The following is a 64,372-nucleotide window of genomic DNA, read 5'->3' as shown; positions in this document are numbered from 1 at the left end:
AGGATGCTTTCCAGAGACCAGCCCAAAAGCTAGAGGGCACAGAGAGGCTGGAGATGAGGTCAGATGCGAGGTGCCTGGGCTGTCTGAGCAGAGGGCTGTGGGCACAGGGCTGGCGTCCCGCTGCCTTGTGTCTGCGGGGGCGAGGCTGGAGCAGGAGGCAGTGCAGGGGTGCCAGGGCGCTACACCTCGTGGTGCCCTGGAGGGCGGGAAGGGTGGGACTGCTGAGAGGAGGCGGGGTGGGGCAGCTGCTGACCATCTGGGGAGGTGATGTCGCTAGACCCCCAACTGGGACTGCTGTGAGGCTGGGGGCTGTAGGAGATGATGAGATGGTCAAGGGAGCGAGTGAGGGATGGGGGACCAAGCCCCCTGCAGCCCTCCCAGTGGAGAAACCCAGGAGTCCAGGAGGAGCCAGTGAGAAAGACCCAGATGGAGCAGACTGGGGTCCTGGAGGACCCCAGAGGTGAGTGATGTACATTTGGCTGCTGGAGGGATGAGGGTAGTGAAGCCCCTCCGGGGCCATGGCCAGTGCAGTGTGGATGCATGGTTGGGGTGAAAACAGATTGCTCAAAGGAGGAGGGCGAATATAGACAACTTTTCAAGATTGTAGATGGAAGCCACAAATGGGGCTCGGAGGCCAGGAGGAGAAGACAGTTTGCTATTTGGGCTGGAGCCCTGGTGACGTCAGTGGTGCTGACTGGGTGCAGGGGGAGAATGACCACGCTGCATGAGCCGAGGTCCCCACCTAGGACTGGGGACTGGATGCAGGGGACAGTTGGCAGCCCTTCACGTTGGGGGGGAGGGGAAGACCCTGATGCGTGGTCTCTTCTAGCTGCTTCTGTTTTCCAGTAAAATGGGAGCTCAGTTGACCCAGATCGGAAGTGGAGGCCCAGGGGACAGCAGAGTGGGAGCAGCCCTAGGCTGAGGGCAAAGTGACCCCAGGAAGTCACCTGACAACCCTCTGACACCGTGGCCACCTGTCTGCAAATGGGGCAGAGCCAGGAGCAAGTGTGTGAGGCATGGCAACAGTTCCAAATTTGTTCCAAGCCTAGGGTCTCTTGCTGAGGATGCACACCAGACATCTGGGCTGCCCGCCTGTTCTCCCAGGTGACCTCATCGGTGACAACACCCCAGACCTTGACCCTGAACTCTGGGCTCCGGTGTCCAGCTGCCTGGCCACATCTCTGCTGGGATATCTTCAGGGAACTCAGGCTCTGATGTCAGAAGGTCAACCCCTGGCCTTCCCACAGCCCCCATCGCAGGGCTCCTTCCTGCCTGCTGAGCCGAGGCGCCCGGGTCCTTCCCTCCATGCTCATGTGGGCTGTCAGCAGACCCCTCAGAATCTGCCACGGCACCCCCCCACCCCCCCAGCCCAAGGCCAAGCAACTCCCCCAGTTGGAGTATCACCTCAGGACTGGCCTTCTGCTTCTTTCCTTGGGCCCCAAATCTATTCTTAACGTGAAATAGTAACTCTCATAACACATTAGCCAAGGAATGTCCCTCCTCTGCCCGAAACCGTCCAGGGGCCTCACTCAGAGCAAAAGCACAAGAGTGGAGGTCAAGGGGGCCCAAGGATACCTGGGATGATGGTGATAAGCTCTTGAGTGTGTACATAGGTCAGAACTCACTGAAGTGTACAGGTTACCTTGTGTGGATATACCCCAATAGGGCAGAACAAAAAGAAGGAACCAGAAACCAGGACACAAGCAGTGAGAGGTGACCCCCACCCCACCATGCCCACGCCTCCCCTTTCCCCAGAGGGTGAGCAGTCCTCGCTCCTCTGCCTCCTAGCCACCCCCAGGGGCGCCCATATCCACACCCGCTCGAGGCCTCCTCCCTGCCCCTCTCCTGACGGACCTGTCCCCTTCCCCTCTGGTGGACCATTCCAGTGAGGCTGCCCATCTGAACAACAGAACAGAACAAACAGGCTCTCTCCTGACCTAGTGCTTCTCTGCTCATCTTTGTATATAACACGACTCCTCAGAAGTGCTGTCTACACTCGCCCGCCCCAATTTCCCTCCCTGTTTTATCCCTTAACCCTGCAGGCTTCTGCCCTCCCCCAGGAAAATGCTCTGGTCCAGGTCACCCCAGGTTTTGTGGACTGCATCTGTCGTCGTCTCTGCCCCTCTGCGCTGCTCTCTTCTCCTGGAAACACTTTCCCCTTGGCCCACTGTCCCGTGTTCTGCCCCCGAGCCGTCCTCCTCTCCTCTCCATGCAGCCACTCCTGGCCAGCCTCTCACTGGTGTCTGTGCACTGGTGTGTCCCTCAGTGAACTGCAGATGGTGAACTTGCCCGTCTCAGCCAACGGCGCGCTATCTTTTCTGCTTCCGGGGCACAAACATGTGGACTCATGCCTGATTCCTTTCTTTCTGTTTTCCCACAGCCAGTTCATGGGGAAGTCCTCTCAGCTCTATCTTCAAACCTGCCTAATGCAGCCGTGGCACTCAGCCTCTGCAGCAGCTGCTGCCCTGGCCCGAGCCCACCTGTCCCATCTGGGTTGGTGCCACAGCCTCTGCCCCTGACCCCCGGTCTCTCCCGGACAGGGAAGCCAGTGGGCCAACCCCTCAACGCCTGGGTCAGAGTGCAGCAGGCCTCTGCTCAGCAGCCCAGCAGCTGCTCCACGTCCCTGAGGTCCTGCCTTGGGCCTGGGCCCTGCCCCAGCTCTGGCCTGGCCTCCACGGCCCTCCTGGACATGCCGGGCCCTCACATCTCATGGCCACAGCTGAGCTGCTCCCAGGCCTGGGTGGTGCTCCCTGGCCGCCCACATGGCTCCTCCCACCCTCAGGCCTGTGCTCAGATATCTCCTGAGGCCTCTCTTGACCAATCGGGCAACAAACCCCAGCGCTTGACCACTTACCTTGTTGGCAAGACTCTCATCTCATGTATTGCTGGTGGGAACAGAGGGGAGATGGACAATATCCGGCAAAACGATGCGGGCATTTATCCTCTGGCCCAGCGATCACCACGTAGGAATTTATCCCAAAGATACACTGGCAAAAATGCAAAAGATTAATGAACAAGGCTACTAACTGCAACATAATTTGTAATAGAAAAAACTGGAACGGTCCACATGGCATCAGGGGCAAGTCCTTAATAAACCATTGACCCTCCACACAGGGGCTTTTGCAGCTGTAAAAGGAGCGCCAGACACCTGCACATGCCGTCATGGGGTCGCCTCCAGGACTGTGTCTAGGGCACACCATTAAGATGGGCAAGATGGAGAAAAGGGTATTCAGCCTGCTACCACATACCCAGAACGTGGGGTTACTACTATGCGTTCCACGTATCTGCCTGTGTGAGAAATCCACGTGGATTCCATGAAGGTGATGCCAGGAGCAGGACTTATGTCTCCCTGGACCCCTCATAAAGCACAGAGGGGGACGCAGCAGCGCAGCAACAGTCAGGTGGCCAACACTGACCCCAAAGCTCCATGACAAGCAGGTGGCTATGGCCTCCGGCCTCCGCTGCCTGAAGTCAGCATGTGTGTGGAGGGTCTGAGCTCACCCTCCCACCGGAAGCAGCTAAATGCTGGACCACATCAGGCAGTGCAGGCCGTGACTCCCAAAAGAGAGGGACAAATGGAGAGAGCCAAGGACCAGAGGCCAAAGTGCTGGAGGCGGCAGGGCAGGGGGCCAGAGAGGAGGGCCTGTCTGGAGGGGTGCTCCAGAGCTGGGCCGAGGGTGCTGAGGCCAGGCCGAGCCCTGATAAGGATGTGCATGGAGGAAGCTGCCCAGGGCTACGTAGAACCCCTGAGAGGCACCAGGAGAGAGGTTCTGGGAGGTCACAGAGGGCTGGGCGTGTCCTGCCAGCCCAGGAGCCCTGGGGGCCAGGCACCAGGCCAGAAGATCACCGCCTCAGCAGAAAGGCAGCCCCCGTCAGCCTGCAGAGGAAACGCATGGAAGGGACCAAGTGCATCCAGGAGCCCCACCTCAGCCAGGACAAAGCGTGATGGGGAGGCACTCGACAAGGATGGTGCCCCGCATCTGGGGTCCAGTCACACTCACCGGGCGAGCAGAGGAGGGACCTGCGACTCTCAGTGGGGGAGGAAGTCAGTCACTGAGGCAGACGCACTGCTGACACTGATGCCAGAACCGGTAGAACAGGCGTTAAAACGGTTCCTGTAACTGTATCCCACGTGTTCAAAGGCCGGGAAGATGGCTGGGCACGCTTGGACACGGATCAAGAAACGAACAAGGCCACAGGAAGCAAAGGCCCTGCACAGACTGCTGTGGCCAGGAGCCAGGGGCCAAATGCGGGCCACTAAGCATCAGAGAGAATAACAGCGGCAACAGGTTAAAATATGCCAAATATGTTTAAACCACAAATACATATGCTACTTAAAAACCCAACTTGGTGTTGCTATAGGGCTCTGAGGAACCAACCTGTAATTTTCAAACCTGGTAGATGATGGGAGAAAACCCATCATCCACCTGGTCTTGTATACAGACCGCATCGCAGGGTGACCAAAGACGTGATGAGGGATCCGTTTTCTTTGTGAATATTCCAGCTATTACGTGAAGAAGAAATATAGAGTTAATGGGCTTCCCTGGTGGTGCAGTGGTTAAGAATCCACCTGCCAATGCAGGGGTCACGGTTCGAGGCCTGGTCCAGGAAGATCCCACATGCCAAGGAGCCACTAAGCCCATGTGCCACAACTACTGAACCTGCGTGCTGCAACTACTGAGCCCGCGTGCTGCAACTACTGAAGCCCGTGTGCCTAGAGCGCATGCTCCACAACAAGAGAAGCCACTGCAATGAGAAACCCGCACATAGCAAGGAAGAGTAGCCCCCGCTTGCTGCAGCTAGAGAGCCCGCACGCAGCAACAAAGACCCAACGCAGCCAAAAATAAAATAAATAAAAAATTTAAAATACTACCATTTCACAGCCCTAATGGTAATGCCAACCCAAACGGGAGATGGTCAGACATGCATGCCTTCTGGTCAAAGGCCGCACCAAAAAACCGAACCTGAATCCAAGTACAGCCAATGCTCTATGCTTCACCCCACACCATTCCCCATGAGCGCCCTCAAGTGTCCAGCACAGTCCGTTCAGTCTCTGTCGCAATTCTCCAGCAAGGGGGGGGGAGAAGCCCCCATGACCACACACGCGAGGAAGAGGCGCTGCCTGGGTCAGCCCCCGCCAGTGGGCTGGCAGCTGGGGTGCACCTCTGGAGCCACGTTTTGTACCCCTCCAGCACCGGGAGGAATCAAGTCCCCTTCCTGCAAGCTGCCCTGTTGATGTGCCTCTGTGTCTGGTGTTTCCTCCCTGCCTGTGTCTCACTTCTCACTCTTTCCTGCTTCCTAAGATCATCTCCTGAGAGCAGCAGAGCAGCTCCTGACCCAGGCACCCTGGCAGGAGGGAGGCTGCTCAGGAAGCTCGGAAGCTGCCGCATGAGAGGCTCCGCTTCTTCCAAGAACAACTTGCGAGGGACTGAAAAGATACAGCGAGGGAAACTAGAGATGGACAAGGAGGTGAGCGTAGACCAATGACTGATTTGTATCCTGAGTCAAACAAACTGAACTAAATGAAACTAAACACACACGCATCAGTTGGAGCGACTGGACGCTGCAGCGATACTTGATGGTCAATTTTCCAGGTGTAATCATGAAATTATGGTTATCTTTATCTTATCCTTATCTTTCAGAGATAGATACTAAAATATCTAGGGATGGAAATGATATGGTGTCTGAGTAATTTCTCAGAATAATTTGGAGGAGTAGAGGTGGGGAGGAATCCAGAGAAAACAAGATTGGCCACAAGCTGATCATAACTGGAGCTGAGTGATACATTCATGTGTGTTTATTATACAATTCTCTCTCCCTTTGTGTTTGTTTCCATTTTTCCATAATAAAAACTTTAAAAGTTGCAAGCACATTCACTGCTGGCCCTCTCTGCTCTTTTTCTGAAGTGCTCACCACCTTTGGGTGCAGTACAGACTCTGTCTTCTTCACTCTCCTCTCTGGAAATCAGGCTCCCCTGGGAGGTGGGGGTGCCTTTGTCAGTTTCTTCAGAGCTGTAGACCCTACACCTGGAGTGGAGCCTGGCCCCGAGGCCACGTCCACGTGCAGATGACGGCCAGAGGCTCAGGCTGGGGCAGTGGAGCAGGAAGGCAGGTGAACACTGAAGGGTGGTCAAGGGCTGGCCCGGCAGACAGATTTAACAGAAGAAAGGTGGGAGGACACAGAGGCAACAGTTGATGAGAGAGTAGCTGAAGTTTCAGATTTAAAGACTAACCTGACCCCGCAGATCCAGACACTAACGTAAAGATAAGAGAATGGGGCTTCCCTGGTGGCGCAGTGGTTGAGAGTCCACCTGCCGATGCAGGGGACACGGGTTTGTGCCCCGCTCCGGGAAGATCCCACATGCCGCGGAGCGGCTGGGCCTGTGAGCCATGGCCGCTGAGTGTGCACATCCAGAGCCTGTGCTCCACAGTGGGAGAGGCCACAGCAGTGAGAGGCCCACATACTGCAAAATAAATAAATAAATAAAAATAAAGTTTAAAAAAAAAAAAAAAAAGATAAGAGCATGCTGAAACCCCTGAAGCCGGGGAAGGACAGGGAGGGTCAGCCACCCAGCAGCCTCCTCTGGCCAGAGAAGGCAGACACTGATGGGAGAACAGCACCTAGACCATCAGAAGACACCACGTTGGCAACAGCTGAAGCCTGATTCTGACCAGGTATTCAATCACAAAGAAAGTCTCAGACAATTTGAAAAAAATTTATCTCATACAAATGACACTTTCTGACATCTCTGCAAGTAATATGGAATTAAACAATAAGACAGTTTTCTAAATATTCTTGTTTGGAAAATTAGAAATACATTTTAAAATAACTTGTGAATTACGTACAGAAACTAATGTGGAAAACTACAAGTCTCTGATGAAAGAAATCAAGAAGATCCCAACAAATGGAGAGATATTCCACGTACATGGATAGGGTGACTCAATATTGTCAAGATTTCAGTTCCTCCCAGCTGGATCTATTAATTCAATGCAATCTCAATCAAAATCCCAGGAAATTATTTCGTGGATATGGACAAACTGAATCTAAAGTTTATATGGAGAGGACTTCCCTGGTGGTGCAGTGGTTAAGAATCTGCCTGCCAATGCAGGGGACACCGGTTCGAGCCCTGGTCCGGGAAGATCTCACATACCACAGAGCAACTGAGCCCGTGTGCCACAACTACTGGGCCTGCACTCTAGAGCCCGCGAGCCACAACTACTGAGTCCATGTGCCACAACTACTGAGCCTGCACACCTAGAGCCTGTGCTCTGCAACAAGAGAAGCCACCGCAATGAGAAGCCCGTGCACTGCAACGAAGAGTAGCCCCTGCTCGCCGCAACTAGAGATAGCCCGCACATGGCAAGGAAGACCCAACGCAGCCAATAAATAAATAAATAAATAAATAAATAAAATAAAAATCATCTTAAAAAAATAAAAGTTTATATGAAGAGACAAAAGGTCCAGAACAGCCAACCTAATATTGAAGGAGAAGAAAAATTTGGAGGACTGAGGTTACCCCACTTCCAGACTCACCATAAAGTTACAGTGATCAAGTTAGTATGGTACTGGTGAAAACAGATAAATAGATCCATGGAAGAGAATAGAGAGCCTAGAAGTAGAATCACACAGATTTGGTCAACTGATCTTCAACAAAGGGACAAAGGCAATTCTATGGAGAAAAGACAGTCTTTTCAACAAATGTTACTGGATCAAGTAGACACCCACATGCCAAAACACATAACACATGTAAAGACACAGATTTTACAACTTTCACGAAAATTATATACCTAAGTGTAAGACACAAAACTATAAAACCCGTAGAAGATCACATAGAAGAAAATACAAGCGACCGTGGGTTTGGTGGTGACTTCTTAGATACAACCCTGAAAGTGTAAGCCATGAAGGAAAAAAGTGGATAAGTTGGACTTCATTAAAATTAAAAACTTCTGCTCTGTGAAAGACACTGTTAAGAGAATGAAACGAAAAGCCAAAGACCGGGGGGAAATTTGCAAAACACGTCTGTTAGGCAAAATATGCAAAGAACTATTAAATCTCAACAATAAGAAAATAACCGAAGTTTAAAATAGGCAAAAGGCCTCACCAAAGATGATTTATAGATGGCAAACAAACACATGAAAAGATGGTCCACATCATATGTAATCAGGGAAATGCAAATCAAAGCAACATTTTGATACCACTACATACTTAATAGAATGGCCAAAATCCAGAACACTGACAACACCAAATCCTATTGAGGATGTGGAGCGACAGGAACTCTCATCATTTCTGGTGGGAATGCAGAATGGTGCAGCCACATTGGAAGACAGTGTGGCAATTTCTTAGAAAACTAAACGTTCTCTTACCATTAGACCCAACAGCTGTGCTCCTTGGTATTTACCCAAAGGAGGTGAAAATGTATGTCCACACAGAAAATCACACATGAATGTTTACAGCAATTTTATTCATAATTGTCAAAACTTGGAAGCAACCAAAATGTCCCTCAACTGGTGAACGGACAAACTGTGGTCTATCCAGACAATGGAATACTATTCAGCACTAAAAAGAAATGAGCTATCAAGCCATGAAAAGACACGGAGGAACCTTAAATGCATATTTCTAAGTGAAAGAAGCCAGTGGGAAGGCTGCACACTGTATGATTCCAATTTTATGACATTCTGGAAAAGGCAAAACAATGGAGATAAAGAAAGGATGAGTGGTTACTAGGGGTCTGGGCGGGAAGGGACGGGCAGGTGGAGCACAGAGGATTTTTAGGGCCGGGAAACTGCTCTGTGTCACACTATAGTGGTGACATGTGTCATCATACATTTCTCAGACCCATAGAATGTACAACACCAAGAGTGATCCCAATGTCAACCATAGACTTTAGTTAGTAACAGTGTATTGATACTGGTTCACAATTACAACAAATATACTGATGTTAATAGGGACGTGGTATGCGGGGGCTGGGGGAGAGGGGACATGTGGGAACTCTCTGTATTTTGTGATGAATTTTTCTGTAAACCTAAAACTGCTCTAAAAAGTACAGCACTATTAATCAAAAAACAAATTACTGGGCTTCCCTGGTGGCACAGTGGTTGAGAGTCCGCCTGCCGATGCAGGGGATGTGGGTTCGTGCCCCGGTCCGGGAAGATCCCACATGCCATAGAGCGGCTGGGCCAGTGAGCCATGGCCGCTGAGCCTGTGCGTCCGGAGCCTGTGCTCTGCAACGGGAGAGGCCGCGGCAGTGAGAGGCCCGCGTACCGCAAAAAAACAAAACAAAAAAACAAAAAAACCCCAAAAAAACCAATTACTAATAAATGTAATGAAAGAGTACAATACTTATATTCTGAAAACTATGAAACATTTTTGAAGAAAATTAAAGAAGACCTAAATGAATGGAAACACATCCATGTTCATGGATTGGAGACAATATTGTTAAAATATCAAATTTCCAGGACTTCCCTGGTGGTCCAGTGGTTAAGAAGCCTCCTCCCTATACAGGGGATGAGGGTTCAATCCCTGGTAGGGGAACTAAGATCCCACATGTCATGGGGCAACTATGCCTGTGTGTTCTAGAGCCCGTGCCACAACTAGAGAGCCTGTGCACTGCAACTACTGAGCCTGTGTGCTCTGGAGCCTGTGAGCCACAACTAGAGAGAAGCCCTTGCGTCACAACAAAAGATCCTGCATGCCCTAATGAAGATCCCGTGTGACGCAACTAAGAGCCGATGCAGCCCCCCCCAAAAAAGATATCAATGTTCACCCAACTGATCTACAATCCATATCAAAACCCAGCTGGCTTCTTTGCAGAAACTGATAATGTGATCCCAAAATGTGTATGGAAATTCATGGGACTCAGAATAGCCAAAACAATCTAGGAAAAGAACAGGGACTTCCCTGGTGGCTCAGTGGTTAAGAATCCACCTGCTTATGCAGGGGACACGGGTTCGAGCCCTGGTCCGGGAAGATCCCACATACCGCAGAGCAGCTAAGCCTGTGAGCCACAACTACTGTGTGCGCATGCTGCAAGACTGAAACCCGTGCGCCTAGAGCCCATGCTCCGCAACAAGAGAAGCCACAGCAATGAGAAGCCCGCGTACCGCAACAAAGAGTAGCCCCCGCTCGCCGCAACTAGAGAAAGCAACAAAGACCCAATGCAGCCAAAAAAAAAAATATATATATATATATATATACACATACATATATATATGTACAAAAATTAGAAAAGAAAAGAACAAAGTTGGAGAACTCCCATTTCCTGATTTCAAAATTTACTATAAAGTGACAGTGAACAAGACAGTGTGGTACTGGCATAAGGACAGACATACAGATCAATGGATTAGAGTTGAGAGTCCAGAAATAAGCCCTCACGTTTATGATCAACTGATTTTCAAGAACGATGCCAAGACAAGTCAATGGAGAAAGCATAGTCTTTTCAAGAAATGGAAAACTGAATATTCACATGCAAAAGAATGAAATTGGACTCCTACCACACACTGTATACAAAAATTAACTCAAATGCACCAAAGGCCTAAATGTAAGAGCTCAAACTTTTAAACTCTTAGAAGAAAACATAGGTATAAATCTTGGATTAGGCATTGTTTCTTAGACATGATACCATAGGTACAAGCAACAAAAGGAAAAATGGATAAATTGAATATCATCAAAACAAAAAACATACGTATTCAAAGGACGCCATCAAAAAAGTGAAGAGACAGCTCGAGGAATGGGAGGAAACTTTTGCAAATCATATATCTGATAAGAGCTTCATACCTAGAACACATAAAATATGTAAGAATACAAACAATACATAAACCCTTATAACTCAACAAAAGAAAGACAAACACTCAATCAAAAAATGAACAAATTGGGACTTCCCTGGTGGCGCAGTGGTTAAGAATCCACCTGCCAATGCAGGGGACACGGGTTTGAGCCCTGGTCCGGGAAGATCCCACATTCCACGGAGCAACTAAGCCCGTGTGCCACAACTACTGAGCCTGTGCTCTAGAGCCCGCGCACCACAACTACTGAGCCCGTGTGCCACAACTACTGAAGCCCGTGCACCTAGAGCCCATGCTCCGCAACAAGAGAAGCCATCGCAATGAGAAGCCTGTGCATCGTAAGGAAGAGTAGCCCCCACTCGCCGCAACTAGAGAAAGCCCACACACAGCAACGAAGACCTAACACAGCCATAAATAAATAAATAAATAAATAAATAAATAAATAAATAAATAAAATTTAAAAATGCACAAATTATCTGAATAGATATTTCTCTAAAGAAGATGCACAAATGGCCAATAAGCACAGATGCTCAACATCATTAGCCATCAGGGAAATGCAAATCAAAACCACAAGATACCACTTCACACCCCCTAGGATGGCTAGAATCAAAAAGACAGGCAAAAACAAATGTTGCCAAGGACAGAGATAAATTGGACTCCTCAGGCATTGTTGGTGGGAATGTAAAATGGTGCAGCTGCTTTGGAAGGGTCTGGCAGTTCCTCAGAAAAAATTAAATGGGAAGTTAGCATATGACCCAGCAGTTCCACACCTACAGACCCAAGAGAAACGAAAGCAAATGTCTGCCCCAAACTGGCATATAAATGTCCATAGCAGCATTATTGATAGCAGCCTCAAGATATAATAACCCAATGTCCATCAACTGATGAATGGATAAACAAAATGTGGTCCATCCATACAATGAAATATTATTTGGCAATAAAAAGAAAGGAAGTACTAACACATGCATAAACATGGATGAACCTTGAAAACGGTACACTCAGTGAAAGAAGACAGTCACAAAAGACCACATATTACGATTCTACTTAAATGAATTGTCTAGAATCGGCCAATTGAAGAGACAGAAGGCAGATTAGTGACTGCCAGGGGCTGGAATGCTGGGGGGACTGGGGAGAGCCTGCTAATGAGGACAGGGCTTCTTTCAGGGGTGAGAAAATGCTCTAGAACTGATCATAGTGATGGCTGCATATATATGCAAATATACTCAAATCGATTTAATTTACATATTAAATGGGTGAATTATATGACATGAGGATTATATCTCAATAAAGCTGTTATTTAAAAAAGAGAATTACAAAGGAAAGTACAAAATATTTAGAACTGATGAAAATGAAAGTGCTACATGTTTATCTCGTGGTAAAAATAAAATTAGATAACTCACACCATAAATACACACAAAGATATACATAAATGACCATCTCACGCAATACACAAAACAGATATCCATCTCAAAAACACATATATGAAAAATTAGATACCCTCTCTCACCATACACACAAAAAATGAGATGTCAATTTCACATCATATACAAAATATTAGATATTCAACTTACAGCGCACACACAAATAGATACCTATTTCCAATGTATACCAGAAAATTTGGTAACTATCTCATACCATACAAAAAATATCATGCCACACAGCAGACAGAAAAATGAGATACTAATTTCAGCCATATAGAGAAAAAAGCTAGACACCCACCTCACATTTTAAACAAATAAATTAGTCACTCATGTCACACACACACACACACGCACGCACACACACATACACCATACTTTTCCAGCTCAGAACACCATGCTAAATGATCTGTCACGCCATATCCACACATAGAAAATTAGACACCCATCTTGAAGTATTTTTAAAAAATAGATGCTGTTGGGAAGCAGTTCTCCATGAACATCTCACGTCTCTGTTTCTGCGAGGTCCAGACTCTCAGAGCAAGGTCGTTTACAGCCAAGTCAAGAAGGTTTGTCTCAGAGACATTCCAGGGCAGACAGGAATGTCCCCACTGGGAGAAGATTTGCTTACATTTCAGAGTAAAGAGAAGGTTTCTCTCTCTGGAAGGCAGGATGGGGAGGTCTCCAGCAGTCCTGTATAAGATCAGAGTTTCCTAATTTCAGGGTTCTTCTGAAACACACCCCTCTGCGGGTACGGGTGCCACCTGCATGCCCGTGGAGACGACGTGGAGGAGCTGCTCGGGGGCATCGCCGCGGCTGCAGGAAATCAACGCTCTTTGCCTCTGACCCGGGGGGTCGCGATCCCGCAGAGGCACACGTGGGAGACTGTGCTGGGTCACCTTGTCAGCTGCAGAGAGAGCAGTCTCAGACTCTTCAAGGTTTCTGACCTAACACATGCATCTTACACCAAAGAATGAGATGCCCATTTTTTCCATCCAGGCAGAAAAATCAGGTAAACTTTCTACCCCATATATACACACAAAAGACAAAACCCATCTCAAACCACACATACCTTACTAACCACTAGCCACACAGCCTTACGTAACACACTGTGAACACACACTGGATACCCATCTAATAACACACACACGAAATAGATGGACATCAGGCCATGCACGACATTACATACCCACCTCCCTCTCCCCCTCCCTCTCTCTCCCTCCCTCTCCCTCCCTCTCTCCCTCCCTCTCTCTCCCTCCCTCCCTCTCCCCCTCCCTCCCTCTCCCCCTCCCTCTCTCTCTTTCTCCCCGCCCCAACAATATGACCTCACATCATGCACATACAAAAAGTTGTCCATCTTGTTTATACACACACCCACACACACACACACACACACACACAAAAGAAGCCCCTACTTCTTCAACAGGCTGAATGGTTCTGAAAAGCAAGGGAGGGTGGATGGGGTCACAGGCTCCCCAGTGGGAAGAACAGCAAGTTGGGTCCCAGATACTTGTTGCCAGGACCTTGGGGTGTATGTAAGCCCGTGCTGACCTTCCCCACCTATGCTGGGGGAAGACAGAGGGGCGGACATGGGTAGTGGGGAGCAGCCACCCTAAGGGCTTCTCTCTGGGAGAGCCAGCGGCACACAGGCCAAGGTGACCAGAGCGTTCCTTTGTTTAAGTAAATAGGCTCATGGTCCAGTGCAGGTTTGTCACGTGTTTTCAGTGGAAGGATTCCCTGCTCGGCCTCCCACACGGATAAGGATGAAGTCACTGCCATTTTGATGCAGCCAGAGAATCCAGATACTGATTTGCTTACTCACTTCCCTGTCAGGGTGGTATTGGGGTGTGTGGTCTTCAGCAGCTGGGAACTGAGGGAAACAGTAAAGGCTTAGACTCTGGGAGGGGACGCTGTGCTTTGGGACCAGACAGTCTGGCCGGCTCCGCCCCAGGGGTGCGCTCTGGGGAAATGGGCCCCCTCCAAGAACCTGCCAGGCAGGCCAGGGCCTGGAGACGCAGGGGCTACTACGGAGGGGGGCACAAGGCAGAAAGCGCACCCACCCCACACAGTCCCCTCTCAGCCACAACCGCATGCCGGCCCCATCCTGCTCCAGGGATTCGGGCGTGGACAGACTGATTCCTGCCCCCACGTAGCTGGTCTTCTCCTGAGGGGAGAAGATAAAAACCAAGTAAACACCAAACAAACGGGATGAGGCAACTCCTCTTGGAAGGTGAGCTTTCTTCTCCGATATTATCCTCAGCAAAGACGTGTTGCCTTTGATCCAATCTTGGCAAAGAGACGCCCCTCGGTTGCCTAATCACGAGCAGGAGACAGTTTAAGGAGGACACATCAGCCTGAAAAAGCTTCAGTTAATGGTAGTGTGGGATGCTGATCGGAGTCTATATTTGGTTAAGAAAAAAGGAAAAAAAGAAATTGAAACACAGATTTAGTCATAATCGTGTGCGTCGTATGTTATTTTAAACAAGCCTTTAAAGACGATTTTCAAAAGTAAGATGCAAGGTGGTTTTTGTGCGGAGATCACTAAAGGGTATGTATGTCCAAGATGTGATGGTTCCAGAGATGCGCACATGGATTCCAGGTGCAGAAAGACACTTGTGTGGATGCTGGTACAGCTTGAGTCAAAACCTGAACAGTGTAGATGCTTACGGTAAAGATAGTTGTCCAGAATTTAAACAAAACTCTTTCTTTAAATGTGAGTAGAAAAAGTCATTGTTTCCAAATGAATGTACTTGCCACATTATGTGAGTTTTAAAAGTTAAGCTTATTTTGAGATAATTATAGGTTCAAATGCAGTTGTAAGGAATAATACCAAGATTCCTTGTACACTTTGCCCAGTTTCCCCCAAAAGTAACATCTTGCAAAACACAGATGTACTCCATCACAGCCATAACACAGTTGCTGATATAATCCACGATCTTTTTAAGATTTCTCCAGTTTTACTTGCATTCACTGTGTGTGTATGTGTGTGTGTACCTGACACGAGTGTATCACGTGTGTGGGTCCGTGTATCCATGCCACAGTCAAGATACGGACACATGTCCCTTCATGGCTTTTGCCCATTTTCTAATTGGAGATTTTTTTTTTTTTTTTTTTTACTGTTGAGTTTGGAGGGCTCTTTATATACTTTGGATACCAGTCCTTTGTTGGGTACATGGTTTGCAAATATTTTCTCCCAGTCTATGTCTACAATAACCCTTTGATGAGAATTGTATTACACCTACAGATCAATCTGAGAAGACTTGACATCTTTACTATGCTGAGTTCTCTGATCCATGAAAATGGTATCTCTCTCCATTTTTTTTAGGTCTTTATTGGTTTCTTCCATTACTGTTGCATAATTTTTAGCATACAAGTCCTGTGTACACTTTGCTGTTTACACCCAGGTATTCAAATTTCTTTGACATAATTGTAAATGGTATGTGTCTTTAATTTTGGTTTCCACACGTTCCAAGTTGGTGTATAGAAATGTGATTGATTGTTCTGTGCTGCCTCCTCCACATAAGAGCCCTCTGGATGGGGAGCGGAATCCCACAGTAGAGCAGGAGCATCAGAAAGGCAGAGAGGAAGAAGCGCACAAGGCCAGCATCATGTCCATTTATGTCAGCCCCACATAGGGAGCTACATAGGTGACCTCAGGAGGAGTAATACTAGGGGAGTCATGGAGAGATGTCCAAGGTGGACCTCGGGGGAGGGAGGAAGCTGGACAAGAGACTTCCTGCGCCCACAGGGGAGCTCTTGTGGCAGAGGGACAAGGTGGTACCTCCCTCCTCCCTGCCCTCCAGCGCACAGAAACCTACATCTCCTAGCTCTGCCCTAGCTGTTTTCTCAGCTGTAAACTGCAGATAATAACCAGGTGGGAGAAGCTGCCTGCCCCCTCCCCGGGCGAAGGCCCGTGCTCTGGCACAGCCCTTCCCCTGTCTGAGGACAGGGGGCCCCGCCCTCCTTCCTCTACCAGGACCACCTCTGCCCTACGGGGCTGAGTCTAATGACTAGAACGGATTCGAGGCGCTTTGCAAACTGACCCCAGCCTCCTCTTCCAGGCTGGCCTTCTGCTGCTCCTTGTGACTTGTTTGGACCTCAGGAATTGGCGGGGGGGGGGGTGGCGGGGGCGGAAGGATCTTTCCACAACCCCTTGCAGGAACTGTGGGCCTCCCGCGGGGCTGTGACTTCCCGGCGCCCTGTCCTGCACCCGCCGCTGGGACCAGGGGAGGCCGCGGCCCGGCTTGGCCCCTGCGAGGGGACCTTGTTCTTGTTTCTGCGGCTGATTTCTGTCCCGGCCGACGGGGCAAGATCCAGCTTCTTAATTCGTCCCTTTTCCGCCTGGCGGGGTGTTGACCCCTGCCCCTGGGGCGGGGACTGCCCGACGCCACCTCCGAGGGCGGTCCCAGCCCACGCGCGGCTCCAAACGCCGGCAGCCCGGGCGCGGCGGCGATGGCGGGCCGGCGGTGGCATGGCCTGGGGTCGCCGCGACGCCCGCCCGGAGCGTGCTGGGGGGCTGCCGCACCTACGCGCCCCGCCGCGACTTCCTTCTGGTGATCAGCCTGCTCACCTGCTCCAACGCCGCGGTACGGGGCTCGGGGTTCGGGGGGCTAGGGCGGGGGTGCAAGCCGAGGCCGGGACCAGGCTGAGCCCCGACTGTCGCGCCCAAGTGCTCGCGCTCCTCGCACCCGCCCGTGTCCCGGTGCTCGCCGGGCGCCCGCCTCTCCGGAGACTCGGACAGTGAGAACCCGGTTGCGGCCGGGCTAGGACCGGCCCTCCACCTCTCGGGATCTTCGGGACGGCGGCGACCTCAGGGTGGGACAGGCATGGAGAACCCCTTCCCTGGCCGTGGCTGAGCAGGGAAAACGGGGCTTGTGTCTGCCCTCGCAGTGACTGCGCCTGGGTCCTGTGACCCTCGCTGGTTTGGAAAGGATCCCTCTCCTGCCACAGGAGGGGGTCACTGTCCACAGCCACGAAGGACTCCTCCAGTGGTCCCCCCCTCCCTTCTGCAAAGCACAACCCCTGGCACAGGCCTTCGCATCTGGCTCTGGCTCTTGCCCTCCCCACCCCCTTACCTGTGCCCTGGATGCCTTCCTTGGATTTCTGACTCAGTTCCAAGGTCCTTCACAGGAGGCCTTCCTTACCTGCCCAACCGTTCTCTTCATAGCTACCCAGCTGGGGTCTGCAGTGACCCGTCACCTGTTCTAGAACTGTCCCCACTGTTGTCTGGGACTGTGTTCATCATCACAGCCCCCGAGACCAGAGAAGCAGGCAGTGAGAACCAGGTCTGCCAGTTCCAGGGACCCAGCTCTCCCTACCTGCTTCTCCCCCAGACTCACCCCTGAGGCCCCAGTCGCTCTGCCCAGCCCATCACACGCTGCCTGCCGGGCTCAGCCGATGGACCTCTCTCCTCCCTTCCAGCCCTGGGCCGGGCCACCCTCGTGTGTCCTGGGCAGGCATCTATCTGCACGCGCTTCCCAAACCCGACCCCGAGTGGCCGCCTTCCCTGGGGATCAGGCTGCAGTGCTGGCCGCACCGGCTCCCTGGGCTCCCCTCCCCTGTGCTGCCACCCTGCCTGAAGGAATATCGCTTGGCCTCCCTCAGGATCCCAGGGACTGGCTGGGCAGCCTTGGGTGGCCACAATCACGTAGTGCAGAGCTGCAGGTGGCAGCGGGACCCACAGCTCAGGGAGGTGCCAAGCGGCCGAGGGACAGTCAGAAGCAGAGACCGAGAGGAGGAGAGATGGCAGGCGAGGCAGGAAGACACCGCCTCGGAGAGGTTCTCGGGTGGCAGCCCCTCTTGGATGTCATTCCAAGCTTCTTGGGGCCTTTTCCCTCCTCTCCTTGCTGGCTAGCCCCATGCTGGGACAGGTGGCCTCTGCAGCCTGGGCCTGGGGTCTGCCGGGACTCCAGAAGCCTCTTTTCTCTGCAGGACTCACCACGTCCCTGTGTCTAGACGCTGTGAAGCCAGAACTGGGTTTGGGTGCATTGGTCCGAGAATGCAGAGCAGCGGTCTCCCCCAGCCCCCTGAGCTGCTCTGATGAGTCTGGGTGTGGACAGGCATCGGGCGGCCCTGAGAAGGTCCTTGTACACCGCGGCTGTCCCACTGCACTTCTCTCGTTCACAAGTCATTATGGAGCAAACAGGAATCGCACCGGGAATTGTCATGATCCCTGTGTAGTCACGACAGGGAGCAGGGACCATCAGGTGTGCCCCAGCCAAGTCCACATGGCCCCTTGCTTACTCCCTTTGCAGCTAGATGAGCAGGGCCCTCGGGTTCTGAGGGGCAGTGTGAAGGGCAGGTGGGGCTGTGCTTGGAATGAGGTCTGGGTGGCCCCGGAGCGGGTCTGGGTGAGAGCCAGTGTGTGGGGCGGCTGCCAGCGTTCTCAAAGGACGTGCGGGGGCACCGGGCGGGCTGGGAACAGTGGAAGGGAAATGTTGTGCAATGGGGGCAAACAGTTGTCCCCACGCTGCTGTGTGTGTTTTAGACCTGGCTCTGCCCCTCTGGCCACAAGCTCTGGGGAGGAACGAGGATGGGGCAAGGCTGGCGAGGGATGATGAGCTTGCCTGCTCAGCTGGGCAGGTGTGGCAACCAGACACCAGGCTTTCTCGCCGCTGGATCAGGCCGGGCAGGAAGCAGCTGGGCCTGCGTGGAGCTCTTCCTAAACCTGGGAGATCTGCACCCGGCTCTGTGCTGAAGAAAGGGAAGGAAAGGCAGCTGTTGCCCAAGCTCGGTGTCTTGTGTGAGGCTTTGTGGTCAGAGCTCTGTCTGGATTAGGAAGCCTGGATCTCGTAGCCTCCACTGTGGGGGGTGTGGCCCGGGGCGAGCTCCTGCGTTGCTGGGTCCGCTGAGTTGGAGTGGCCACGGGCTTGTTTTGCGACACCTTCATCTCTGGGCCAAGCCAGGCCTGCCTCCCCCTCCCTCCTGCAGTAAGCCCTTGTCCACCTGGGTGTCCCCCACAGGCACTGAGTGTCCACTGAGTGGCCCCCAGTGTGCTCCTCTGCCTGGCCCATCTGGGCAAACTACGCATCCACGTGGCTGGGGGCGGGGGGCCCTCTCCCGTGCTCCAGCTCTGGCCGCACCCAGTCTAGGTGCCCCCTCCCGCCCCCGCACGGGGGCCACCTCTCTTCTGCTGACAGCCCTCGGGCCTTCTCCTTGGAGGGTCAGTCCTGGGGGGACTTGCTGTCCTGCAGGCTCCAGCCGGGTTGTTGGCCTCTGTCTGCCCCCGGGACCACACCTGCAGAGATGCTGCTGGTCCGCGGCCCGGGCGTGCTAGCTGAGCCTCCGCTCTGTGCCTTCCCTCTGGTGTGACCGGGTGAAAACCTGGCCCTGACAGGACCGCTGGGCCTTTTCCTCCCACAGACCAGCCAGCCACGCCCAGGACAGCAGGCAGTCGTGGTGTCTGTAAGTGCCCCCTGGGCTGATGCCGGCCTGTGTCCACAGCTGTGGCTCAGCTTCGCACCCGTGGCTGACACGATCACCCGGCACTTCCTACTCTGCACCGAGCAGATCAACTGGCTCTCACTGGTCTACCTTGTGGTGTCCATCCCATTCGGTGTGGTGGCCATCTGGGTTCTGGACTCTGCTGGGCTCTGCTGGGCGGTGAATCGGACCCCACACTGGGGCGTGCTCTGGGATGGGCGGGGTCCCCTAGTGTGGGCTTGAGAGCCATCACCTCCTCCCTAGATCTGGGTCCCCAGCCATTGCATGGTGGGTGGAGGTTGGGGTGCTGGAGGGGGTAGTCTGGGCTGGTGGGCAGCTCTTCTGACCCCAGCCCTGCAGACCATCCTGTGTGCGTGGCTGAACTTTGCGGGGAGCATGATCAGCTCCCAGCCCTGCATGATCACCAGCAGCCAGGACCCATTTGCTTTCTCCATGGGTGGGCAGAGCCTCTGTGCCCTCGCCCAGACCCTGGTCATCTCTCCAGCCAAGCTGGCCGCCTTGTGGTTTCCCGAGCACCAGAGAGCCACAGCCAACACGATGGGCACCGTGTGCGAGTCCCAGGGGTGAGGCCGACGTCCCCGCTGGCTTAGTGTGTGGCCCGGCACCTGTGCACTCCCCGCTCTTGGAGGGTGGGGACTCCTCCTGGGGGCTGGGGACCAGCCTGCCACTCTGAGCTGACACATGTCCCCGTCTATTCAGCAAACCCCCTGGGTATCCTGGTGGCCAACCTGCTGTCTCCTACCCTGGTGAAGAAGGAGGAGGACATCCCCTTGATGGTGAGGGAGCTCAGGAGTGCATGCACGTGAGTGTGTGTGCGCCCACGTGTATGGTGTAGAGTGTGTCGGTGTGCATGAATGGCTACGTGTTTGCATGTGTGTGTGTATGTTTATGGACTGTGTGTGCTAGTGCGTGTGTGCACGAGTGCCGTAGTGGCAGGCTCGTGCATCCACACCTGTCTGTGTGAGTGTGCACTTGCCACCTTCTGCGGTCACACGTGGGTCGCACTCCATGCACGTGGGGTTTCCTAATGTGCAAGTACTGGGCACCTTCCCAGCATCAGGCACAACTCCAGGGACTGGGATGTTCAGTGGTTTCCTTGGCGGGGAGACAGCTCGGGAGACGAGAGGCAGCTGGGCAGAAGGAAGCGTTTGTGGGGGGCGAGGGAGGGAGATGTGGGGGGCGAGGGAGGGAGGTGAGGGGGGCGAGGGAGGGAGGTGAGGGGGCGAGGGAGGGAGATGTGGGGGCCGAGGGAGGGAGGTGAGGGGGGCGAGGGAGGGAGGTGAGGGGGGCGAGGGAGGGAGATGTGGGGGCCGAGGGAGGGAGATGTGGGGGCCGAGGGAGGGAGATGAGGGGGCGAGGGAGGGAGATGAGGGGGGCGAGGGAGGGAGGTGAGGGGGGCGAGGGAGGGAGATGTGGGGGGCGAGGGAGGGAGATGAGGGACCAGCCGACTCTGAGGTGGACGTGAGGCTGAGGGGTGGGGCCTGCAGCCAGAGGCCAGTGTGTCCGCTGAGCAAGGGGAGGGTGGCGAGAACGGTCAGCCCAGGTGGCAAGCATTGGCGTGATGGATACCTCGGGGGGCGTCTGAGGGGAGAGTGACTCCATCTGGTCCAGAATGACTCGGAGAGCCAAGGGTGTGCCCAGAGTGTCCAGGGAGAGAGCCAGGGCTTTGATCGGGTGGGGCAGTGGGGCAGGCTCAGGGCTGGGGGTTTGGAGGTGCGCCGAGGTGAGAGGGGCTTCCAGGTGGGCGAGTGTGGGGTCATTCACAGAGGTGGGAGGGGGGTCCAGGTGGCCGCTGGATGGAGTTCCTGGAGAAGGCTGAGCTGAGGCTGTTGCTGTTGCAGTCATCTTTGGGTGGTATTTTGAAAGCTGGGTTTCCAAATGCAACAAAGCAGAGCAGGCCCAGCACAACCCTGGGGCTTGCCGACGTCCACCTGGGGATGACCTGTGGGGGTAGCCGGGAAGGAGCCTGGAGTAGCAGGCATGAGGCACCCACACGCGCGTCACGCATCCTCGAGGGCCTGTGCCTGCACACACACGCGAGTGCACTCGTGCATACCCTCCCCGCAGCTGGGCATCTGCATCATCCCTGCTGGCCACTGCTTGCGTCTGGGAGAGCACACCCCCGGCCCCGCCCTCCGTGGGGGCTGTCCACTCCACCTCACAGAAGTTCCTAGCCGGGCTGGAGCTGGTCAGTGCCGTGTGTGTGCTGCGGGATCCCGGGGCCGCGGGGGGAGGCCGGGATGGGAAGGGTGCGGGGCTGCCCTGGGGAGCCTCTGGCTCGCAAGGAACAAGGCCTACGTCATCCTGGCCCCTGGCCGCATGCTTTGGGGGCAGCATTGGCATCTTCTCCAGCTTCTCGTCCCTCTTGGAGCAGATCCTCTTCATGAACGGACACTCCAGCGTGGGTGCCGGCCCTGCCCTGGGGGCCCCGCGGCAGGACGGGGCTTTGGGGGCCTGTTACCCCACAGGCTCTCTTCCGCCGCTGCTCTCCCGCTGGTGGCTGTGGAATGACCCGTGACCTCCCCAGGCGCTGGGTTTCCACACCTGGATGGGGTGATGTGGGCACTACTGAGATGCTGTGTGAAAATTTGTGTCTGCAGACAGTGGGGTGGTGGCCGTGGGGAGGGGGTGCTGGCAGAGCCCAAGTGTGTTCCACTGGGATTTCGTATGGCGCTTACCCCCTGCCCCACCCACCCCAGCCCTGTGGGACCCTCTGATATTGGAGATGCAGAGGAGAGGGACTTGCTCTGCTCATAGCATCTCTGGCCGTGCCCTCCACTGTCTGCATCAGCCCTGGGTGTGGGGTTTGGGCCTCTTGTGTTCCCAGTTTTTCAGGGGTGACCGGCACTGACGGGTGTCTGCAGTAGCCAGGCCCTTTCTCTAGCAATTGTTGAGTTCCTGGGTGGGGGTAACGCAGGGAAATGGCACGTCCAGGGGAGGACACCTCTTCCCCCAGCCAATGGTGCAGCCAAGCCTTCTATGTCATCCTGCCTGGGCCTCAGGCTCTGTTCAGTGACCCTGCCGTGGGCTCCCCAGTGACGGCGTACATCCTAAGGATGAGGGCCTCCTCCTGGGGCCCAGATGACAGGGTGCCCCCGCCTCCTCTCCTCCTCCAGGAATTTTCAGGCCTCTGCGGGGCTCTCTTCATTGCTTTTGGGGTCTTGGGGGCGCTGCCTCTTGGCCTGTACGTGGACTGGACCAAGCATTTCACTGGAGCTGTCTAGATCGGCCTCTGCCTGACATCTCTGGTCTGCGTGGCCCTCGCCCTGGTGAGAGTCCTCTGAGCCGAGACCACCTTGCACGAGTCAAAGCGGGGTGCCCCGGGGTGGGGGAGTTGGCAGGTCGGCCGTAACGGACATCCAGACCCACTCCGGCCCAGGCACTGCTCGTTGGGCTGGGCCCTGAGTGGGACAGGCTCCATGGCCTCTCCGACCCTGGGCACTGCCCTGACCCCCCAGTGCAGGGCCTGGCTGGGTCTGGGCGTCTAGGGCTGTGGCATGTCTGACTCCTGCTGCATCCGTCTGTGCGGCTCGCTGCCCCCAGGTGTCCCAGCTGGGGGGACAGACCATTGCGCTGGCCGCCACCTGCTCGCTGTTTGGGCTCTTTGCTTCTCAGCGGCACCTGTCGCTATGCAGCTGGCTGTCGAGTGTTCCTTCCCTGTGGGTGAGGGTGGGCCACAGGCCTGGTCCTCGTGCTGGGGTGAGTGCCCATCCCCCAGCGCTTCCCTGGGGACCCAGAGACCCTCCCCTCACCCCACCCCAGGCCACACAGCAGGTGACCTGAGCACCTGCCGTGTGCTGGCCTGGGCTGGCCGCAGGGCCCGTGGGTGACCAGAGCAGCACCCTGCCCTTGGGATGACTACGGGTGCCAGGGCAGCAAGCAGTGCCCCGGGCAGGGCGGAGGGCCTCGTGGCTGTGCAGGCTGCCCGGGGGTGTGCCCAGCACGGCGCTGCTCACCTCCCTGACCGTGCGCCACGTGGAGCCATCCTCCTCCACCTGCCGGGACGGCCAGGACCTGCTGGCCTGAAGGGTGAGGACTGCAGCCTTGGGGCTCCGAGGGTGCAGGCCAGCAGCTCGACCCCCACCCAGCCCTGGGAATCTCCCCTCCATGGGCCTCTTGGTGACTTCCGCTGTCCTTGGTGGGCGGGTGCAGGGCACCCACGGTGGGGGTTGGGGGCGTCGGGGTGGGGTCAGAGGGCAATAGGCCGAACCTCAGGCTCAGCCTGGTGGGAGCAGCCCTGAGGCCCTTATGAGAGCTCAACCTCTAACCCCTATGTGACTGGTTTTGAAATGAGATCAAAGAGAGACAGGGAGAGTCAGAGAGTGAGAAAGACAAAGACAGAGACAGAGAGTGTGAGAGAGGCGGGAGTGGGGTCGGCCACCAGAGAGATGGCGTGTTGCACGCCCACGTCCCCAGACCTGGTGCGGTGACCTCGGGGCTCATGGCTGTGAACCCACCTTTGGGGCCTCTTGGGGCTGGGACAGGATCTGTCCCCGGAGTCACTCTGAGGTCATGGTTAGTGGGGTCCGGGGTCCCCTGCACCCAGGTGGGCACTCTGGCACTTGGGGAGCCTCGGCAGAGCTGGGCCACAGCTCCCCGGTGTCCACGTTGCCGATGGCCGGCCTGTGCCTCCTTTTCAGCTGCCTTGGGGTGCTCTTCCTCCACACCCCATACCGGCGCCTGCAGGCCGAGGCCGACGCCAGCCCCTCCATCCAGGAGGACGTGTGCCTGGCAACCTTGGCAGCCACCCTCCAAGGCCCCGCCGTGCCCCCCCCCCCGTCCCCAGCAGCCCCTCCTGGAGCCGGCGCTCCTGGCTCTGCCTCCCTCCCCCGGGAGTCCTCCGAGACGTCATGGGGCCCCTGCAGCAGACCAGAGACCAGGGAGCAGTTGGTGTGACGAGAAGAGGGCCTGGGGACTTGAAGGGGCGGCCAGGAGAGGCAGGCCCTGGTCTCCTCGGCTGCACCAGTCACACCTGAGGTCAGGACGGTGCCAGCATCCGGGGGGCCCGGGGTCCTCGAACACAGGCAGGCTGGCCCAGGGGACTCCCTGTGGATGTAGCAAGGAGAGCTGCCGCTGTGTAGACAAGAGGCCGCTGACCAGGCGGGGCGCTCCAGCGGCCAGGCCGGACCCAGGGTGGCTGGGGCAGGGGCTGCGTACAGGGAGGCTGGCCTGGCCTCTCCCCGAAAGAGACACTCGCAGGCTGGTTTGTGGGTTCGCGTTTATTGAACTGGCCGCGGCCCAGGGGGTAGGGGTGCCCCTCACTCCTCCTCCCCGTGGGTGAGCACGTAGCTCAGTGCCTTGTAGTCCAGGTTGCCTGCAGCGTCGATGGTGGAGAACTGGAACATCTGGTCAACCTGCGAGTTTGGTGGGGGTCGTGAGGCCCAGGCAGGGGTGGGAGGGAGTGGGAGGGTCCCCGAGGCCACAGCCAGCAGGTGGATTAATTACAGGAACTGGACTCCAGGCTCTGTCTTGTTGCTGTGCTTGGGGGGAAGGAAGTGGGGGGAGACCCTGCAGAGCAAGGGTTGGGGCCGGGGCGGGTGTCTCCCCCCCGGACACCGGGCGTCCCACCCTCCCCAAGGCTGAAGCCTCTGGGGGCTGAGGCACATCCTCCTCCTGAGCCCCCAGAGCCCTGAGAGCCATGCTTGGGCTTCACAGAGGGCCTTGGGGAAGGAGGTGGGGTGGGGGTGACGGGACAGACCTCCTCAGCAGTCATCCTGTCAGCCTGGGACATGAGCAGCCGCCTGATGCTGAGGACAGGAGGGAGGGGCCACATTAGGCTGCTTGGGAGAAGGCATGGCCCTGAACTGGAGGAGTGGCCCCAGGGGAGCCCGTGACGGGTCCACATGGGGGGACAGGGCTGCTCCGAGGTGGGTGTGCCCCCCCCCTTCAATCCCACCCACTCACAGGGCAGGTGCCTTTTGGGAGCCTGGCTCCGGGTGAGTCCTGGGCACTGGGGTGGGGTGGGGGGGTGCCCACAGGGAGCCTTCCCTGACCCCCCCACCCCTGGGGGCCAGTGCCTGGCACACCGAATAGGTCCGTTCACAGTGCCTGGCTGAAGTAGCCCCCAAAGGGGCTAAAGACCCAGCAGTCTGAATGGCAGTGACCACTGGCCCCTTGTGGGTAGGGCTGATCCTGCCCTCGGTTACCCTGAGGGACTCAGGATCCCAGGCAGACCAATCAGGACCTGAAAGCTGGGTGGGGGGCTGGCACCCCTCCTCCCCTGGTGACGCCCGGGCGCCTGCGGCCACACTTACTAGTCCTTGTTGATGCTGCCTTTGCCGTCAGAGTCCAGCATCTTGAATGCGTTGAGGATGGTCTCCTCGGCATCCGTGCCTGCCCACAGGAGGCCTTGAGTCCTGGGCTTCTTGGGGTCCATGCCCTTGCCCACTCAGTGCCCTGAATGGCCTTCCCACTCTGAGCACCTGGGAGACCCTCAGCTCCCACCCCAGGGGTACTGTTCTCGGGGTCCCTTGGGTCCCGCTAGGCCCAGAGCTGGGCGAGTTCTCAGTGAGGGACGGAGGCCCCCATCGGTGGGCGAAGAGTTGGGTCTGGGCTGTCAGCTCACCCACCCTGGGGGGCTGACGGGGCCCCACAAATGTGGGTCCCAGAATGCCAGGTCCTGGGGCTTTTCAAGAGGTCTGCAGATTTGGGTTTTTATGTGAGACGTGTGGATCTCTAAGTGCTTGGAACCAAGTCAGCGCGCACACTGCGCTGGCAGACCTGCGGGCTGGCCCGGCACTCACCGCTCAGCTTCCCCCCAAACATGTTCAGGAACATGGTGAAGTTGATGGGCCCCGAGGCCTCCCTGAGCATGGCGTCCAGCTCCTCGTCCTTGACGTTGGTTTTGCCTGTTGCAGACGTCGGGGGTGGGACGGGGGCAGGAGTGTCACCCTGCGGACTCCAGGGCAGGAGTGTCATCAGCCCTGGCTGCCTCGTGGTCCAAACAGGTGCCCCACGGGGCCACCCCCCTCCATCATTCTCCAGGCAACCCCGGAACAAAGATGGGGTGACCGGAGAGAGGGAGGTGAGCCAGTGCAGGCACCCTTGGCCCAGGCGTGGTGGATGCAGGCTCTGAGGGTCAGCAGAACCCCACACCCCAGCCCTGGGAGGTGGACTGAGTTGGGGGAGGAGCCAGAAGGCCTGTGATCTGCTACCTGGGTGTGAGGGGGCCTGGAGGAAAGGCGGGCACCCCCCAGGTAGAAACCAGCCTGCCTCCACCCCAGCTCCAAGGGCAGGACTGCCTCAGGCTGAGGACAGCCGTCCCCAGGTGGGGAGTGAGGGAGGGGCACGGGCTGGGCCGCGCCGCCTGAGAAGGACGAGCCTTTGGCTCTTCGGAGGAGCACAGGTGGGTCTCCCTGTCCTCTCCCAGCTCCATTCCTGGGCCTCCTTACCGTGCCTGGGGGTGGGAGTGCCGGCCTCCCCCGCACAGAGGCATCAGCCCCTTCCTCAAGCTTTTTACCCAGCCTCCCGCCCTGGGACGCCCATGCTTGGGTTGTGCCACCCACCCCGTGATGCCCTCTGCCAGCCCTGATCAAACTAGAGGGGAATTTCTCCCCAGGAGAGGCCCTCGTCCTCCTCAGAGCCCACGGGAAGTCAGGTCAGGCTTTAAGGCCCAGGAGCAGAGCGAGGCTCTCTGGGACTGGAGGACACTCCTGGGAGCCGGAGGGCGGGGGAGTCGGGGTGCTGTGGTGGAGTTCTGCCCCCGGGGCACATACCCAGGGAGGCGTAGGTGTCCTTCAGGTCCTCCTTGTCAATGAAGCCATCTCGGTTCTGGTCCATGAGGGTGAATGCCTGGAACCGAGGCCAGGTTCACTGGGCTGCCCCGAATGAGGGCAGGCGCCCCCTTTCCTGACTCTGGATCGAGGGTCTTGTTACCTGCGTTACATTTCCCAGGGGACCCCTCAGGCATGAGCTTCTGGGTGGAGGGGTTCCCGTTACAAGAGCAGGGCCTCACCTCCTTGAACTCCTGGATCTGGGTCTGCTCAAAGTTGGAGAAGACATTGGATGATGCCCTCTGGGCCCGCAGGGCCCCCCCTTCCTTCTTCTTGGTTTTCCTGCTGGCCTGAGATGAGAACACCAAGGCTCAGGGTCCCCCAGCCTGCCTGAGGGTCTCCTTGGGGGCACCCAGGCATTTGGGGAGACTTAATGCAGAGGATGGGTGGACCATGGCATTTGGGGCTCCAGGGGGCCCCAAGCCTGTGTCCCTGGGCTGGGGCAGCTGCAGGTGCTTGGCATGGTCAGAGGGACCCCTGGGGGGCCCCTGACAGAGCACAGCACCCAGGGTTCACCCTGAACTATGCCCTGCCCAGTCTGCAGTCCAGCCAGGAGGACCAGGGAGCAAGTGAACCGTGCCGGCGGCCAGAAGGTGGAAAGGCTTGTTCTGGGGATCCCACTAGGGTGAAGGCCAGGACCCCCACCTTCCAGCCCCAGGCTGTCACCAGGGCTGTCATAGGGCACAGATCTCCCCCAAACCTCAGCACACGCAGACCCTCACACGTGCACAAACTCAACTTGTGTGCACACGTAATCAGGCAAAACACACTCATGCATGTGACACGTGCACACACACCCATCCACATGGTCCCACACGCAATCAGGTACAGACACACTCGTGTGTGTACACGCAGCACACTCACCATGCCTGGGTCTGTCTGATGCAATGGTCTGTGCCCTCCCTGCTGAGGTCGTCCGTCTTAAGCTCCTACCCAGTCCCCCAGGACAGCTCAGACTCCGGCTGCCACTCCCTACAAGGACAGGCTCAGGGCTACCCGGGGGACCGGACAACTGCAGAGTGAGCTTTGGCAGCCAGCAGTGAGTCAGACGCCCCATCCTGCTGGCCCAATAGGCCCCCAGCCTCCAGGCACCTCCCCACCTGCCCCCTACCCTGGAGCCTGTGTTCTCCTGGATTCTGTGCATCTCTGGGGTGACCTGCACATGGGTCAAGGGCCTGGGGACTGCGGGAGCCAGAGGAATGGGCACCTTTCCCAGACTTGCACACAGTTACTGTGAATGACCCTGGTGGCCAGTCAGCAAGCGCTCCCAGAGTATGCCTGTCTGCCCTTGCCTCCCCGCCTTGGTGGCAGAGACGTCCCAGGCCCTGACCCCAGCCCTGGGGCCAGCCCTCCTGTCCCCACAGCAGGGAGCTCCTTGCCTGGCCCTCAGAGGGGGATGACATTTCTGGGATGGAGGATGGCCCATATGGGCTGGGCTGGGCCCAGCACTCAGCCAGATCTTCCTGCTACAGCATGGCCCCAGGGGCAGAGTCTGGGGAGGGGACCTGGCTCAGGTGCCCGTTGGTGGCACCAGATGTTGGAGGCCACCACAAAGTCAGGGAGAAGATGCCCTGGTCCTTGGTGGTGGGAAGTGCAGAGTTAGTGGCAGGAAGGGGTGGAGGTGGTGGGTCTGCAGGCCGAACAGGAGGAGGAGGCCGGTGGGTGGATGAAGTGGGCAGATGGGATTCCACGGTTTCATACCTGGAGAACAAGTTTTCTTAGCCTCCGGGGCCAGGTCTGGGTGGGGTTGGGATGAGCTGCAATCACTGGGTGGGGGTCCTCAAGGGCACATCTCCGAGCCACACAGCACCTGCTGCGGCTGGAGGGCGAGGGGCACACACCCTCCGTCACGTGGTGCTCCTGCCATCCGCGATCCCGGGGTCAGCTCACCATTTGAGGAACCTGGCTGGGGATGCGTGACCCACCTGGAGGGGCCTGGGGGCTCCTGGGGGCTCTGTCTGGAGGACCCCTGGAGGGCTAACGTGTGACCGATGTGGGACACCTGGGCCTGGGCTACGTGGGGACCCCATCACTCCCAACCAAGCAGGTCTGGGTGCAACGCCGGGACGGACCTCGGCCGGGCTGCGGGAGTGGGGAACAGCACACCGAGAGAGGGGTAGGCCCATGGGGTCTGTGCTCAGGAGGCCCAGGCTCGGGGAGGGCCAGAGGAGGGTAGCTGAGCCCCTGGGGAGCTGTCCTGCGGCTGGCCTCGGTCTGAGCACAGCTCTAAAGATAGCCTCAGAGCCTGGCTCCTGGGAGAATATCGGGATTCAGCACAGACAGCTGGCCCTGACAGGTGCAGGGGTGTCAGCAGGCAGCCCCTGCGTCCTGAGCCAGGTTGGATGCCAACCCCCCGACCCCACCCCACAGTCCCCAGGAAGGACTGTGGGCCAATGTGGGTCTCCCCGGCTTCAGGGGTCTTCCCTGGGCGGTTTCCGTAGCGTGTGTTCCTGGGCCTGTGCGCACCCTCCACTGGCCGCCACTCCCCCGGGCACCATGGAAGCTACCGGCATGTGGTCCCCCCACCAGCACTCTGGCCCCACCTTCAGCCCCAGAGAAATTTATTTTTGATTCTGGAAAAAGGAGTTGCTGAGGAATCTGGTTTATTTTAAAATGCAGGGAAGGGAAAACACATTTGCCTCCTGAGGTCATCTGCCCGGCTACTCCAGGGCAAAATGGAGGTGGAGGGGTGGTGCTCAGCATCCCCACACAGCATGTGGGCGGTGGAGGAGGATTACTTTGTGCCTTGTGGAGTCAATGTGTGCTTACAGCTCCTTGGGAAGGAATGAGTGGCGAGGGGGCGGGTCAAGAGGCCCTCCCCCTACCCCAGGCCCCGCAGAGGCCACAGAGGACGGGTGTCAGGCAGGAGTCCTCAGAGGGTTCAGAAAAGAGCCCAGCTGCCCTGTAGGATCCACCTTGGCGTTCCCACTCCCAGCCCAGGGAACAGCACAGGTGATTTACTAGTTTCCCAGTGGAAGGCCCAGAGCCAGGACTCCCCAGCAAATGGAGAGGGAGCAGGGTCTGCTCAGGCCCCTGGTGGCTGCCAAGGGGCTTCCCCTTGGTGCAGATTTACTGAGCACATTCTATGTGCCCTGGAATTTCTGTCCCTGCATTCTATTCTCTTTAGAATCGGAAGTGATCTCCCCTAGCAGTGGAGCAGGGATGCTTGTGAGCCCCCAGCCCTGGTTCTCCGGGAGTTTATGCCTGGAGCAGCGCAGGGCCCAGGGCATGGGTGGTCCTCGCACCAGACCCCCAAGCCCCGTTGCCATGGGAACTGTGTGTCAGCACAGCAGGCTCAGTTGGGAGGCTGTCTGGCCACCACTGCCCATCTCTGGGCAGCCTCTTTGCACACCTGGGCTCGGTCAACTGTGTCTTCGCTGGGGCCGACCACAGATCTGGAGGAGACAGTCTTCTCCTCTGAGGGGGCCAGAGTACCCCACCAGTGCAACCCCTGCCTCCCCAACAGAGGGCAGGAGAAGTGAGAATGAGGACTTGTCTGATGTGAACCGTGAAGCTTGGGGCTGCATGATCCTGAGGGCAGGAGTCGGGGAGACCCAGGGAGCAGGCTCTGCTAGGGTGGCCTTCTCAGGAAGACCTGAGCCCCCTTCTGCTGGAGAGGCTCCTAGGGTGAGGAAGCTCTAGCTCTGCTGGGGGGCTGGGTCCGGGACCGGGGGTGGGGGTTGCAGGAAGGGGCACCCCAGGCAGTGCACTCCCGGGAAGCGACTCGGAGGCCACATGGTCGGCCTGACCTGTCTGTGAGCCCAGAGGGGCCGGCCACGGCCACCCCCCTCTGCTGGGAGCCGGCCTGCACTCAGGTTACATTTTGTACCCGGACCCCGGATTCTCTGCCCAGAGCCTCGAGCCCCTTCCTGGGCTGTCCTCTGGGCTGGCCTGGGGCTGCTGCGGGCCTGGACGTGGCTCGGCGTGGCTGGGGCCGCACTGCCGCAGTGGGCGGGGCAGGACAGCCCAGGGAGGGAGGATAGCAAGCACTCTATTTCTCACTTTGTAATGTGGACTTATACTTTACAAATATTTGTACCTGTGGTGTGCGGGCCTCGATATGTGCTCAACCTGGTCCGAAAACGTCAGTGCCTGGAGGGGTCGCACCCGCTCTGGGGAACCAGCACGTGCCGCCTGGGCCACTGCGCATGCGGAGCCAGTCGCGAGCCGCGCGCCTGGTGACGTCACCCCTCCGCGAACGGGCGCGCGCGCCGTTCTCCCTCCGGCCGCCAGGGGGCGGCTCCGGCGCCTTCTCGCCGCTGACGGCGCATGCGCCCACCCGGGTGAGCTTCTGCGTCTCCAATGTTTTCCGGGCCCTTGCAGCGTCCTTCTCGGTCCGCGTTGTGCTTCCGGTACGAAGGTCACGGGCAAGATGGTTCCGCCGGTGCAGGTCTCTCCGCTCATCAAGGTGAACCAGGTTTCCCGGCCGCGGCCGGGTGCTCGGCTCCGCGTGGGCCCGCGCGTGAGCGACTCCGCGGAGCTCGAGACTTCCGGCCCGGCCTCCGCCCGGCGGGACAACCATCCCTCTCTCACCCCACCGCGCCCCGACCCGGAGGCTGCGATTCCGCCCCCCCCGCATCGGCCCCAGACGCCGCGGGTGCGAGCCCCCCTTCCCCGCACCCGTCCCCAGCGCCCCGGACCCCGGTTCCGCTCCGCCGGTTCTGACCGCCCTTTCCCCGCAGCTCGGCCGTTACTCCGCCTTGTTCCTCGGCGTGGCCTACGGAGCCAAGCGCTACAGTGAGTGACCACGGGCAGATACAGCCGTCCCAGCCCACGGGGCGCTCACGGGGCTTCTCGAAGGCGGTGCGGGGTCCCCGGTGCCGGGCAGTAGACGCGCTCGGGCAGGAGAGGGGGCAGGGCGGGAGGCTCCAGACCCAGAAACCCGAGCGGGCTGGACCCTTGAGCGCCGCCGCGGCAGGCGTGTAGTTTGGTCCGGCAGCCCCCTTGCACCACAGAGACCTGAGTGAGGGGCAGCAAGACGCCTGGGGTGGCAGCGGGGACCCTATAGCTGCCCTCCGGGTTGGGCTCTCTATTGAGTGAGTGTCAGGCCTTGACGTACATCTAGGTAAAGCAGGTACCTGTGGCGTTCACAGTGCACTTGAAGATGACTTTGCTTGTGGACTGAATTCCTTTTACTCAGCGCTTCGGTGAAAAAGTTCATTGATGTCATCCCTCCCCTTCCCTTTCCTTTAACAGATTACCTGAAACCCCGGGCAGAGGAGGAGAGGAGGATAGCAGCTGAGGAGAAAAAGAAGCAGGATGAGCAGAGACGCATTGAGAAAGAACTGGCAGAAGGTACTCGTGTTGTCGAACCTCATGGATTTGTTCTCCACCCGGATTTCCAGAAACAGCTGCTACTCCAGATGAGCCCCACAGTGGAGGGGAAGGGCTGCCTTCTTGGTCCCTGCTGGCCCCTGGGTCCTCTTCTGGGGGAGTGGGAGGGAGAGCAAGTGTGGGTGTTGGGGGTGCACGGTGATAACTCCCTTTAGTGAGACCTGGGCCCCTAGGCCTTGGAGGTGAACTGTCTGCCACCCTCAGAGAGGCCCCAGGACCAGAACTAGGCTCACCTCTCCTTGCCTGCGGCGGCAGGTTCCAGTCAGGACCGGCAGGGATAAGGAAGGCCCAGGATGGGAGTGGCAGCAGAGCATAGCCAGGCTCACCATGGAATGAGATACTGGGTGGTTTAACACCGAACGTCGAAAGTGGGCCCTTTGGATGGCCCGAGTGTGTAATGGCGCATCTGTTTTCCTTCCAATTTTTCAGCCCGAGAGGACAGCATATTAAAGTGAGCCCGCCTTTCCCCAGAGCAGTGTGGATGAATAAAGCCTCCTGTACTGTGTGATTCTCTGACTTTCCTTTACTGTCCCCGGTTGTTTGGTTTCTGGACTCAGACTCAGCAGTTGTGTTCCTACCTTCTCAGGTTATGTGGGGTGTGGATGGGGAGGGATTCCAGAAGAACCAGTCAGTGACCAGTGCATAAACCGGGCGGGATGCACAGAACCTCCATCGCCTGCTCTGGGGTATGTGTGGCGGAGGCCAAAGGATGCAGTCTGTAGCGGAGACACAGCTGGCCAGGCATCTGAGCGCTGCTCCGTCTTCTATGCTCCGAGCCTGGCCCAGACCTTTGGATGGGCAGGGGAGGGGCAGGCTTTGCAGGTGGTGGGGGTGGAGATGGCCTGATGCCTTTACGGTTGGGACCTGGATTTCCATCGCCCTCCTGCACATTCTCCCCTTGACCCCAGGGTTGGGATGTGGCCTTCTGAGGACCAGGCTGGGGTGCAGCTAGGTGTTCAGGGGGCTTAGGCCTTTGTGCCGGAGCAGACGGCAGACTCCACCCCGGTGGCTGTGGCCTCTCATCCCCAGGCCTGGTGTCAGAAGTCACTGTTCCCAGTTTTGTGCCAGGAGCAGATTGCCTAGGCTTAGAGCCCCAGTTTATTTGTCAAATGAGTTCATCTGCAAACGTGAAGAGAAAGAAGCGGCGTACAGCCCTGTTTTCAGTTAAGGTGAGGCTGGAGTGCGTGATGGTGCACACCCCCTGGGGTATCCTGAGGTTGGTGGGTAGCTGGCACTGGGTCCCCCTGGGAACCTGGAGGAGCCCCCAGTCGCAGGCCCTTGTCACCACCAGGTGCCACTGTGAGCTGAAGGTTTTGTGGGGCGTGTCCATCCCCCCACCCCCACCCCCGCTGGGAGCGCTGGCAGAGGGCAGCATCTTGAACCGGGCTTAAAACAACTCATTTGGCCTTGCAGTTCTGGCCAAGGATGCAGCCAAGAAGAGTTTCCACTATCTGGAAACATTTGCTTTGGAGCTAACGTTGAGTTAAAAGTGCTTAATTTCTGTCAGGTAATTTAGTACCCATTTCAAGCGTGAGTCTTGCGTTGTCCCATTTGGGTCTGACTCGCTTTTCTTCCCGGCTCAGAACCATTAATTAGGTCCTTGGAGGCATGTGGTTGCTCCCATGAAGGAAACCTCAGTGGTGCAGGAGGACTTGGGCAGACCACAGGCGCTGGTCCGTCAGTGCAGTTCAGAGCAGCTCCCGGGCATCGTTTATTACAGATTATTTCTGCACAGATCAACTCAAGTCTGATCACTGCTGTTCTTACAGCCTGGACCTTTCTGGCAGGATTTTCTGGTTGGTCACAAATGAACATCCTCCGCCAAATAAAAAAAGGGCAGTATGTTTTCTTTTGATTTTATTCTAAATTTTTGTGCATATATTTTTTCCTAAACCAGATGGGAATTGGCATCTATGTATCCATTTCTCCACCCATATATACATAGATACATGTGCAGTGTGAATATATTCACCCAGTGCTTTTAGACACACAGTTCACAGACCCTTTTTGAAGATCTTGGTGGTATTACTATGCATCCAAAAGATGGATGAGTGTAAGGTAGGCTACACTGTTCAAATTGTTCGTAGTTGGCTTTGGTTCGTAAACATACAAACCTTAAATGCAAAATATCCAAAATGGTCTTCAGTTATTTTCTCAGGCTTCTTAACCTCTTGTACCAGTGGTTAGAGGCACAGCCCCAGTGGGGTGAGGGGGCAGGGGGCCCGCTGACCGGCTCACAGGATGCAGCAGGTGGAAGACTGGGGTGCAGGGCCGCCGTTGCAAATTTCTGTGCCCGCTGCAAGAGAAGACAGGAAGGTGAGCGAGAAACGGGTTCGGCCAAGCTCCTCCCCTCCACACACCCTGCAGGAGGAAGGGCAGAGATGGCCTGGTTGGCCTAAGCCGATCAGCCCAGCAGTTCCTAGTTTAGCCCTTGGTGACGCTCCAGCCTGGGCCTCTGAAGCTGGCTTGTTTCTATTGGTTCCCTCCCCTGCGGGACGTTTCAGGGAATGGCGACAAAAGTTCCAGAGCACAAGCAAGCAAAAAACAAGGCAACAGCTCACAGGTTCTGATTTGGGGGGCGTGCTGAGCGGTTACAACAGAACCACGTTCCCGCAGTGCAGGGTGAAGGTGAACAAGTGACCTGCACGCAGCGCAGGGAAAGACCCCACGCACACTGACTCCTAGCTCGCGTCCTGTCGTCTTCTGTGGGTCTGCTGTTTATCTCTGAGGCTGGCGTGGGAGCGTAGGTAGAGTTTCTGAGCTCCTTAAGGGCACTGGTGATTGATCATGGGACAGAGGAGCTGTTAAGAGTTCACGGTGTTTCAGCGGGGCTTTCCTCCCCTTTATAGAGGCAGTAACACTCAGTTACTTCCCTCCTGAGTTCCCGGCTAGGACCCCGAGCGCGCCCTTGCAGCCCGTGCTCGTTAGCTACACTGAATCAGCAGGGCTGTTCCTGTGGGATGGGCCTCCCCACGTGGCCGCCTGTGCCCTGTGCAGCCAGGAGCCCTGGAGCGCTGACCACAGGACTTCCTGAAGCCTGGCTTTTCTCCAGATTGAACTCTGTTGCCTCATGCCCGCCCCCCGCAGGCCGGGCCCAGCTGTGTGGTCCTGGTGGCGGCAGGGGTGGAGCGCAGACCTTTCTTGGCCGCCGTCCTCTCCGCCTCCTTCCTCTGCTCCTCCTCCAGGGCCTTCACCTTCTCCTCGTGCTCGTCGGCCAGGGTCTTCCACTCCTTCCTGTTGTTCTGCAGCCGGTCGAACATGGGCAGGATCTCCTCGTGGAAGCGGGAGAACTCCTGGAAAGGGAACCGAGAAGTCGGGCCACACCCCCAGCGGCTCCTGGGCAGGCTGGGCTGGGCTGGGCTGGGGCATGGAGGTGCCACGTTCCCAGCAGAGGCCTGAAAAGGGAGAAGGACTTGGGGGTTTGTGTCCTTGAGGTTAGAACAGGAGCTGCGGGGCGAGGTCCCCAAGAATAGAGTAGAAAACATCAAAGCAGAAGGGACTTTCCCCCGGCAGGGGGGCTGGGAAGGCGGGCCAGACGTGCAGGTCTTGGGGCTCCTCCACCCTCTCTCATACACACGTCGTACGTCACACAGAGCCTGTGCTCACCCAGGAACACGTGTGAACGCCCACAGGCTGTGCGGGTGGATGCAGGCGGGGAAGGCAGTGGGAGGGGAGTGCCTGGTGGTCCCAGGCAGTGACCACCTCAGGACCAGCATGTGCACCCTGGTCCCGCCTCCCTCCCCAGCACTGACAGCCCCCCACCTTGGTGGGGGCAGAAAAGGGAGCTGGTGTTTCAGTAAAGGGAAGCATGAGACCTCGGGGGCTGGGGTGGGGAGTGGGGCAGGAGGGACGTCACTCAACCTGAAAACCTCCTCGGAGTGTGGGGTCTGCCCCCCCCCAAGACGGGCGGGACCTGTGATGTCGTGGTGTGTGTCACTCGGGAGGGCTCTGCCCCCTCACTCCCTTGCCAGTCCCCGGAGCTGATGTCACAGCACCTGCCCCAGCTCCTTGGCATGCGTCCCACTGTCACTCGGCTGTGCCCGGGTGTTTGCTGGGCTGCGTGCACCCAGCTGGCGACAGTGGACCACCCTCCTCCTCCCAGGGTTCAGACACCGAACAAATGCACTGCACATATACTGCAGTCAGTGCCCTGAAAACAGTGTGCAGGCCCTGGGCGGGGGTGCCTTAAATGGGGTTCGGGAAGGGACGTTTGAGGTACGACCTCGAGGTGAGCAGGAGGACATTCTGGGAGGGAGAAATTGGGGGGCGGAGAGCTCATGGTGCTGCTGAGGAACTGATGGGGAGGGGACCCCCTTAGGGTGACACTGAGGATTTTGATTCTAAGTGCAGATTCAAGGGGGATGGGAGCCACCATCCCCTCCGCCCCCCCCCATGCCCACCCCCCTCCCCTCCCCTGCAAACCCAGCCAGGCCCTGGGCCACCCTGCTCACCTTGTACACGAACGTGCACACAAAGTCAATGAAGCCGACCTGCAGTTTGGGGAGCTCGGCTGCCTTGTTCCGGTCCATCATCGGCTTGTGGGGGAGCAGGGACACGGTGAGGCACCTGGTGGCAGGCATGCCTGACACCTCCCCAACCCCCCAGGACTCAGCCCCACCCTAGCTCGATGAAATTGTCCACGGAGACAAGAGTGAGCAGCGCCCTGGGGATGAGCTGGCCTTGGAAGGGAAAGCCAGGACGCCCCTTCCCTTCCGAGGCACCGTCCCATTCTGGGGAGCTGCCCTAGGCAGCGCTGGGCTCAGGCCACGTCAGCCAGGGGTGGAGCGCGGAGCCCCTTCCTCCAGCTTCCCCCACCTTGAGCTATCCATGGTGCTGACCCAAGGCCTGGCCCGTGACTCCCAAGGGGGCAAACCCCGGATGCTCTTGAAGGAGCTGTCCTTGGTGTCCAGACTCTGGACCCTCTCCCCCGCCCCCACCCCCCCACCCCCGGTTGCCTCCTGGCAGGCTGTTCCCCGGAGTTTCCCTCTGTCTGGAGCTCGGCGTGCTGGAGTGAGCCATGCAGGACCCTAGAGGCCTGGCCCGGAGGAGACAGACAGGATGCCTGCCCTTCCCCTAAGAGACTTTGCTGGTTGGTCAGGGCACCCTTTCCTGCAGTCTGCGCCTGGCCCCAGAGCCTTCCCAGCCCGGTGCTCAGAGAGCTCTTCAGTAGCTGGAGTTGGCTTGTGAGACAAAATCTCTCTCCATCTCTTCTGCCCATTGTTGGGTAATGCTCGTGTCCTTGTCCCCATGCAGGTGCCACTTCGGTCTAACAACAGATTCCTGACCCCCACATTGCTGAGCTGAAGATCCCAGCATCGTTATGGCCCTGAAGGCAGACTAAGTTCTAGTCACGCCCAGACTGGCCTCCCTCCCTCACCTCCGCCCCTGTGAGGCCCGGTGACCGTGGCGCACAGGTCCAAGCCCCAGGTCCTTCCAATACTGGACAGCCCTACCCTGCACACCACTCCAGCCCTCCCCCCACCGCTCCCCGCCTCCTCTCCCCCTCCTCCCTGCAGCCTCAGCCACATCCGGGGTGAGCCCTGGACTCTAGCCACCAGCTCTCTCCCCATGGGCCAGGCCTACCCTGCCCTGGGCCTTCCTGGAGCAGCTCACGGCCAGGCAGGGGCTCACTGCAGAGCTGCCTGGGCCCATGGAGGCTTTCGGTTATGAGCCACAGTCTGGCTCTGCAGCTTCGGCAACGGCTTTCCATCACTGCAGGGCATCACAGTTTTACCCAATCCCTGTCTTTTCCACAATTTACCCAGATTCGGTCCCAGCTAAATTCTCACCAGACTCATGTCACATGACCCCACAAAGTGAGAGTTAGGTCCCAGAACCCCAGAACCCCCAGGGGTCCCTTGTGTGGAGCAAGCCAGGCCTGAGGCTCCCAAGCACTGTGATGGGTAAGGAGGATTCTGGAAGCAACACTCACGATGGGCTGCTGATCCAGAACCGTCCTCTCCAGGTCCCCTTGTTCCCAGAACTCAGCTGCCACCAGCAGAGCGACCTGAAAGGCACACAGAAGGCAGGCATGCTGTGGATTCAGTGCTTGGTCAGATATTGTCCTGAGATCCTGTCAGGTTGGCCAGTGCCCTTGGTCTTCTGCACCCCAGACTCTGGTGTCCCTACCATTCAGGTTGGGCCTGGCACACAGGAGTGCGGCAGCCCGTTCCACCATGGCGGCACTGGCTGGGCCCCAGAGCTGGGCAGCAGCCCTCGGCACTGCTTGCAGATGAATGGGTCTGTTCCCGCATCCCAGGCTCCACCTAGACGCAACCCCGTGAGGACGGGCAAGCCGTCTGGGGCCCCGCATGACTCTGACCTTGCTCTGGACTTCCCAGGGCTTGGTGATGGCAGACAGGTCACACGCCGTCATCATCATGGCCCTGTGGGCAGACGGAGCTCCAGGCACATCCACACTGGCCTCCCTTCTTCCCCTCCACCTCTGCAAGGCCCGGTGACCGTGGGGGCACATGTCCAAGCCCCAGTGTCCTTCTGGCAGTGGACGGTCCTACCCTGCACACCGCTCTAGCCCTCCCCCCACACTCCCTGTCTCCTCGCCCCTCTCCCTAGGCAGCCAGGGACTACAACGAAGGTCAGCAAGTGCTTCTTGGGGACCAGTGATTTACACATACTTCCTAATTGGGCCTCTGGGACAGGCCTGGGGCTGGATGTAGTTCTGAATGTCCACTTTGCAGGCGAAGGGATGGAGGCTCATGAAGCGAGCATGCTATTTAATTGTGCACATGGCCTGTCCAACCCCAAGTCCTGCAGCTGCTCCCCTGCAAGGAGAGCGGGCAAGGCGAAGCGTTTGCGTGAGGCGTTGAAGCTGTCGAGAAGTGAGCTGTTCTTGCTCTGGAGCGTTGGGGGCCCTGGGGCTCCTAGTCCTTCAGGGGGAGATGTTGCCCTGCACTCACATGACTATCTCCTTCCGTGTCGTCTCCAGGGAGAGGTACTCCACCCAGCTCTTCCTGTCCTCGTAGTTCTGGGACTCATCCACAATCTTCTGGAACATCGTCCTCTTCCTGAACCCCAAGGACAAAGGGAGGGAGTCGACCCCCGCCCCCTCACGCCACGCAGGACCACACGTCCTCCTTGATCTTAACCCCACCCGCCCTTCCAGGAGAGGAACCAAGGTGGGGAGTGCAGGCTTTGTGGGGCCCCGGGGCGGGTTGTCTGCCTGGAGCCCCAGGTGCCCCCCAGCCAGGCTCCCTCCCCATGGGGCCTCCTGGTGGTCTCCACGAGGCGGGTGGGTGGCGGTACCCACTTGAAGTAGAGCGCCAGGTCTGTGGCGATGATGGCGATGTCCATGAGGTGGATCACATGCTCGTGCTGCCGCCGGTTCAGGTTCTGATAGATGTTCAGGGTCTGCGGGCGGGGCTCTGGTCACAGGTGCGTCCCCCACACACCCCGCCCGTTCCCCTCCCCCACCCCTCCTGGAGGTCATCCCTCTGTCCTTCTTGGCATTGCTGGCCAGCTTCTACCCAAGGGTCATGGGCCCCAGACCCAGGTGGCCACACATTGCACCGGGAGGCCCCAAACCCCCTTCTCCCCCCCAACACTCTGGGGACCTGAGCCCACTCCACCCCCAGTGAGGGCATTTCCAAACTGGAATCACCAGGCCCGTCCCATCACCCCCATCGCCACCACCACAAAGCCTGCCTCCCTTCTCCAGCACCAGAGCTGTGTGGTGTGTGGATGCTGGCAGTGGAGTTCCAGGGGTGCAAGCGAAGGTCAGTCGGCCAGGAAATACAGCAAGAGAGTAAAGGGAGGGCACGCACCTCCTCAGAGAGCAGGAACTTCCCGAACTCCAGGTGGTGTCGTTCCAAAATCGAGGAGCCATGGAGCTTGGCTAAAGGGTTCTGGGATCTGTTACAGAGGTTTAATTAAAAACAAGCAGTGGTCAGAAGCCCCAGAGCACTCTGTTTGCCCCCAGCTCCCCCCATGAGGAAGGGGCGCCCCTGTGGGTGAGGCAGGCCCTCAGAGGCCAGCGCTTTCCCCAGCTGCTCTGCTGGGAGGCGAGCTCTCCGCAGCACCCTCCCCAGGGACGCTGTGGCTGACTCCTGTGCACAGCCACATGGGCGACCCAGGAGCGCGCCTACTTCATCTGGTACAGGTTGTTGGTGCCCCGGTGGTCGATGTCGTGGCACAGGCCGGCGGTCACCATGGCGAAGGCCTCCAGGTCCGTGTAGTAGCTCTTCAGTTTGCCCGTCTGCAGAGACAGGGGCCCACGATCCTGCAGCCCGGTCAGCACCCTCGCCCGCCCTTGCTTCCCTGCTCTGCTGGGTGAGGGTGGCGGGGTGGGAGGCGGGGAGCTGGGCCCGACCCCACTGCCCCTTCCCAGCTCAGGTGCTCTCCATCCACTTCCCGGGCTGGGGGTGTGGGCCAGTCAGAGGGGCCTCTGCCCTTGAAGGACCCCACCTCCCACATGGAAGAGCCGCCACCTAGGGTGCTGCCCTTGGAACCGGGAGGGTCTTCACCACCCTGATCAGAAGGGTGAGCCCTCTCCCCACCCCTGCCGCACCTACGCACCATGAGAAGCGTGAACATCGTCTGGGCCACGTTGAAGCCGTGGCGCCAGTTGTGGTAGGTGATTCTCCGGTACCCCTTGCTCACGGAGAACAGGAACCGCACCAAGACCTGAGGGAGGCGGAGACATGGGCTCCAGGCACCGAGCGCCCAGTCCCACCGTCGCTCTCCCAGCTGACAGCTGTGGGAAAGGCCCACGTCCCGTCCCCGCCCCACCACTGGCCTTTCGTGGGTGGCACCTGCGGGGTGCACCAGGGGTGGCAGGCAGCCAGAGGGGCGGAGCCAAAGCCAAGAGCAGCTCCGGAGTTCACAGGGTGTCTGAGGCCTCCATCCTATTGCCAAGCCCCAGACTGGGACAAGAACCCCAGGAGAGGGGGCTGGGATATTTCAGAAGACAAGGTCCATTTCAGCCATGGGTATCAGAATGGGGCAGGATGTGCCCAGTGATGGGGGAAAGGGGATGGTGGCTGAAGGTCCAGAGGCCGAGGGGTGGCAGGAGGGTGAGCAGTTATCTCTGGACGATAGAACATGGGCCCAAGGGAGCCTCTCATTGCTTCCACTGTGGTTTTTAGGGCCAGAAATTATTTGGAATTTTTTTATTCTGTTAATACTTTCTACAGTTTATTTCTTTTGTGTTTTCCCTTTGTTTTTTGTACAGTGTCTTTAGAAAATGCCAGCCTGCTACACTTGTTCTCCAGGGCATAGAGAAAGACGGTTCCCTCACTTGGCCTTGGGGAAGCAGATGCTCCCTGAGGTGTGAAGGTGGAGGCAGGGCAGAAGCTGGAAAACCACAGGGAAGCAGCACAGCTGGGAAGGCTGTGCCCCCCTCCCTGGGACAGTCTCTGAGGGGCTCTCTGTGCTCACACCTAGAGGGTACTGTGTGCTTTCTGCACAGGTGCTGGGCTGCTTCTGTCTCCTCTTCCCCCAAAACCAAACACCCACTGCTGCCCAGTGAGGCACTTGATCAAACTGCCTGGAGTACCTGTGTAACAAACTTCCCATCCAGCCATCCATCTATCCATCCAGCCAGCCACCCATCCATCCATCCATCCAGCCACCCATCCATCCATCCAGCCAGCCATCCAGCCAGCCAGCCAGCCAGCCAGTCATGTATTCTAGGCACACTTGCCCCATATATTTTGCTGGCCTGCACTGTCCATTCTGTAATAAACATGTTTGCCCCCAGACTTCCTGCGGGACCTGGGACCCCTGACCACCTCTCCCAGAACTGGGACCCTGATCATGAATGACCCCTCACCTCCTGGGGGATCTGGAACTTTCGAACCACTCCCAGCTCGTAGTACATCTGGATGCCGCATTTGACCAGCTCCAGCTCCGTGCACTCCAGATCAGAGAAGTGGAACTCATAGATATCAAACTTGGTGGGCCCCGGCAGCTCTTGCTTCTGTGGGAAGGATGGTGGGGCTGAAGGGGGCAGACCCACCGAAGCCCCGCCTGTTCCTCATCTTTTCTCCTCTCAGGACACTCTGTCCAGCATCAGTCACCTCAGGTGTCCGGTACCATCAAGCCAGTAGCCTGGGGCACTCACATCCCCTCCCAGCTCAGCCCCCTTCCTCTCCCCTTCTCCCACCTGGGGCACAAAAACAAGAACTTGCCAGCTGGGCAGACATGGTAATGTTGTCAGGGAAACAAACACAGAGATAAGTACATACACAGGCACACGCAGAGAGAGACAAGGACACGTGAATATACAGGCACACTGACGGACACACAGACACACATGCACTGACACGGGCACACACGATGCGCAGGAACGTGGATGCGTATCAGCGGCAAACATCACAAGCCCACGCTCTGTGCCCAAGCTCACTCTGGCCTCCTGGGAATGGAGGCATTGCCCACCACCCCCACCCCACCCTCAGGCCTGCCCAGTCTCCACCTGCGGGCGGGAGTCAGGTTCTGACCAAGATTTTCGCCAGTTCGTCCTCCTCGCATTCGTCGGGCTCCTTCCCGAGGCGCTCTCTTGTTGGCTAGGACAGAGAACGTGTGCTATGAGACAGAGCGACAGTGTCAGCTACACCCCTCGTGACTGTGGGACAAAGTGACACTGGGCACAAAAGAACAGCGGGAGCCTCCAGAAGCCCCAGCTGGGGCCTCCAACTTCAGAGGCGGTGACGATGAGAGCCCAGCGGGCTCTTGGTTCCTGCACGTCCCCGCCTCTCCACGCCTGTCAAAGCTCTCCACTCAGACGATGATGGTGGAAGCCTTGCACTGCACGACCAGAAGGGCTGTGGTCACTGCCTGCTCACAGCTGAGGGCCTGGGGCCCAGGGAAGGGCTGCCCTGGCCACGCGCAGCGAGTGGGACTGCAGGTTGTGCCTTCGCTCCTGGGATGCCCCGCCTCCCCACGGGAGCACCGACGTACCAGGATCAACTGGATTTCGTCCTTGTCGCATCTCACGTGGTACAGAACCATGTCCTGGGCGATGTCCTTGCGGTTCTCCAGCTTGTTCATCTTGTCGTAGGTGTCGGTGTTCAGCACCGACCAGCCCAGGAACTGCGTGAGAGACTGCAGGAGCGCGTCACCCACCACGGGCGCCCCCCAGTGCACAGGGAGCTCCCAGTGGGCCAGCCTCCAGCCCCGGGATGGGACCTCACAGCTCCTCCCGGGTTCACGTGCCAGCTCAGGGCCCGGAGCAGACGGTGTCCCCACCACACAGGCGTCGTCGCTGGAGCCCAGTGGTGACAGGTGCTTACCTCCATCAGGACTTCATCCTGCTCATCGAAGGGCTTCCCGTCTTTCCTGTTGTAAAACGTTGCAACCCCCACAATCTCCTCCTTCTTGTTGACGATGGGCATGGAGAGGACGTTCTTGATGACCCACCCAGAGTCGTCCAGAGGCCCTTCCTGCAGGGAGAGGCGTCTGGAACTGACCGCTGCCCTGGGTCTGGCCCTGGCCCAGGCCCGGCTTGTCAGCCAGGGAGTGTGAACCTCGCTTCTTCGGCCCTCAGACTGCGGAGACTGGGTCACTGTTCCTGTCTGTTGGCCCCCAAGGGTGCGTGTTGTGACTTCTCCCCGGAGGAGAAGGGAGGCCTTGTCCACAGGGGCGGCCTCACTGTGTGAGTGCTGTGGTCGCACAGGGTCCCACTCTTGGAAGGCCCCCCGCTTGATTGAATGCCCTGCTGCCAAGTTCCTAATAATTGTTGAGCAAGGGGCCTAGCACTCCCATCCCAGTGGGCCTTACAGTGGGTCCTAGCTCACATCCCACTGATGCCTGGCCAGTGAAATACGGACCCTGGCCAGTTCCTGGAGGAGGCCCCGAGAGACAAAGCCCATCTCCACTGGTCCACTTGACCTAGGCCTACTTCAGAAAAGAGCCCACCCTGGTCATGTGTCCCCACATGGAGCAGACGTGAACCCTCGCCAGGCACAGCCGTGCCCAGCCAACACGCAGACCTGTGTGTACGGAACACGTGTTTGCTACCGTTAGCCTGTGAGACTTGAGGGTGTTCCTTAAACAGCAAAAACGAATTCAGTCCATCATTTCGGAATCACAATATCTTCTTTCCTAAGTACAATACACTTTCTATGAATGAACAGACAGATACCTGAAATTTGAACATTTCATCAGCCCGGGTATTCATAATGTTACAGATCTGAAAAAGGATCAGAAACACAGTTTCACTTGAAGCAGCCAAATATACAGTATGATTCTAAAATAGACTGTCCAAGCTGATGAGCTTCCAAGTAAGCAAAGCTAGGGCACACAGGCCGGTGGGAAGGGGTGGGGTGCCAGTGACCGAGTACAGGGCTCTGGGGGACTCACAAAGCCACTTTCTGCCACGTAGGTTGGAAGGCCACTGGCAAGGGCCCAGTGATCGGCAGGGGGTGAGCTGTGGGGAGAGAAGCAGAGGGTCAGAAGGACCAGACGCTCAGCTGTGTGTTCATGCTGATTCCCTTCTCTGAGCTCCAGGTGGGTTGTGGGAAGAAGGCAAGGGGGAGGCCAGGGGTGAGGTCTGGGGGTACCTGAGCTGCCTCATTCCTCCTTCTCTGCCCACCCTGAGGCCCCTTGCCCTACAGGGGGCCACATGCTTCATCCCTGCGGGCCTGGCCCTGGATCCCAGTCCCTGCATGGGACCTGCAGTGTGGGGTCCTGACAGGCTTATGGGGCCATGGACGTCACGTGGCCATGCAGCTGTAGAGCTGGCAATGGCCAGCTGCCACCTGCCAGTCTCTCTAGGCTGCCCTGACCTCCACCCGGCTCTGCTGCCTGCTGGGCTGGGTCCCCTCCTGTCCCGCCCCACTAGGTGTGCAGTGTTGGGCCTCCCCTTCTGGGGGCTCCACCTGCTGGGCTGGCTGGGTCAACCAAAACGAGACCCTGAGGGCCTCAAAGGCCAGTCGCTCCTGACAGAGCCGCCTGGACAGCTCATCTGATCCCCTGGACATCCACACCAACATCCGTGGGACTTCGGACCTCCTCAGGCCCCCACTCATTTCCTCCCAGACCAGTAAGTGGGCCTCCCTCCCCACCGCGTCCTGCCGCGCCCCCCAGCTCAGGGAGCACCAAGGTGTGCGGGGCCGAGCCAGGGGCCGTTGACTCCGCCGTGACAGGTCCTCAGGCCAATCCAGCCTGGGTCCGGGGTAGTCCTGCCCTTGGGTGATGCTTCTCATAAAACCCTGACACTTACGGGATGACCTTGATGTCTTCCTTGCCATGGAGGATGTAGTCGATGACTTTGTAGAAGACAATTTCCTGAGAAACAGACCACAGCAGGCGTGAGGGGCTTCCCGATGGGAACCCGTCACAACATATGCCCACATAATTGCACATAGGCACACAGGTGCACACGATGTACACACACGCCAACCGTCGTGGGACACATATTACACACTCTGGTTTACATTTGTCTTCCCTCCGTCTGTGTCCCACTCAAGCCCACGCAAAAACTGGGCCCTGTACTCCTACACACATATGCATGCAGCTGACCCAGGCCTGTACATCTGTGACACACACACACACACACACACACACACTCACTCACACTCACATAACTATGAGAAGCTGTGGTCACAGCCAGCCTTTGAGCAGAGACTCCCGCATGCACTTGGCACACAGAACCCATGGAATCCTCTGATGCCCTGTTATTATCCCCATTTCACAGGAGGGGAGACTGAGGCACGGCCAGGCTCTGAAGTATGACCCGGGCTGGACGCACAATAAGTGACAGAGATACCTGTCCATGTCCCTTCCCTGCTCACACACACCCACGAAGCCCCACTCAGGCAGATGTTACAATGATTTAAGAATAGGGCAGCAGGAGGTTAGGGTCAACCAGGACAGATGTTGGTCTTTACAACCAGGCTGACAGCCCTCGTCAGGAGACCAGGCCTGGCCCTCGGCCCCAAAGCACTGCAGGGCTGGCATCAGGGGAGATGGCCCCGGGGGCCTGACCTCTGCAGCGGTCAGATAGCTAGCGGGCCCACAGCCTCGTCCTCGGCCCCCACACACTTCCCCTAGCCCTCCTTCCCTCTCCCACCCTGGATCGGGCCGGGACAGACCCCTTCCCACCCTGGGGTTGAAGCCAGGAAATCCAGGGTGCACGGGCAGGGCCTGTCCCTCCCCCCAACCCCATGACTCACACGGCCGTCAGGTGTGCGTGGACCTGAGTACGGCTGGGCTTCCCCCATCAGCACAGGCCACACGTCAAAGAATTCCTGGGCAGAGGAGAGAAAGGAGTGAGTCACTGAGTCAGCAGCGGAGCTGGGCGAGGCTGGCCAGGAGGTCTTTGGGGCGCTGAGACCTCACCTTCTCCTTGGTCATGTCCAGGAGGCCCACTGAGTATCGGTCACAGTTCAGATAGGCCCGCACAGTGTAGAAGGCCTTGTGGAACTGCCTCTCGATGTCCGTAAGCTCCTCAAACACCTTGTTGGCTGACCACAGCAGCACCTGGGGAGTGACATACCTGTGGGTCGTGGCCACACCTGCCCACACCCGTCTGACCACAGCGACACCTGGGTGTGAGCTGTCACACCTGAGACACACACATTCACACATGCTCTGACCACGGGAGCCCTGGGGGACACTGATGACAGTGCCTCTCCCAACGGGGTGCCGGCACCCAGGCTTTGATCCAAGCACATGACACTCTGCTCCCTGCCTCAGGGGCCCTGCAAACCTTCTGGAAGGTAAAGTCTCCAGTCTTTGGCCACATCCCTGCCGCTCACTGCCTGGTGCTGGCATCTGGCTGGGTTAGTGAGTGAATGAGTGAAAACTGAAATCAATTGCCATGAGCTTGAAAGGCAAAGATCTGACCAGCCAGCCCTCCATAATTTAGCCTGTGAGAAGCTGGGGCTTGAGAACATGAATTCATTGTTTCCTGGATGTCAAGTGCTTTTGTGGTCTCTGCAAAGTGACTTGAGAGTGGCCCTGGCCAGACCCTGCCCCAGACATTGACGCCCAACTGGGCCCCAGGCTGCTGTCCAGGGCCACCCATCAGGCTCTCCTCCCCACCTCCTCAGCCACGGCCCACAGGCAGGTCCCTCTAGACCCCACCCTTTCACACTCACTCACCACCTCCGTGCCTTCTGACCTTTAATAAGGGCGTCCTGGTGCCCAGCCCCTCCTCCTCCACTGCAATTCTTCCTTGCCTGGCTCCCTTCCTGCCAGCCACCCTCAGGGCCCTCTGCAGCACCCGCACCCTTTGTTGTTACAGGTAGGGATGGGCACTGGAGACCCCACTTGCCTAGAGTCCTTTCACCAGGAGGCAGCCCACTGCCCATCTCGCTCTATTGGTAGAGGAGGCTTTCCCAGCAGCCCAGCCCCACCCGCTCTGTGCCCACTTCTCCCCATTGGTGGAGGAGGCTTTCCCAGCAGCCCGGCCCTGCCCCCTCCATGCCCACCTCTCCCCATTGGTGGAGGAGGCTTTCCCTGTGGCCTGGCCCCGCCACCTCTCTGCCCTGTGTCTGAATCGCACTCCCACTGTGACCTCAAAGCTCACTCTGACCAACCACAGGGCCTTTGCACAAGCTCTGTTCTCTGCCTTCACAGCCCTCAGCCCAGAACTTTCTCATCCTTGAGTCTCAGCCTAAAGTGGCTCAGGGAAGGCCCTCCTTGAGCACCTGTGGCACCAGATCCCCTGCAGCACCCCATCTCGTCCCCGGCCTCACAGATGTACAGTCTCATTGTCTCTGGACTCGACCACAAACTCCATGAGGTTGGGAGGCACAGCTTTTTCATGGCTAGAGCAGCACCTGGCCCCTGAGTGCTCAGCGTGCATTTGCAGAGTGCATGGGAGGCGGTGAGATTCGCTGTTCTAAGGATCTTTAATCCTCCCAGCATTCAGAGGGCAGAACCTCACTATTCCATTTTATAGGTGGGGAACCTGAGGTCTCGAAGTTACTTGACTTTCCCGAGGTCACAGAGCTGGGGAGCGGCAGATTGGCATCCTTACCCACTGCGTGTGGGGGGAAGGTAGAGAGTTCCGTGCCGGGTGCATTCATTTCCAGGCCATTAGCAGCAGGGGACTGAGGTGCTTAGTCACCAGGTGACAGAGGAAGGACATGCAGGGCAGTGGGTGTGGGTGACCATGGAGCCCCCCCCTCCCCCGACACACGTGGGAGACTCCTAGGTGGCAGACTCTCTTAGGCGACCCGTGTGCCAGTGTGAGCAAGTCTGTGAGTGTGGGTGTGTGTGAATGTGTGCATCTGAGTGTGAGTGTGTGTGAGTGTTAGTCACCTGTGCATCTATCCCACAGGTACTTGCTGAGCTATCCCTGGGTACCAGTCCTGGTTGGGACCAGAACCCATGTCACAGATGTCAGGGTGGGGGAGGTCAGGTGCTCAGGGATGTCCTGGACAGTTGAGCTCAGGGGTGAGGGTGTCTGGGCCACACACCTAATTTCTGAGCCATCTGAGTACTTCAGTCCCCAAACTCATCCCCTAGGAGGGGGACAGAGTGAGAAGGTGTCCCAGCACAGCCTCTAGGCGAGACCTTCCTCCACTCTCCACCCTGTCCCCTCCTTCTGTCCCGGCAGAGAGTGTCCTGTCTCCCCTGCCCTTCCAGTGCCCCAGTCAGACCAAGGACCAGTCCCCACGTTGGACCCTGCTCTGAAGCAGGTTCTAATATGGTCCCAAGGAAACGGGGGCTCAGCGGGCCAGGCAGCATGTCCACGGTGGTCTGAAGCCAGGCGCACGGGCCACCCCAGGCTTCTGCCCTTCCCCTTCTTCCTGTTTCCATTTTTAACTCTGAGTTGAGTCCAGGGTGCACCCTGAGTGAGGTGCAGGCATCTTCGGAGGCACCTGTAGCCACTGCCAGGTCAGGGTTTAGAGTTTTCCAGCCCCCAAGAAGGGGGCTTTCACTGCCAAGGGAGTGGGTTCAATCCCTGTTTGGGGAACTAAGATCTCACAACCCATGCGACCAAAAAATAAATAAATTAAATTAAAAATTAAGAAAATTACATTAAGGCAAAGGTAATAAATATGCAAACGCATTGCTTCCTCATTATTTCACTACAGTTCACTGTTATTCATACTCTTAAGGTTTCTGATGGTGGAAAGAAGGTCCACACTATGGCAAGTCTCTTCCCAACCTCGTGTCCAGTGACATCACGGTGGGAGCTGCAATGACAGAAACCAGCCTGCATTGCCCAGGGTGGAGAGGAGAGCCAGCCCCTCCTTGCTGTCTCCAGACTCGCATATGCTGACTTCCGAATGCTTCCACTTGTTCACAGATCAGGGGTGTGTGACAGCATTTGAGCCTGTATGCTCTCTCTGTAGCTCCTGAATCGGGATGTCTCCCACCCCATCCTGGGAGGGGCAGCACACATGCTCCAGGCTTCACACCAGCCAGTGGGTCGTGGGCAAAAGCACAGCCTGGGGGGCAGCACGGAGGCCAAGGCCCTGCACCCCTGGGGACTTTCATCAAGCTGTGGTGCAACATGGACTGTTGGGCAGTCAGCTAAAGCTGGCCAGTCAGCTTGACGCAGCAGGTCTGAGATAAATTCCAACATCCCAGGGCCAAACCTATGATTTCTTCGTTGCTTCTATGGCCTCTGACCAAAGTGGCTGAGACACTCTCAAAAAGGGATTAACGGGAGCCCCTGAGCCAGAGTCCATGGAGATAGTGATCAGGACTGACTGACAGTGGTTCTTGACTTGGGGAGGGGGGCCTAGGACTCTGGAGGGTTGCTAAGGTCTGGGGGAGGGAAGGGTGGGCACTGTGCTGAGAACTGCTTTAATTCGAGGTCAGGGCTCCCCTACAGCACGAGGAAGAAGCGGGCACCAAGCTGAACCACAGGCAACACGGCAGCCAGGCTTGGTTCATTTTAGACTTTTCTTTTCAAAAAGAGCCGTGAGGTAGAGCTGTGAAGCAATTAGGTTTCTTTAAAATGCTGTTCAGAGTGTAAGGTCTCAGAAACGGCTTTCTACTGGGATTAGGCGATGTCTGAGTGGAAATCAAAGTACTTAATTGAGACGTGTATGCCCATTGTTGGAAGTCCCCTTTAGAACTCCCACCGAAAGCACATCTGTACATGCACGCGGTCTGAAGAGCTGGAAACGATGAGTCTCCAGATAGTCGTGTTTCCTAAGTGTCAGAAATTCATTTGCTGGAATAATATTTATTGCCTGCTTTAGGTCTGATATAACTGGACAACAGAACAGACAAAAATCCCCAACTCTTAGAATTCACTTTCTAAAGGGGGGAGGGGGTGGCAGCTAGAACATGAACAAACCAAGCAACCAGATGGCTTGGTACAGGGAGATGAGTAAATGCAGGGGATACGGCAGGTGGAGTTGGGTAGGGAATACAGGGCCAGAGTGTGGGGATGCTCAGGTTGGGGGAGATCTCTCCACAGAGGAGCCATAGGGTGTGTGGGACAGTATTCTTGGCAGAGGGACCTGCATATACAGAGGCCCCTGAGGGAGGCATGGCCGGGGTGGAATGGTGGGATGGGGTGAGCCAGAAAGGTGCAGGGGAGTCCCTGAAGACCACCAAGTGACAGGACCTAAGTTTTCAAAGTATGGCTCTGACTGCTGAGTTGGGGTGGCTGATGAGAGGTGCAGAAGGACAGGGACCCTGAGACAGTCTGCATGAGAGGGAGCAGAAAAGCGGGGTATCCAGAGAAGGAGGTGAGGGCTCAGGATATGACAGGTAGAGAATCAAAAACCTGGCTTCTCCTGAGATCTGGCTTTCCTAGAGGGAACACAATCCCCCTGGGTGAGATCCACTGGGGGAAAGTGTGTGTGGTGGGGTAAGACCCAGAAAATGCTCCAGACTTGCCTCACTAGGCCCACACCTGGGGTATGTGGGGTTGGATTTGAATCTTACCTTGAGACAACTGTTATGGAACTGCTGATACGAATTTGGGGAAATGTCTTCACAGCAGTTAGGTTAAGGGGCTTGGCTGAGAGGAAGCTGGGAGAAAGCAAGCCTCAAAGCAAGGGCAGAATGAGAGCCACTCAGAACACCTTCTCCAAGGGAGATGGGCTAGACCTCACCTAGGGCAGATGGACACACAGTGAGAATATTTGAAGAAATAAAGCCTGGAAACCCCTGGAATTTGATGAAAGACATGCATATTTCCACCCAAGAAGTTCAAAACACACCAAGTAGGATGAACTCAAAGACACCAACACCAAGACACATTATAATCAAGCTGTCGAAAGACAGAATCTTGAGAGCAGCGAGAGAAGTGACTCATCACATACAAGGGATCCTCAGTAAGTTTATCAGCAGATTTCTCATCAGGAACTTTGGGGCCCAGAAGGCAGTGGCCTGATGTATTCAAAGTGCTAAAAGAAAAGAAAAAAAATAACGGCAAAACTGTCCTTCAGAAGTGAGGGAGAAATTAAGACATCCCCAGAAAAACATAAGTTGAGGGGGTTCATGACCACTAGACCTGCCCTGCAAGAACTGTCCTGCAGGTGAAATGAAAGGACCTCAAAGCTGTATGGAGAAATAAAGATCCCAGTAAAGGTAAATACATGAGCAATTATAACAGCTAGAATTATTGTAACAATGAAAACTATAAAACATTGCTGAAATAAATTAAAGAAGACACAAATACTTAGAAAGACATCCTTTGCTCATGAATTGGAAGACTTAATATTGTTACAGTGTCAGTACTACCCAAAGTGACCTACAAATTGAATGTAATCCCTATCAAAATCTCAATGATGTTTTTGCAGAAGTAGAAAAACCCATCCTAAAGTTCATATAGAAGCTCAAGGGACCCTAAATAGTCAAAACAATCTTGAGAAAGAACAAAACTGGAGGACTCATATCTTCTGATTTCAAAATATAGTACAAACCTACATTAATCAAAACATGTGATACTGGCATAAAGACAAACCTATAGACCAAAAGAAAGCTTATAGAGTCCAAAAATAAACCCTAGCATATATGGCTAAATGATTTTTGACAAGAATGCCAAGACTATTCAGTGGGGAAAGGGCAGTCTTTTCAACAAATGGTACCAGGAAAACTAGATATCCACATGCAAAACAATGAACTTAGAAGAAAACACGGGAAAAAACTTCATGACATTGGATTTGTCAATGATTGCTTGGATATGACTTGAAAGACACTAACAACAAAAGAATAAAATAGACAAACTGGACTTTCTGAAAATTAAAAACCTTTGTGCATCAGAAGACACCATCAACAGAGTAAAAAGGCAACACACATGGGAGAAAATATATGCAAATCACACTTCTGATAAGAGATTAATACCCAGATTATGTAGAGAACTCCTAAAATTCAACAACAAGAGCAAAAACAAACAACCAGATTTAAAAATGGGCAAAGAACTTGAATAGACATTTCTCCAAAGAAAAATACAAATGACCAATAAGCATATGAAAAGATGAGCAGTATCACTAATCATTAGGGGAATGCAAGTCAGAACTACAGTCAGAACTAACTAACACCGTTAGGATGACTACTGTTAAAAACAAAACAAAACAGAAAACAAGTATGGCAGGGATGTGGAAATACTGGGACTGCTTTGCACTGTTGGTGGGAATGTAAAATGGTGTAGACACTTTGGAAAACAGTATGGAAGTTCTTTAAAAAATTAAACAGAATTACCTTATGATCCAGCATTTCCACTTCTGGGCATACACTCAAAAGAATTGAAAGCAGGGTTTTAAAGAGATATTTGTACCCCCATGTTCACAGCAGCATTATTCATAATAGCTAAAATGTGGAAGCAACAAAAGCATCCAGCAACAGAAGAATAGATAAGCAAAATGTGGCATCTACATACAATGGAATACTATTCAGCCTTAAAAAGGAAAGAAATTCTGTAATATGATACAACATGGAGGAACCTTGAGGACATTATGCTCGGTGCAATAAGCCAGTCACAAAAAGATGAATACTGTAGGATTGCACCTATGTGAGTTAAAATCATAGAAACAGAAAGTAGAATGTGGTTTCCAGGGGCTGGGATGGGGGTGCTGGGGAGTTAGTGTTTAATGAGGATAGAGTTCCAATTTGGGAAGCTGTGTAGAGTTCTGGAGATGGACGGTGGAGATGGACGGTGGAGATGGTTATGCAACATGAATGTAGTTAATACCACGGAACTGTACATTAAAAATGATTAAGAGGGCCTCCCTGGTGGCGCAGTGGTTGAGAGTCCGCCTGCCGATGCAGGGGATACGGGTTCGTGCCCCGGTCTGGGAGGATCCCATATGCCGCGGAGCGGCTGGGCCCGTGAGCCATGGCCGCTAAGCCTGTGCGTCCAGAGCCTGTGCTCCGCAACGGGAGAGGCCACAACAGTGAGAGGCCCGCGTACAGCAAAAAAAAAAAAAATGATTAAGATAGTAAATTTTTTGTTATGTGTATTTTACCACAATGAAAATAATTGGGAAAAAAATAAAGGGATGCAGAAATATATACCATGCTGACACCAATCAAAAGAAAGCTAAATAGTTATGTTAATTTTATACAAAGCAGACTTCAGAAGAAGAAAAATGATCAGGAGTAAAGAGGGATATTACATAATGATAAAGGGATCATTTCTCCAAGAAGACATAACAGTCCTTAATGTGTATGCACCTAACAACAGAGCATCAAATTCCATAAAGCAAAAACTAATAGAACTGCAAGAAGCAATAGATAAATCCACTACTATAGTTGGAGACTTCAATGTTCTTCTTTCAGTTAATTGATAGATCCAGCAGGCAGAAAATCAGTAAGAAAATAGTTGAACTAAACAGCAATGGATATAATGAATATCTATAGACTACTTCATCCAACAACAGCAGAACACACATTCTTCTCAGGGTCACATGGAACATTCACCAAGATAGACCATATTCTGGGCCACAAAACACATCTTAACACATTTGAAAGAATTAAAAATCATAAAGAATACTTTCTCATACCACAGGGCAATAAACTAGAAGTCATTAACAGAAAGATGTTGGAAAATTCCAAAATAGATTAAACAATACACTTCTAATTAATACATTTCTCTTGAGAAAAAGTCTCAAGAGAAATTTAGAAAGATGTTGAACTAAATGAAAATGGAAATACATGTCAAAATTTGTGGGATGCAGTGAAAGCAGTGCTTGTAGGGAAATTTACAGCATTGAATGTACATATCAGAAAAGAAGAGAGATCTAAAATCAATAATCTAATCCTACGAAACTAGAAAAACAAGACTAATTTAAGCCTAAAGGAAGCAGAAGAAAATAAGTAATAAATTGTAAAACTCTATGCCCCCCAATTTAATAATCTAGATTAAATAGCTTAGATTATATGAATGTTTCAATGCCTTGAAAGACACAAACTACCAACACCCACAGAAGGAGAAATAGAATAATCTGAATAGAGCTATAAGTATTAAAGACATTGGATCAATAATTAATAACCTTCCAAAAAGAAAGCACCAACCCCTGATGGATTCACTGGTGAATTCTACAAAACATTTAGGGAAGAAATTACACCAATTCACTATAATCTTTTCCAGAAAATAGAAGCAGAGGAAGACCTTTTAACCCATTCTCTGAGGCCAGCATTACCCTAATACAAAAACCAAATAAAGCCATTACAAGAAAGAAAAACTACAGGCCAAACTCTCTCATGAACATAGGTACAAAAATTCTTAACAAAATATTAGTGAAACAAATGCAATAGTATATATAAATAATTATGCTCCATGACCAAGTGAGAGTTATCCCAGGTGTGCAAGGTTGGTCCAGCATTTGAAAATCAATTAATGTAATCCACCATATTACCAGGCTAAAGAAGAGAAAAATAACACGATCATATCAATTGATGGAGAAAAATATTTGACAGAATCGAACACTCATCCAGAATAAAAGCTCTCAGCAAAGTGGAAATAGAGGGGAACTTGGTCAACTAGATAAAAGTTCTACAAAAACCCTACAGCGAATGTCATACCTGATGGTGAGAAACTGGTTCTTTCCCTAATACTGGGAGCAAGGCAAGGATGCCCCTCTTACCACTCATAGTCAGCATCGTACTGAAAGTCCTAGCAAATGCAATGAGACAAGGAAAGGAAGAACAATGGATAGAGATGGGTAGGGAAGGAAAAAAACTGTCTTTGTTTGCAGATGACATGATCATCTATGTGAAAATACCAAGGGATCAATCTTTAAAACCTCTTGGAACTAATTAGTTATTGTCTCAAGGTCACAGGATAACAAGGTTGACATACAAAAGTCAGTTGCTTCCCTTTATACCAGCAATGAACAACTGGAACTTGAAATTGAGAACACAATACCACTTACATTAGTATAAAATTAAATTCTTAGGTACAAGTTAACAAAATATGCACAGAATCTATATGCAAAATCAACAAAACTCCGAAGAAATCAAAGACAATCTAAGTAAAAAGATATTCTCCTTTCATGAGTTGAAAACTCCTTATTGTTAAGATGCCAATTCTTCCCAAATTAATGTGTCAGCAAGCTATTTTGTGCATACGGACAAACCGATTTTAAAGTTTATATGGAAAGGCAAAACCCCACAAAATAGCCTGTACAATACTGCAGAAAAAAAAGTTGGGGGGTTGATATTACCAACTTCAAGACTATAAAGCTATAGTGATCAAGACAGTATGGTATTAGTGACAAAAATAGGAACATAGATCAATGGAACAGAGTAGAGAGCCCAGAAATAGACTCACACAAATACAGTCAACTGCAGTTTGACAAAGGAGCAAAGAAACTCAATGGAGAAAGGCTGGTCTTTTCACTAACTGCTGCTGAACAACTGGACATTACACGCAAAAAAAACTGTATGTAGACACTCACACCTTTCATGAGATTAACTCATAGAACTGCGTGTAAAATGCAAAACTATAAAACTGCTAGAAGATAACATAGGACAAAATCTAGGTGACCTTGGGTTTGCTGAGGTGTTTTAAGATACAACACCCAACTACAATCCATGAAGGAAAAGTTTATTAAAATTTTAAACTTCTGTTTTTCAGACTCATGGACATAGAGAACAGACTTGTGGTTGCCAAGGGGGAGGGGTTGCGGAGGGATGGAGTGAGAGGTTGGGGTTAGCAGATGTAAGCTTTTATATATAGAATGGGTAAACAATAAGGTCCTACTGTACAGCACAGGGAACTATATTCAATATCCTGTGATAAACTATAATGGAAAAGAATATTAAAGAAGAATGTATGCATATGTATAACTGAATCACTTTGCTGTACAGCAGAAATTAACACAACATTGTAAGTCAACTACACTCGATTTTAAAAAAAGAGAATGTAAAACTTCTGTTTTTCCAAATACACTGGTAAGAGAATGAAAAGACAAGCTATACTTTTGGAGAAAATATTTGCAAAATACATATCTGATAAAGGACTTAAACCCCAGTTTTACAAAAAAACTGTTACAACTAAACAGTAAGAAAACAGACAACATAATTTTGAATTGGGCAAAAGATCTGAACAGACACCTCACCAAAGAGTAGGATATACAGTTGGCAAATGAGTATATGAAAAGTTCCTCAACATCATTTGTCATTAGAGAGTTGTAATTTAAAACAATAATACGAACCACCTATTAGAATGACTAAAATCTAAATAACTGACAATACCAAAAGCTGACAAGGATGCAGAGTGACAGGAATTTTCATTCATTGTTGATGGGAATGTGAAATGGTACAGCCACTTCTGCATAGTTTCTCACAGAGTTAAACACAATTATACCATATTATCCAGCAATCACACACCTTGGTATTAGCTCAACCAAATTGAAAACTTGTACCCCCACAAAAACCTGTCTACAAATGTTTATAGCAGTTTTATTCATAATTGCCCCAAGCTGGAAGCAATCAAGATGTCCTTCCATGGGTGAATGGATAAATAAATGGCAATACATCTAGACATTGGAATACTATTCAGCAACAAAAAGAAATGGGCTGGGAAGAGATATGGGGATGTATGTATATGTATAGCTGATTCACTTTGTTATAAAGCAGAAGCTAACACACTATTGTAAAGCAATTATACTCCAATAAAGATGTTAAAAAAAAAAAAAGAAATGGACTACTAAATCATGAAAAGACATGGATGAACCCTAAATGCATATTACTAAGTGAAAAAAGCCAGTCCTAAAAGGTTCCATACCATATGATTCCAAGTGTATGACATTCTACAAAAGGCAAAACTATGGAGACAGTGAAAATATCAGTAGTTGTCAGGGCTTTGGTGGAGGTGGGGGTCTTTAGGGTGGTGAAAATGATGCTTTATGACACTGTAATGGTGGGTACATGTCATGATGCATTTGTCAAGACCTATAGAAATTTACAGCACAAAGAATGAACCATAATGTTTGCAAATTTAAAAATCATTTGGTAGGTTGGGGGATTCCAGGGAAGAATGCAGACTGTGACAAGAGAATGCAAGAGATCTCCTCACGGAAGGGGATGGGGAAAAGGCGCTGACCTCAGCGTTTTTGGAAATGCATGGCGTCTGCAAGAGTAAAGGCAAAGGAACTGCACACATCTCTGTGCTCCAGTGATGAACTGGTTTCTCATGGGTCACAGGTACCCTGCTGTACACGTGCAAGGGGGCTGGACAATGACGTTAAGTGGACAGCAGAGGACGGGAGCCAGGGGTCTTCGTGTAGCGTGGAGTGGGCGGAGGCCAGAACGATCCATATGGGGATGATTGGGGTTGGTGACATCAGCAAGAACTCAGACTTAACTCAATATAGATGCAGATGGTTACACGTAGAAGTGTTTACAGACGTGCACATGCATGGGCTTGTAGACATACACCTATCTCCTCGCTCTGTCAGCTGAGAGGGCCTAGAAGCTATGACACGCCAAGCCAAGATCACACCTGGTGCCCAGGTCATTGTTTCTAAGACCGTCTCCAGCAAAAAGAACCGTACTTCTTGAGGAATGGCTAATTCCAGGACTGGGCCGGAAAATACAAATGAGACTAAAGCATTTTGTAGTGCCAGAGAATAAGGATGTGCAGAACCTCCAAACCAAAACAATCCGCCCACCAAACAACCAAACAAATGGGGTCGATGGACATGTCAGAGGGCACAGGAGCTGCTGAGAAAACAAGCTGAGCAAAGAAATCAGTCAGGTCATGCCAGAAACACCCTTGAGTCCAGACTGATAGACAAATGACGGCAGAAAGAAAGAAGCGAGCCTAATAAATCCCCCGTGCAACCCCGTCCCCACAGCGTGGGGCTCAGAGTCCACCTGGTGGCCTTTCTACGTGCACTCCGGAGCCCTCAGTGGGCCCCGAGGCCCTGCTCTCAGCCCCACACTGCAGTCCAGTTGGCCGCAGGCTTCCAGCTCCTCTGTGGCCTCAGGCCCTGCCCAGGGCCCTCTCTCATGCCCTCCCCTCGCCACTGTGTCCGCGCCCCCACCGCCTTCTGCACGGGCCACAGAGGGTGGAGCGCCGTGTACCCCCGGGGCCCCCAGGCCTCCTCGCTCAGGGGGAAGCAGACTCCAGTCCTGGAAGCCACTGCTCTCCTGTGTGGCCAGAGGCAGAGCCCACCGGGAGGCTCGGCCGGGGAGTGGGGGGACCCTCTGCTCCTGCTCTACGTTCATAATCCACCCCTGCTCCTTCCACAGAACGCTTGAGGCAGCTTCTAAGGAGGAGTGCTGATGCCCGTGTTTGCAGGTGGTCACAGCCCTGGGGCCTGAGGGCGAGACACCCGGCCTCGCTGCCTCAGCTCGGCATACTCACAGCTCTGCATCCACAGCCACAAAAGCCCCGGGCCCTCTCCCTCGGCTGCCCAGGTGCCCACAGAACCATGTGCCTCTGTCCAGAGAGACCAGGGTGGGGGGACCTGGCCACACTCAGGCAGCCCAGAGGGCCTGGCGCCAGCGGGCGTGCCCTGGCTGGCAGCACGTGCGGGTACCTGGCCTCGGCGTGTCTCGCAGTTGTGCAGGTAGCTCAAGTGGTAGATCTTCAGGTTTAACGTCCCGAAGTTCAGATACTTCAGGAAAACCTGAAACAGGAGTTGTGACAACAGCAGGTAAAAACCCTGGTTTTCAGATGTGTGCCCAGCTGTGCGTTTGTGGAGGAGACTCCCAGCTGCCTGGAGGAGGGGCCGCACACACAGCATGGACCTCAGCCCGTGGGCCGTGGACTTGTACACACAGATGTGTAGACGAGTCCTCGGAGCCAAGCCTAGGAGAGGTGCCTACACAGACATCACCTGCCAGGCACGGGCCCCGCCAGGCACAGGACTGTGAAGACTCGGGGACAGAGGGCTCCCTGACACTCACATCTTCATCTTCACTTGTGAAACACGGGCCGTCCAGCTTGTTCACAGCCATGATCACAGCCACAACATCTTTGCCGTTCATGATGGGCGTGGCCAGGATGTTCCTTGTCACATAGTCGGTCAGCTCATCAGCAAAGGAGCTGAAGTGGGGACACTGCAAGGCAAGAGGAGAGAAGGGAGGGGCCGTCGTTCTATGGACCTGGAGTCTTGGTCTCCCTGGTCCCTGGGGGTCAGGGCTAAGCTGCCCAGGCCAGTGCTGAGACCTAGGTGGCCATGCCCCGGGTATCAGGAGCCTGGGAAGCACATGAGGACACGGCCAATGGCCTGCCCTCGGGGCTCCAGCCTGGCTCAGTCTCTACAACCCCATCTCAGAGCGAGCTACCCCCAGCTCTCGATCCACGGGCTCTGCAGGGTCCTTGCAGGCTCTGCACCCACCCTGGGCTGCAGGCAGACCTAGGTCCTCCCACATCTGCTGTCATCTGGCCGACTGGCCTTCTAGATGCCTCTTGAGTCTGTCTAGTCCACCTGTCCCCAAGCCCCTCCTTATCCAGGCTGCCGTCTCCTGCTGCCCTCAGACACCTTGGGCCACCTCGGGGCACCTCGGGCCACCTCCCATATCCAGGACCTATCTGCCAGGCCCCGGGGGGGCATCTCCTGGGCCCACGCTCCAGCAGGCTTCCTGCCCCCACGATGAGACCTTTGCCCAACTCTGGCCCCCAGGGCAGGTTCTCCCAGCCTTAGAGTTGCTCTTTGGGGCCTCTCCCTGGTCAGGGGCCAGTTGAAGGTCTCTCAGGTCTGTCTCCACAGGGAACAGCTCATCTAAGCTTTGTCCTGGCCCAGTTGGTTGAGTGTGACCAGCCTCAGGCCCAATGCCCCTGAATCTCACTGCCAGAAACACCTGCCTTCCCCTGTCCCCATTCCAAGGATTGGCATCCACCCTCCGCCCCACAGAGAGGACCTGGGCCTTGGTGCTTCCCTGCCCCTCCGACCCAACCCATTTCTTTAAAGTGCCCCCACCCTCTGCTTGCACTGCCCAGACCCAGTCATTGGTCACCACAGCATCCCCGGGTCCCCCCGCCTCCTGGCCCAACTGTGCTCTGCACGGCTTGCTCAGTCCTGCCCCCTCCTCCCTCATCTGAGCCATCCCAGCTCCTGGGAATTTCCTCCCACAGCCAGCCGCCCACCTCGACAGGGTCTAGATGCCTCGGTGACATGCCGGACCCCCATGACGCGGTTTCAGGGACTACTGCTGAGCCAGGCGCCCCTGCTGAGCCTTCTGGGACCTCCTGCCCGGCCGCCTCCCCATGAGCCCTGGGGTCTCAGGGGCCACAGAGGGGTGGCGGGGTGACATCACAGCCCTGTGGCACCCCCTCTGGCCACCGCTGTCCACACACCCCCCGCCACGGTGGGACACAGGCTCTGCCTCAGTTTCCCCTCCATAAAGTGACATCTGGGCTTCATGATACACTTATTGGAGACTCAACTTTTTGCTGATTTTGACTCTGGTCTCTGTTCCAGTGCAGCTATGACAAACAAGACCCAGCGTAGCCCTGAGGATTAAGGCCAATGCCATGCCCCTGCCCCATGAAGGAGGCACCTAGCTGTGCTGGGCGGTTGGGGAAACATCAGAGCGAGCTGTCCCGGTGAAGGCTGGAAGAGAAGCTGAGCCCCAGGGAGAGACAGCCGCGCCCCTGGGCGGGCACAGGCAGTTTGAACCAGACCCTCAGAGACACCAATAGCACAGGTGGGGGGCGCAGATGGAGGCTCACAGAAGGGAGTGGGGAGAGGCGGGGGGAGGGAGGGAGAAACGGGAGGGCGGTGGGGGCAGGGGAGGCGCTCACTGTAGCCCCCCCATTCCTGCCGAACTTTCGTTCCTGGTAATTTATGCTCCTGAGATCCCAATTCACGGGTGACCCATTTCCTAAAAAGGAAGTGAAGATGAAGCTAATCTGAGAGATTAGTATATTCAGGTCGCTGGACCGAGGCTTGGTTGAGCAGATAAGTTAAGAGGATTGCAGCCAAGGAGCCAGGGTCTGGGGGTCTGTCCACACGTCCGTTTGTCTCCAGGGACGAGGGGATATTGGCTGCTTTGGCGGAGGCCTGTCCGCTGGGTAACGCCCTCTGGATTCCTTCACAGAAAGTGGAGGAGGTGAGCCAGCCCAAGGCTGCTGCTTCACGCTCCCAGGCCATACCAGCGGCCCTGGCCCTCTCCAAGGTGGGACGGATAGGATGGGAGAAGGCAGCAGGCTCTCCCTGCGCCCCCTGGGGGCCCTGTCCCTCACACTTGTCCAACAGGCGTGGTCCCCCCAGTCCAAGCCCCCTTCTCCCCTGAGGCATCTGTCCTCCTGGCACCCCGCCCCACCCCTGAAGTGTCATTGGCCTCCCCCTCCCTCCCGTCCAACCAGAACCTGTCCTCCCAGACTTCTCCGCTCCAGGCACTCACTGCGTCCACCCCTCCGGCCCCCTCCTGGACCAGCTGCTCCTGCTGCTTTTTTTTTTTTTTGGCTGTGATGCTTGCAGATCTCAGTTCCAGGATTGAACCCGGGCCGCGGCAGTGAAACTGCCGAGTCCTAACCATTGGACTACCGGGGAACCTGGACCAACTTCTCCTGAACCCCCAAACTTGCTCGCCCCAGTGAGCAGTATGGTTAGGGCTCTGAGGTCCACTGGCCCCTCCATTCTGGGCCTCTGCGCCAGCCCCTGCTCAGACCCCGTCCTCCCAAACCCCCATCCAGGGAATTATAGGTCAAGGGGGCAGCAGGGCCCGCCCAGGCTGCCCTCCCAGCCACCCCAGGGCCTCCTTCCTTCCCGCGAGCTCTGGCCTGGACCTGTTCCACTTGCCTCTCTGGCTGCCTTCCTAAAGGCCTAGGGCCCCCTCTCAGCCAGTGGGCTGACCCGTCCTTCGGGGACTGTGGGAACACTTCGCCAACTCCCACGAGGCCCAGGACCCACCTCTGTCACATCCTTGACATTCACCATCTTCTTGGTCTGAGCCACGTGGCCCACGACCCCGATGTCCAGCGGGAAGACGATCTCTGAGTCAGGAGGCACCAGGCAGTCCTCCAGGGCGCTGCCAGGCTGCACGCTGAAGAGGCGTGTGGCGAGCTCGGCCATGCCGTTGCGCTGGCGGTACATGAAAAGGCTGCAGCGGTCGGCATGCAGGAGGGAGCAGAGACGCCGCAGGATCTTGAAGACCACTCGCTCCATGTTCACGCTCTCCTGCATGTCCTGCACCAGCTCGAACAGGGCCGTGCTCTCCTCCACCTGGCACAGCTCTTGGAAACTGGTGCAGCCCGCCGGGCACCCGTCCTCGCAGACGCTGGCCACATCCTCAGGGCTCAGCTTCTTTCCAAAGTACTGGTCCGCGAAGCCAGGGTTCTGGTCCAGGAACGTCTGCACCTGCTCCTCGCTGAGGCTCATGGTGTCCGGCTTCCTGTATGAGAGAAGCGCCAGCCCCCAGCGCACGAGGCCCTCCCGCAAACACTGCCATCAGCAAAGCCTTTCTTAGCGATGATTACCATACCAGCTGACGTGCCCACACCTGCCCTCCCTCCCCTTAGGTCCCGGACTGCCTGCTTCCTTCCTGGGAAAATCAGACCCCCTGGAATGGGGGCTGCAGCGTAACAGCTCAGGGCCTTCTGCCTGAGGCAGGGATCCTGGGTGCTGGGATAAGCCCGCACACCCAACCCCTGGAGAGGGGTAACCCCTGGAGTGCCATGACCCCTTCTGCCTGAGCGGCCGCCCGAGGACTTGGGATGGTCCGACAGGTAGCTCCAAGTCTCTTGGGCCCCCAGACCTGGGCTGAGGTGTTGTGGGGTGGCAGGGCACCAGCTCTGCCTTGGGGAGGTGGAGGGACCCCCCGACAGGGCTGCCCACGCCCACGGAGGGAAGTGGGGAGAAGGGAGGAAGATGTGGAAGTGGGACCGTAAGGGGGGCCTGCACAGACTTTCCCTTCTCTTCTGTGGTGAGGAGGTGGCTCTTGTCTGTTAAGAGACAGCACCCTTAGTTAAAAATGGTCTTGGCGAATGCCCACCACGCATCTCCTTTTCCGGCCTAATTCCTACTTATTGGGACCCTTATTCATGCTGCTGGACCCTCTCCTTGCATAGAGCCCACAGCTGCACTGCCGGCACTGCCATGTTTTACTGACGGGATCATTCCTGAGCGTCCGTGCCTCAATCAGGGATCCGTGGGCCCAGACGGCAGCAAGCTCCTCCCGCTGAGGGCACGGCCGTCCTCCCCCGAGTCAGACAGTTATTAGCCTCCCTGTGAGCCAGGATGCGATAAGAAAGGTTGGGGGTTACGACTGGAGGACTCATCCCAGGTCAGTCTGAATCTCCGGTTGCAGGAGTGCCCTTCACGTCACACAAGAAACCACGTACAGATGTGTG

General features: G+C 55.6%; 4 protein-coding genes across 4 annotated transcripts; 2 read left to right on the top strand and 2 right to left on the bottom strand.

The window, feature by feature from the left end:
* Positions 1–15,886: 15,886 nt before the first annotated feature.
* SLC49A3 (solute carrier family 49 member 3) lies at positions 15,887–24,575 on the top strand (the record flags this gene model as incomplete). Its single annotated transcript, XM_082643252.1, is given in 17 exon segments — positions 15,887–15,976; positions 16,359–16,505; positions 16,609–16,785; positions 19,643–19,801; positions 19,982–20,188; positions 20,317–20,418; positions 21,710–21,735; positions 21,737–21,841; positions 21,928–21,952; positions 21,954–22,043; positions 22,759–22,863; positions 22,867–22,911; positions 23,186–23,246; positions 23,249–23,311; positions 23,314–23,341; positions 23,563–23,664; positions 24,235–24,575. Coding segments are annotated over 17 exon segments (1,836 nt in total). The 3' UTR covers positions 24,539–24,575.
* A 325-nt stretch (positions 24,576–24,900) lies between these two features.
* Positions 24,901–31,685, bottom strand: MYL5 (myosin light chain 5; the record flags this gene model as incomplete). Its single annotated transcript, XM_082643241.1, has 11 exons — positions 24,901–24,996; positions 25,341–25,389; positions 25,897–25,975; positions 26,386–26,490; positions 27,358–27,433; positions 27,597–27,704; positions 28,920–29,044; positions 29,487–29,496; positions 30,767–30,831; positions 31,244–31,353; positions 31,603–31,685. 11 exons carry the CDS (start codon positions 31,683–31,685, stop codon positions 24,901–24,903), a joined length of 906 nt encoding a protein of 301 aa, XP_082499367.1.
* Positions 31,668–33,256, top strand: ATP5ME (ATP synthase membrane subunit e). The gene is made up of 4 exons (XM_082602075.1): positions 31,668–31,822; positions 32,097–32,151; positions 32,611–32,709; positions 33,178–33,256. Exons 1-4 carry the CDS (start codon positions 31,787–31,789, stop codon positions 33,201–33,203), a joined length of 216 nt encoding a protein of 71 aa, XP_082458201.1. The 5' UTR covers positions 31,668–31,786; the 3' UTR covers positions 33,204–33,256.
* Positions 33,257–34,982: 1,726 nt separating this feature from the next.
* PDE6B (phosphodiesterase 6B) lies at positions 34,983–63,401 on the bottom strand (the record flags this gene model as incomplete). Its single annotated transcript, XM_082611612.1, has 22 exons — positions 34,983–35,044; positions 35,885–36,041; positions 37,200–37,283; positions 38,681–38,755; positions 39,071–39,134; positions 39,666–39,773; positions 40,016–40,116; positions 40,530–40,617; positions 40,851–40,960; positions 41,281–41,388; positions 42,536–42,682; positions 43,203–43,268; positions 43,663–43,806; positions 43,995–44,144; positions 44,846–44,893; positions 45,064–45,130; positions 45,926–45,990; positions 46,878–46,952; positions 47,044–47,184; positions 59,613–59,702; positions 59,983–60,135; positions 62,934–63,401. The coding sequence occupies 22 exons, from the start codon at positions 63,399–63,401 to the stop codon at positions 34,983–34,985; spliced, it is 2,571 nt and encodes an 856-aa protein (XP_082467738.1).
* Positions 63,402–64,372: the final 971 nt, after the last annotated feature.

Source organism: Mesoplodon mirus (genome assembly GCF_964341445.2).
Source record: "Mesoplodon mirus genome assembly, chromosome: 2".
NCBI classification, from domain to species: domain Eukaryota; kingdom Metazoa; phylum Chordata; class Mammalia; order Artiodactyla; family Ziphiidae; genus Mesoplodon; species Mesoplodon mirus.
The sequence above is the reverse complement of the archived record's forward strand: the minus strand, read 5'-3'. Positions and strand labels throughout refer to the sequence as shown.

Coding starts and splice junctions, on each gene's coding strand:
- ATP5ME (XM_082602075.1), top strand. CDS start 31,787: ATGGTTCCGCCGGTGCAGGTCTCTCCGCTCATCAAG. Junction 31,823..32,096: donor AGGTCTCTCCGCTCATCAAG/GTGAACCAGGTT, acceptor CTTTCCCCGCAG/CTCGGCCGTTACTCCGCCTT. Junction 32,152..32,610: donor CTACGGAGCCAAGCGCTACA/GTGAGTGACCAC, acceptor TTCCTTTAACAG/ATTACCTGAAACCCCGGGCA.